At 52.6% G+C, this 69,362-nt stretch overlaps 2 protein-coding genes and 1 long non-coding RNA gene across 6 annotated transcripts; 2 read left to right on the plus strand and 1 right to left on the minus strand.

The window, feature by feature from the left end:
- Positions 1-3,472: 3,472 nt before the first annotated feature.
- Positions 3,473-20,983, plus strand: TBKBP1 (TBK1 binding protein 1). Of its 4 annotated transcripts, none has more exons than XM_070226213.1 (10): positions 3,473-3,598; positions 5,523-5,782; positions 6,170-6,292; positions 6,534-6,638; positions 7,622-7,802; positions 8,407-8,579; positions 8,750-8,811; positions 17,373-17,491; positions 17,726-18,447; positions 19,420-20,983. In XM_070226213.1, the coding sequence occupies exons 2-10, from the start codon at positions 5,558-5,560 to the stop codon at positions 19,546-19,548; spliced, it is 1,839 nt and encodes a 612-aa protein (XP_070082314.1). In that variant the 5' UTR covers positions 3,473-3,598; positions 5,523-5,557; the 3' UTR covers positions 19,549-20,983. The 4 variants fall into 4 exon arrangements, with proteins under 4 accessions (XP_070082314.1, XP_070082315.1, XP_023508424.2 ...); XM_070226214.1 differs by having other exon boundaries at positions 6,540-6,638; positions 8,404-8,579; XM_023652656.2 differs by having other exon boundaries at positions 3,564-3,598; positions 8,404-8,579.
- Positions 20,984-21,161: 178 nt separating this feature from the next.
- On the minus strand, positions 21,162-30,174 carry LOC111775653 (uncharacterized). Its single transcript, XR_002811484.2, has 3 exons — positions 30,087-30,174; positions 26,751-26,819; positions 21,162-24,849 (listed from the first exon to the last, which is right to left on the minus strand). It is a non-coding gene; the product is annotated as an uncharacterized lncRNA (long non-coding RNA).
- Positions 30,175-41,362: 11,188 nt separating this feature from the next.
- Positions 41,363-53,327, plus strand: TBX21 (T-box transcription factor 21). Its single transcript, XM_023652657.2, has 6 exons — positions 41,363-42,076; positions 49,477-49,631; positions 50,621-50,742; positions 51,365-51,523; positions 51,652-51,713; positions 51,955-53,327. The coding sequence occupies exons 1-6, from the start codon at positions 41,586-41,588 to the stop codon at positions 52,571-52,573; spliced, it is 1,608 nt and encodes a 535-aa protein (XP_023508425.1). The 5' UTR covers positions 41,363-41,585; the 3' UTR covers positions 52,574-53,327.
- The last annotated feature ends 16,035 nt before the right edge of the window (positions 53,328-69,362 follow it).

A 69,362-nucleotide genomic window follows, 5' to 3' on the forward strand; every position in this document is an offset into this window, starting at 1 on the left:
TGAGTATGACCTTGGGCAGATTCTTCAGCTTTTCTGATCCTCAGCTTCCTCATCTGTAAAATAGGGATCCCAACGAAAGACAACGCATATAAAGTTCTTGCCACAGGGCCCCGCGCGTGCATTAATTAAATTAATTGATCAACAACTATTATTGAGTATGTGCCAGACACGGGCACTGGGGCTACAGCAATGAATGGAGCAAATAAAATCTCCTTCCTGTGGAGTTCACGTTCTAATGAATAATACATAGGAAGTATTAAAAAATTCAATATGATAACTTCTAAAAAATTCTCTTTGGGAGATAGCAGAAATGAACATGGTTGTGGAGAATAGGAAGCACAAATAGTTATTTAAAAAACAAAAATTCCCACCCAAACCTTGCTAATTTGATTAGAGGATGTGCATTTATTACCTCCACAGGAATTTGCGGACTTGGTGAAGCGATGAGTCTGCCCACCACTGCCCAAACCTCCGATTCCATGGACGACCAGCAGCTGCAGTTGGCGTCCCAGGATGGCTCCAGACTGAACCCTAATTTTCTAAGGTCCAGAACTGGAGGGCTAAGGTGGCACCGGATCCTACATTGTCACATGTGTTGAATTAGTTTTCCTGCCCACCTGGTTCTAGTTGAGTCATTTGGGTTCTATTTTGATTGAGTCTCTTTACCGGCTGCTAACGCCACCTCCTTCTACTCTCTTCAGGCAAGAATGGGACAGGAAAGACAAAGTCCTTCTCCAGAACAAGGGTCCCGGGAGTGGGAGACAGCCGCTCCCCGATGGTTTCCAAGGAGGAAACATGCAGGGTGACGGGGCCCTACTTTGTGCTGCCTCTCCTAACAGGAACTACTGGAGGCGGGTCCTCTCCTACTAAACACCATTTAGAAATGTCTTACAGCTCCTGCCTGACCAGCTGTGTACCACGTTCCGTCCTCTCCTTCTCCCACCTGAGCTCCTACCTCACTTCCCCTTCCCCATGCCCCTGGTTGTTACCTTTTTTTTTTTCGTCTCCACCATGATGCGCCCTGATAATATCATGGGTTCTTAGAAGGAATTCAGACCAACCTCCGGCTTTCTCAGATGAGGAAACAGGCCTAGAGAGGTGAAATTAGTTACTTCACCTCTGTAGTAACTAATCTACAGTCACACTGCTTAATTCATTGATTCATTCGACCAAGAACACTCCTTACCTTTAAGATTTAGCTTAAACGTCATCTCATCAGAGAGACCTTCCCTGACTAATTTATCTAAGGCAGATTCCCCCTGACCCATTCTTCTCTATTGCTGCCCCTTGTGTACTTTTACCCTTTATCACAATTTTTAATTGTTTCATTTATTAATCTTTTGTTTTGGTCTGACTCCTCTGCTAGAATATAAGCTCCATGAGGGGTAGAGAGACACGTCTGTCCTGCAGAGACATGCTTCTCACTGTATTCTCAGCAGCCAGCACATCACAGGTGTTCAAGAAACCTTTGGTGAATAAAGGCACAGTAAGCAGGCACCATCAGGGCACCTGGGGATATGATGACAGTTGGGATCCAGTCCCTCTTGCTCTCAGAACTGTCTGTCCTGTATGAGCAACAGAACCAGGAAGAAAGGGAATGCGATGAGATCAGGTCCAGATTGGGGGGGTGGTATTTTAGGGGCACCTAAGCCAGGTCTAATCTCTATTGGGCTTTTGTCACCAACTGCAGAGAACCCAGGAGGAACCACTGGGCTGTGCTCCGCCTGGTGACTCAGGGCTGTACCCTGAACAGCCCAGCAGCAGTGGGGGCTGCCACCTCATCCGGCAGAGTGTGCACTCAGGCAGTACCTGGGCCCACTGCCCTTTCCAGTGAGGGAGGGTTTGCTAGTCAGTTTCACAGGTCCAGCTCACTGAGAAACAATCTGACGCCCTCTAGCCTAGCATCCAATCTTTGGCCTATTCTTCTGCTTCAGAAGAGAACTTGTGCAGTAGTAAGGAAAGTGACATCTCCCCAGCCCTCAGGATTACCTCAGAAGGGTAACAGATGGCCCTTCATATCCAGAGGGCGGGTGGGTTGTCCCACAGGGCTCAGAGAAAGGTAGTGCCTCAGAGAGCAAGGAGCTGACCTGCCCTCCTGCTCTGGGCTAGAAAAGGAACCCAGCAGCAGAAGGAGGAAGGAAGCTAGTGAGAATTTCTTTGAAGAGAAAAAGTCCACGGCCCCTGCTGGCTCTCCTGGGAGGAGCAGCTCACCACTCTGTCCAATCTTCTCCCTACAGTGGGGCAAGATGGCAGCTGCTGCTGCTTCTCAAAGCTCACAGCAAGCAAGAAACCTCTTCTTTCCTCCTCCCCTCCTTCCAGATTCATCCCACCTCCCCCTAGAGAGGTAGATTTAGGTTCCCAGCAGCCTGGACCCTCCCTCTAAATGGGGAGATTCACAGCTAAATGCTAAGCTTACCAAAAGCCCCATCCTCAGCCTATTCCCTGATTCTAGGGGCAGCTGGTCAGCAGTTAGCTAGAGTCCTCCAGAGTTCCCCCATCACTCCCTCCAGTAGTCAGGCTAACCATCCCTCTACCCACGTGTTTTAATCCATCAGGGAATAATCAAAATGGCTTATAAACACCTCCTGAAGATTCACAGCACCTTTAGTTCTGAACCCCATTTTTCCTCCATGGTTGATGGGGTCAGGAATTATCTTCAACTTTATTTAGAGAGGTTAAGTAACTTGCCCAAGGTCACAGAGTGGGAAAGTGGCAAAAAAAAATTGTCTGTCTTGCCCAGGGGTTTGGCAGGTGCTCAAATAATCTTTGTGGAAAGGGTGGAATTCGTTGATTCTTCACGTCGCTGGCCTGTGAGTGCTTCTGTGTGTTGAGGGAGGGGATTGCGTGTGTGTGGCGAGGGTAGCTGTCCCCTTTCCTAAATGAACCTTTGACCTCCTTAGTTCACTCTCACTTCCGAAGAAGTGACAGATTTAACTCTAATCTCTCCGACTGGACCCTGCGGTTAGTGTATTTATTATCAGAGCAATGCCCCTCCTCCAAGAGCAATGAAGAGTAGGTCTAATATTTTTCTTCTCAAAAGAGCAAAGACCAAAAAAAAAAAAATCCAAATAAATAACCTTACTTTCCCCCAAATATACAGCCCCAAAGCAAAACCCCAAGCACCGCCTGAGCCCCGCAGCGTCCGCAGACGCCCCCGACACCCAGCGCACCACGCCACGCCACACTGCGCTGGGGAGGCGGCGGGGAGGGGGCGCGGGCGGCGGGCCGCGCGGCGGGGAGCCGGGGGGCGCCGGGCGCGCCGCCATGCAGGGCCGCACCGCGGGGGCCGGCCGCCCCTCGCCACGTGGTGGTGGTGGCAGCGGGGTCCGGGGCGCCTTCCCAGCTGGAGAAACCCGGAGCAGCCGGGGAGGAGGAGGAGGAGGAGGAGGAGGAGGCGGCGGCGGCGGAGGAGGAGCGGGGCGGGAGGGAGGGAGGAAGGGGGGCTGGGGGGAGGGGTGGGGGGTGGGGAGAGACCCGGCGGCGGCGACAGGGCGAGAGCAGAGCGCGGTGCCAGGGGGGTGGGGGCACCGGTGCCCGTCTGGGGAGGGAGCAGGCGGAGGGGGTAAGCTGCGATCACAAGCAGGAACCGGCAGCAGCCGTGAGTCCCCGGCGGGGCTGGGCGGGGGGAGGGAGCGGCCCCGGGCCGGCACCCGGGGGTCGCGGGTGGGCGGGAGGGGGCGGGAGGTCGGCCAGCAGTTGGCCCAGCGTGGCGGGGAGGGGAAGGGTCCGGCGCCGGGCGCCCGCAGTGCCCGCGTCGCCCGCGCGCCGCCGCCGCTCAGGCCGCACCGCCTCGGGAGCCCCTTCCCCGGCCGGGGACGGCGGCCGCAGGGCCCGGGGCTCGGCCGGAGGCGGGGAGGGGGCTGCGCGCTCTTGGCCCCCGAGAGGGGAGGGGCGACAATTTCTGTCCGCCGAGCTAAAGGGGTTTAAAGGGCGGCTCTTAAAGGGGCCGCAGAAGGGGCCCGGGGCCGAGGAGGCACCCCCTCCCCATCCGCCTTCCACGGCGCTCACCCGGGCCGAGGGGAGAATGCCGAGGACGGAAACATTTGGCGGGGCGGCCCAGGGCACGGAGCCCCCGCTAGTGGGGTTGGGCCCGAAGTGGCGGGCAGGGGGTCTGGTCTGGGGGGTGTGGTGAGCGCTGGCGGGCGGAGTTGGGGGGAGGGCATGGGCCTGGGGAGGAAAGGGTTAAAGGTGGGGCCGGCCCTACACACCCGGGCACACACTCCTTACTCGGCCCCGGCCCCCGTTTCCCTGGCACTTAGTGGGGGACGGTGTTAGGGCCTCGGCCTGAGCCCTCGCCACCCCAGGCGCCCGCTGCCTGGCCGTGAGCAGACCCCAGGTCTCAGCTCACACCTCAGGAGCCCCCTCTCTTACGCGCACACGTTCCGGCAAGCGCGCACACACCTCGGACATTCCCATAGTGCCTCACGTGACACACGGCCCCGAACGTGCCCACCCTTCACACACGCTCACGCACACACGCGCACACAAACACACACACACACACACACACACACACACACACACACACACACGGCCTCCCGGCCACTTCCCAACTCCATCCCCGACCCCCACGCAGCCCCGCCAAGGCACTCATTGACTGTGACACACCTACACTCATTCACAGACACACACACTCTCCCCCACACATGCCAGCCACAGACACACATTCATAAACAGGGCCAGCAGAAGTACACGCGCACCCCCTTGCCTACTCCTTCGGGAGCCCTGAGTCATTCCTGCCCCCTTGCAGGGCTCCCCATTTCCCAGGGTGCAGGCCCAGGGTCCGGCTCCTGAATTCTTCCGAGGCCCTCTCTCAGAGCCCCCTTGCCGTCTGTGTTGCCTCCCAGAGGTCCCTTCCCCTCGGTGTTCCCTCTGACACTCAGGCCAGGACTTCCTGTGGGTCGCGGGTCAGGGTGAGGAGGGCCTGGAGGGTTGCCACAGCCCCGGTGTGGGGGAGGCACTTCCTTTTCCTGAACTCTGGGATCCTGCAGGAGGAAGCTGGGAAGTTGGGTGGGGGCCCAGCAGAGGACATGCTAACAGTAGGGGACTGACCCTCCCGGAAGCACTGGGCCTTCCTTAGGGAGGGGCCAGGGGTGCCAGAGGCCTGGGATGAGGAGCTTGGTGGAGAGGTATTTGGGGAAGTGAGGCCTGGGGTGGAGAAGGGGCTGAGGAGTGAGTCAAGGCAGGCCCCGTCCAGCCAGCCAGCGCTGGGAAGGCAGGACCAGCAGCCCTCTCCTGTCCACAGGTCTCCCTGGGTTCCGGAAGGATCCCTTCCTCACTGCTGGCCTGACTTATTTGTCCCTACTGGTCGTCACGCCTCCCCTCAAGTCTTCCCCTGGTCCCAGCCCTTCCTGCAAAGATAGCAGAGAAGAGAAGATGGGCCTTAGTTGTCTGGGAGGGGCTGTGGGAGACGGGGCAGGACCAGGCTACATCTCAACTGGCCACAGGGCTCCTCAGGCCAGGACGAGGGGAATGGGACGAGCTCCAGGCTGCTCTCTCCACTATTACTCCTGCTCTCCCAGGAGGCCCAGGGGGGGCCGCAGCCCGGGCCCTTGCCATGGAGTCCATGTTTGAGGATGACATCAGCATCCTGACCCAGGAGGCCCTGGGGCCCAGTGAGGTGTGGCTGGATGCCCCTGGAGACCCCTCCCTGGGGGGGGACATGTGCTCCGCCTCCCACTTTGCCCTCATCACAGCCTACGGAGACATCAAGGAGCGGCTGGGGGGCCTGGAGAGGGAGAATGCCACACTCCGACGGCGCCTCAAAGTCTACGAGATCAAGGTCAGAACCTGGAGATGAGGGGTCTGGCTGTGTGTGTGGGGGGGTGCTGGGCGGCAGGAACTGGGGATTCAGCAGAGATTCCGGGGATCCAAAGGTGGGGTCAGGGTGCACACTCTTGAGAGCTCGAGTGATGCGGCTGCTCTGGATGGGAACTCTGGAGAGTCCAGTGCCAATCAGGAAGGGATCAGGAGGGATCTCTTGGATCTAAAAAAGATCTGGTTGGTGGAGATGCCTACAGGCCGGTGGGAACTGGGATGTACAGATCCCACTGGAGTGGGGAGGAAGAGGCGAGGACTCTGAGGCAGGATGTGGGGTGGGGGCCCAGTGGGTGGAAGCCTGGGCAGGGAGCCGGGCACTAGCTCTCCTGAGGGCCTGCCTCTCCCGCAGTACCCACTGATCAGTGACTTTGGAGAGGAGCATGGCTTCTCTCTGTATGAAATCAAGGATGGCTCCCTGCTGGAGGTGGAGAAGGTCAGCCTGCAGCAACAGCTCAACCAGTTCCAGCATGAGGTGAGTCTCTCGCAGGCCTCCCAGACCATGTGAGCTCCCTGAGCTCCTTGCTCTTGTCAATTTCTGATACCCCCCCCCAGCCTCTGGCCTTCCTTGGTCAGAGATGGCCGTGGTCTTCCTTAGAACTGGCTGCAGCTCCTCCCGCCCCTCCACTGGGTGCTGGGAGTCGGGGTGGGAGGCGCAGGGAGCTGCTCAGCCCCCAAGTCAAGGATGGGCCTGACTTGATCTGGGCCCCGTCCAGTTGCAGAAGAATAAGGAGCAGGAAGAACAGCTCGGGGAGATGATCCAGGCTTATGAGAAACTCTGCGTGGAGAAGAACGACCTGGAGACGGAGCTAGGGGAGATGGTGAGGCCCAGAGAGTTGGGGTGCTTGGGGGTGTGACCCTGGTTGTATGATTGTGTGCAACCCCATGTGTGTGCTTGTGGGGTGTCCCCTTCTGTGTTTGTTTGTGTCTGTGAGTGCCCATTTAGTCTTGTGAATGGGGCTCTGTGTACATCCTGGCCATGCAGTGACAGGAGGTGACTATGTGAGTGACCCCATTCTGTATATTTGAGTCTTATGCTGGGTCACCCCTATGCTTTAGCGCTGTGCCCGGAAGGCTGTAGGTGAGGGCAGAGGTGACCAGAAGCGTCTGTGGGAATGCGGTGGGTCTTGGCATGTGTGTGATTCTGAGTCAGAGTAAGACCACGCATGTGAGCAGGTGGGCAGGTGTCAGAATCAGGAGACGGGGTCTCTGTCCACTCCTGGCTGTGACCTAGGTCAGGGCGCTTAGCCCCCATCCTTCCTCTGAGAAGCGGGGCAAATAACAACCTCGCAGAACTATTGTGGGGTGTTCGTGTAAAAATGCATTGCCTTAATCATCATAAACTCTTATGTGCCACTTACTGTGTGCCAGGCACCATTCTTATCTTTCTAGATACATTTACTCATTTTAATCGTCATAACAAACCTGAGAGGTAGGTGTGGTTATCCCCATGTTGTAGATGAGGTAGATGAAGCCCAGAGTGGTTAGGTCACATATGCAAATAGAAGTTCTTATGCTTCTGAGGGGGTGGCAGTGTCTGGACAGGGTTCTTATAAGGATCCCTGTGTGTTAGTGACAGGAAGAGGCATTAACTCTACCTTGCAAGGGGCAGTGGCCAGAAACATCTGCATTGCAGTTGCTGGGAGAGGAGACCTCGCACTCATGGCCACTTGGAAAGTGGAGCTGGGACATGTGCTCAGTTTGGGGGGTGATGGCTACCCAGACATGGGGAAGTCCTGGGCTTGGGGGCTCACAGGAGCACCCTGGCCCTGTGCACACCCTCACCCTCTGTCTCCTCCCGCAGCGGGCCCTGGTGGAGACCCACCTGCGGCAGATCTGTGGTTTGGAACAGCAGCTGCGGCAGCAGCAAAGCCTCCGGGATGCAGCCTTCCCCAGCCTGAGCCCCCCGCCGGCCCCTGCCCCACCCTGTGCTGATCTGGACCTGCACTACTTGGCCCTGAGAGGGGGACCTGGCTTGAGTCACGGTGAGATCTCAGCGGGCCCTGATTTTCCTACCCCAAAGTCCCCCAGCCAACCCCCCATTTCAACACCATTGGACATCTCCAGCTTCTTGGATTGATAGTCGACATCCCATTATAATGTCTTAAATTTCTCCTATAATCGCCCCTTTTCTTCTTACCAACTAGTCCCTCACCCCATCCACTGTTACCCCAGTTTCTCTCGCTGACCTCCCCGTCTTAACTCCCTCATTCTCTGGCTCCCTCATGCAATTCCTGTATAGGCCAGCAGAGGGTGCCCCCAGCCAGAGTCCCCGGCCTGTCTTAGATTGTGATTAGGAGCTGCCTCTGAGGATGCTCAGACACTTGTGTCTGGCCAGGGAAGCCCTTCAAGAGGCCTCCTTATTTTTTCCCTAGCCTCCAGGGAGATTAGAAAAAGCAGCTCAGCCCATCCTTCGCCACTGCCCTTGGTAGAGGTATCTCTTAACCCGAGCTATCTGTCCTCTGGCTGTCTCTCTTGGATCCCTCATGCTGCACTTCTCACCCATTTCCCTCTGTGCTGCTCTGGCTGTCGGTGGAGGGTGCCCAGCGGCTGGACCCAGCTTGACGTTGTCCTGTCCCCTGCTAGCAGGCTGGCCAGGCCCCACACCGAGCGTGAGTGAGCTGGAGCGGCGGCGGCTAGAAGAGGCTCTGGAGGCTGCCCAGGGAGAGGCCCGGGGGGCTCAGCTCCGGGAGGAGCAGCTGCAGGCCGAGTGCGAGCGGCTCCAGGGGGAGCTGAAGCAGTTGCAGGAGACCCGGGCCCAGGTAGGCAGCAGCGTCGGCAACCCCGGGCCCCTGCTCTGGCGCCTCCAGAGCCCTGTAGAGATCCAGGGGCTGCTGGGAGCAACCTTTAGAATTCAGGACTTTCTTACTGAGTACACACATGGAGCAGGGGAGTCCTGGCAAGGGTCTGACCTCCCAATCTTCCCCCTTAGGATCTGGCCTCCACCCAGTCGGAGCGGGACATGGCATGGGTGAAGAGAGTTGGAGATGACCAGTGAGTCACATCTACAGTCCTCCCCCTCTTAACCTCCACACCCCAGGGGGGCATTTCCCAGACCGCCCCTTTGGTTCCCTTCTCCCCGGCTGCGTTGTCGGGGACCTCTCTTCCAAGCCATCAGGGCTGTGGGTTTGCATTGCTTGTGTGGCCCTGCATCCTTCACAGGAAGGAGGTGAGGTTCTGGGTGTGCTCAGGTTCTGGGACGTTCCTTTTGCTTTTCTCTGGCACCCATGTCCTCTCGCGATGTCAGGGGTTGAGAGAGACTTCCTCAGAGGCTTGGCTGCTGTGTTCTGTGTCCCCTGGTGAGTTTCTGGGCCTCTCTGGGGCCCCGTTTTTGGTCCCAGTAACAAGGCCCAGCCAGTTGGGGTGACCTTCTCCTCTCCGGCCAGGAGGGAGGAGATGGTCTTTCGGGATTTGTGGTGCCTCATCTCCTGTCTCAGGAGGCAGAAAGCTGGGGCTTAGGAGAGGAGGGTTTTCCTTGAGTTCTTACAGCAGCGAGTGGGAATTAGAATGTGCTCTGCTGGGGTGTCCCTGGGGAGTCCTGCCAGGAAAGAGGGGCAGCAGGAAGTAGGGAGGAAGCTATGTCAGTGGGGACCCTGAGCTGGGGGCCCCTGGGCAGCATGGGGAGCGAGGGAGAGTCAGCCTGATGCCTCTCACATCCGCACCCGAACTCATCCTCTCCCACTTTCTGAGAAATAGAGCACAAACCGCCTTCCGCCTAAGCCTTCTCCCCAAGATGAGATGGGTGGCACAGACTCGGGGGAGACCGAGGTCCAGAGAGGGGCAGGAAGTAACCCTCTGTCACACAGCATACCCAGCTCAGGACCCCAGGGGTCCTCCTCCCAGCAGGCTTCCTCCTCACCTTCCTCCCAGCTTCTGGCCAGTTTGGGATACCCCTCGCCTCCCTCTGCACCCTGGGGTGAGGGCCTGGGTGGAGCTGTGATAACTGGGGGGGTGAGAACCCAGTTTGTGAGACTTGTGGGTGGGACCCCTCACTAGGCTGCTGGGGGGTGGTGGAGGCCTCTGTGGAAAGGGTCCACCCTAGGTTGTAGCTGGGGCTCAGAGCCCATCATAGCCCATGTGCCCAGATCCAGAACACACATACATGCACACGCATGTTCTAGAATCCTAGCTTGCCTCAAAAGTCACACTGTAGGGCCCTTTTTGGGTCAGAGTCCCATCCTCTCAGAAGATCAGCAGTGAAGGCTCCCCCAGTTGGCTGAATCCAGAGAGAGGATATTTTTGGCAGGGCTGGAGTTGGAACAGCCAGGCTTTGAATCCCAGGGACCCTTCCAGGGATGCTGAGCTTTATTGACTTCACCTCTCGGGGCCCAGATTTCCCTCACAGGCTCAGAGGCAGTCATTGCCGAGAGATGTGAGCAGAAGGTGATGAGGGTGGGGGAGCCGGGGAAGGGGCGGTAGATCCCACAGGCCAAGGCTGGATGTGAGTGAGTGAGAGAACGCTCCTAGAAGGTACTTCTGGAGGTCCTACCATCCATGCCTCTATCTGGCCAGAAGAGCTTTTCCCTTCCCACCCCAAGGGATCTCTTCACCGAGTCCCTTTGGCCAGAGGGAGCTGGGCTCTGCTCAAGGCTGTCCTGAGCTGGTCTTACCAAAGATGACCTCCCGGCTCTTCCCCTCTGTCCCTGTGGTTCGGGGCCTCCGGAACCAGCCTGCCCAGCCTCACACTTCCTTTCAGGCCAAGCATCTCTGGACAGCCCCAGCTTGGCAAGAGTTTGTTCTCAGAGGAAGTCCTCACTCCCCCGGTAGTTTTATTTTCTTATAAACTCAGCTCCTTTTGGTAATAGGCTGCTTCCCGAGGCTCCCTCCCCTGTCCTCCCACCTGAGGAGGCCTCAGTTACCTGCTCTCAGCACTTTCCCCACCAGCCCCTCCTCTTCCTTCTACTTCAGCCTGACCCTCCAGGCTAGTGGGAATGTTACATGTGGGCTTTCCCAGGAGAGGAATGCAGGGGCTGGATTATCCAGGTGGGGGTGTGAAAGCAGAAGAGGGGCCCACAGAAATTCCTGAGTCCAGCCTGCTTCTATGTGGGAGTCTTGTGTCTCCCCGAAAGGTGCTCACCCTTCTCGGTTGGACACCTCCAGGGCAGCCAGGTTTACTGTGGGAGTCCTGGCTGTTAAAATACCCTCCCTTAGGGGCTGGCCCGGTGGCACAGAGGTTAAGTGTGCACGTTCTGGTTTGGCGGCCTGGGGTTTGCCAGTTTGGATCCCGAGTGTGGACATGGCACTGCTTGGCAAGCCATGCTGTGGTAGGCGTCCCACATATAAAGTGGAGGAAGATGGGCACGGATGTTAGCTCAGGGCCAGCCTTCCTCAGCAAAAAGAGGAGGATTGGCGGCAGATGTTAGCTCAAGGCTAATCTTCCTCAAAAAAAACAAAAACAAAAAACCCCTCCCTTAGACTGCTCCTGCCTCTCTCTGTTAATTCCCCTCCAGGGGTGCTACCGTGCTGAGGGGGCAACCCCAGACCCTCCCATCCAAGCCCCTGGCCCATAAACTCTGGTTATCAATATTCCTCTGAAAATGGGTGCCCGGACTAGACCAGACTGCCCCCTCCAGGTCTGACCTCTGGGCAAGATTTCCCTGCTGTTTGGTCAGACCAGAACCTGGTGGCCGGTGCCCAGGGGGACAAACTGCCCCAGAGGAAGAGCCACTGGGGTCACTCAGGGGCCAAAGGCAATGATGAGGGATGAGGTGGCAGTGGAGACCACCCTGCTCCTGAGGGTGCACAGGGAGGTAAGGACCCCAGGAGGGTCCCGGCCAAGGTGAGAGGTGCAGAACCCCCAGCCCCCTCCCCTCTGGGCCCAGCCCAGAGTCACAGCTCTTGAGTGTGGCCCTTCTAAGGGTGTGGCCAGTGCTGAGGGTGGAGGGGAAATTGTGGAGGGGGCCTCCCTGAGGGGGCTGAGGGCTCTGAGTGGGTGGGGGCTCAGTAAGAGGAATGAAGGCTCAGAGGGGAGGGGGCCCATCCATGATGTGAGCCCCCTGTAAGATGATGGGGGCTCAGTGCGAGTGATGAGGGGGAAGACTATAGGCCTTTCTTTTTCCCCAACGTGGGGGGCTCAGTGTTGCAGCTTGGGCCCTTTTCCGCCCACCCCCAACCCCCTCTCTCCGCCCACAAGCCTCTGCGTGGGCTGCGGTTAGTGGTGGGGGAGAAGTGTGAACTTGAGAGAGAGGATGGAAACTCTGCACAGAGGTCAAGGGCAGTGTGGGGTGGGTCAGGACGGAAGTCGGAGACCCCCATGTACCCTGAGCTTAGCCTCCTGCCCCAGAACCAGCGGGCCCAGGGCCTCCCCCTTCACGCTTCTCACCCTCCCTACTTCCTTTCTTTCAAATCTCCTTCAGCCCGGGCACCAGCTCACAGGAATTAACCCCTCAGCACTTGCAGCCTGGGGGCTCCCTGAGGGTGGGGAGCGGCCCTAAAGTTGGGGCCCACCACTCCCCCCTGATTGTGGTTTGAGGGACCAGGGGGCTTTGAACCGGCTGTGACCCTCTCCCTGCCAGGAAGGCAGAGAGCAGCTCGCACCGCGTCCTCTCCCTAGATGGGAAACTCCACATCCTCCCCTCGTTCTTAAACCAGAGTCATCGAGCTGTGTCTCCAAAAAGGGATCCAGGCTGGTTTCCCCCTTTCTCCACCTGTCTCCTAGGGACTCCCCTATTTCCTCATCCAGACACTACGCGAGGCGATTTACCTCCAAAATCTCATTTCTCACAAAAAACCCTGGTGAAGGTACTGTCCCCTTTTACAGCTGAGCAAACTGAGGTACGAAGAACTTAAGTAATCAGAGAAGTTCAGTGCAGATACCAAGCAGGTCCCCAGCAAGCGCCTCTGTGGGATTTCTCTGGGGCAGGTCCTTCTTCACGTAGGAGGCCCTTATATGAGGGGCCGCCAGATGATTTGCTGATCAAACCTGATCCCTTTTGAAAGTGAAAGGGGGCACTATTAATACTTATGCTGGGGCAACTAGCGTGAACGGGGACAGTCCTGGGCAGCTTGGGATGTGTGGCCTCCTCCTAAACGGGGACTCTGGTTCCCAGCCCCACTGGGAGCTGCTCAGTTCGGCTGCAGCTGGGGAGCCGCCTAGACACAGTGAACATCTGGCTGTGCTGGAAGCATGGCAGGGGCTGCCATGAAGAGCCGGGCTCTGTGGACCGCAAGTCATAGCTGGTCGAGGAGAGTGAAGGGGCTCAAGGCGCCTGAAAGGAAGTGGTGGAGCACTGGGTTGTTGCAAAGCGACTTCCTCCTCTCCCCGGCCCGCAACCTCAAGTCCGCTCCACGGCCCGGTGCCTGAGGTCCCCTCCCAGAGGGTCGGGCGGGTCGGGTGGGAAGACTGATGCTGGGTGTGCCTGTGGGTGGTGGAAAGTTTGGTCCCTAAATTCCCCCACAGGGGTGAGGTGGCTGGGGGCAGCTGGGGGCAGTGATGGGCAAGGATGGAAGGGCTGGGAATGCTGGATGTCTGTTTGCCTCCTGATTCTCAGTCTAGCCTGATTCTGACCACGGGACCAGCTCTGATCCTGATGCCAGTCCTAACTCTAATACTGATCCCATCCCTGACTCTAACCCTATCCCTCATCCTGACCCTACCTCTGCCCACAATCCTGATAGGAAATGAGCTATCAACCCCAGCCCTGATCTGACCCTGACCCAGCCTTAATCCTGACCTCAAGCCCATCCCTAGTTCTAATCCCATGACCCAACACTGGCCTGAATTCCCACCCGGCTGCATCCTCACTGGGGCTCCAGTGCAGCACGGGGCACCCAGTGCACTTCCCTGGCGAAGGCACTGACCTGGGAAGCCCATGTGTCTCCCAGCTGGTTTGGAACAGAAAGAGGCCTTTTACACAGGAGGATGCTTATGTCTCTAACCTTTGTCATCTCGGTTGCTCTATCAATAACAGTGAAAATTATTGTTTCCAGATGCATTTCCGAGATCCCTGAATTACCGGTGGAAAGAATGAATGAAAGAATAAGTCAGTGAAGGGTGGAAAGATTTGCAGCAGAGGGAGCCCTCCTTCCTGCCAGCTCTGCCATTGCACTCAGCAGGCTGAGGTGCCAAGAGCATGTTTGAATCCCCACACCGTGCCACCACTGCTCTGTGACCTTGAGCCAGCCTCTCAATAGCTCTGATCTTCAAGTTCTACATGTGTCTAGCACCTTCTTCTCCCCTCCCAGGGCAGAGATGGTGACGCTCAGGGCTCCCAGGCCACTTCCGAGGTCCCCAGCCTCTTCCTTCTCACCGTCTTTCCCTTCTGCTGCCTTCCATCTCTCCTTTGCCCCCTTTCCTGATCCTTTTGGGACGCAGTATATAGCTGAGTGGTCAGTAGCCTGGACTTTGGAGCCAGGAGGCCAGAGCTCCCATTCCAGCAACTCCACTACCCCTAGCCTTTATGACTTTGATCCAGTGACTTAACCTCTCTAAGCCTCAGTTTTCTCATCTGTGACATGGAGATAATTACAGTGGCAACACTGAAGGGTTGTTGTGAAGATTAAGTAAAGTTCTTAGCACAATCAGTGGGCTGTGATAAGGGCTCAGACAGCTTATCTGTGATTCTTTTGTCCCTGGGTCCCTCCCAGGTTTGGAGAGACTCAGACAAAACTCTCCCCAATAACTTAAGCAATAAATAAGCCCTCAAAGGCAGCCACCTGCTGCTGTGCCCCTGACCTATCCTTCCCAAACAGTCGCGATGGTGGAAAATAGCACTCAGGTGTGGGCCAGAGGGCCAGGAAATGGAATGTGTATTCAGGTGCACGTGTGCGACTCTTGGTTGTGTTGTGAAGTTGAGATTTTTTCCACTGAATTGGCATTGTTTTCTAACGTGAGTCATTCAGGTCCTTAGTGTAGTTAGCAGCCCAGCCCTGTGCATCTAGAGGTGGGAAGAGACACCCGATGAAGGGGGAGGTCCCAGAGGGCCTTGGGACATCAGGAGGTCAGGTCCCATCACTTGCTTGGGGCTTAGAGGTCTTTGTAACAGCTGCCTGGAGCTCCAGGAGGCCAGTGCCCACCTGGCGCCCGCTCCCAGCCAGAGCTGGGAGACGGGCTGGGCGGTCTGGGCTATGGCGCTGCTTCTTTTCATTGTCTGCTGCCTTGTCTGTTTTGCTGTGAAGAGGGTGCTAGGAGCTGGGCAGTGGAAACTGGGGTAGCTCCTGACAAGGAGAGGAAGGCAAGCAAGGGAGAGATAGGGGCCTGGGAACTGAGTGTGGCAGGTGAGATCTCCAAGGCGGCGTGTGAAAGCGACGACCTGTATCTGTCACCTGAGATACAGCAGTGAAGGCAGATGGGGAGAGAAACTGTGGCTGCTTGGTCAGAGGGGGACACAATGCCCTGCCCAGAGCCCCCTCCTGCCCCCACCACTGAGGGGTTAGCATGATCCTCTGGAAGCTCCCAGTCTGATGGGGGAGCCACAGCTCCTGCCCTCAGATTGCCCTCATTCTGAAGAGGGGAGCTTTCCACTGAGGAGTCCTCAATTTAATGTGGGCACACAGACTGGACCTCTCAGTCTGAGTGGGGAGATGCCATTTCTTCCCACAGATCCATGAGATGAGGTGGGGGAACACAGGACACTTAGCAAACATAAGGGCTGAGATATGAGGGGATCGAGGGCCAAGGGCCTCAGCAGGGGTTCCCAAAAGAACTCCTTCCTCTCTGCTTGGGCCGTCCCTCTCCACCCTCAGATGGGGAGTGAGCACTCTCCCTTCCTAAGAAGAGGGCTCGTCCCCTAGAATCTCAGCCTGTTGCCATAATTTGGCTTTGGCCCAAATGGGTTAAAAATAGTTTTGTTATAGGAGGGTCCACTGTCTCCCCCACGCCCAGCTCTGCCCCAGGAGTAGTAAGAGGCAGCCAGTGAGCGGAGAGCGAGGGAGCTCAGTCATCATCTAGCCTCTGCACCTCGGCTTTTCCTGCCCTCTGAAGCCCTAACCTCACGACTTCCCCTCCTCTCCTCCGGGGTCACACACACACACACATACACACGCTCACTCTCACACCGGTTCTTCACACTCATCATACTGACCTCCCTTAACTCCCTCCCATCCACATACATCCCATCTCACATGTCCATTACCATGGGATGGGGACAGGCCCTCAGGGTCTGGAGAACTACCCCCCACCCACCTCTCACTCTTGCCCAGGGCCCTACAGCTGCTGGGGCAAGAGGGCTTCCCCTGTGAGGAGCTCCATCTGGAGTGGCTGAGCCTCTGCCTTCCACTTCTCTCCAGCTCCAACTTCCCCAAACTTCCAGAGTCCCTTCTGGACTTGCTGATGGGGGGCGGGGGTGGGGGGACCCGAGGAAACCAAAACCCCTGCCTCTCAGGCTCTGTCCAAGCCCAGAGCAGGGATGAAGACAGTGACCTAAGGCCACAGCAGAGCCTCACGTGAAGGTAGGCAGGGCTCCTGGAGGTGTGCAGGCCAGGATGGAAGAGAGGGGAGAGGCAATGCTGAGTGATAACCTTTGGTGGTTCTGGGTTAAAGTGACCCAAAGAGAAAGGAAGTGGGTGAAATCTTTGCTAAGCTGAGTCTGTTCCAGCTTCGTGAGGGTGGGTACCCAGGAGGCCTGAGCAGGAAGTGGGAGGAAGAAAGGGAAGAAGAAAGAAAAATGGATGGAGAGGCGCAATTCATTATTCACTTGCCGAACATCTACTGGGTACCAGGCCCTGGACAAGGTGCTGGGAAAATGATACAATGATATAATCCCCAACTTCAGGGAACTCCTAGTGAAGTTCCAGAACAAGGCAACCTTTGATACGTGCTTACTGCGAGGGGTGCCCGTCGGAGGTGGGTGGTGCACAGAGATCTCACTGTTGAGGGCTCCCTGGAGATCCTGGGAGGTGCAAGGCTGAAAGGAGCTCAGAAGCAGCTTTGAGCCGGAAGCGAGAGCAGCGGCCCCAGAGCTGGGTGGACTTGTGTTCGGGTTTTACCAGCTGGCACCTCAGGAAGCCATGTCTCCACTTAGTGAATGGGGCTCTTCATAGACTGTGCGACGGTGGTCCCTAGTCTTTCAGAGGTGAGGACTTTTCTGGACCCCTGCTCCCAACACACGGATTGCGCTTACACTTTTAGTACAAGTTCTTTGAGAGAACTCACAGTGACAAAAGCTACCAGAAATTCAGTGCAGCTGTTTGATGAATCCGTGTTTGCCCACCACAGCTTGTGCACAGATTAGAAAAACACACATACGTATGCGATGTGTTCAGGCCACAGACACGGCTCGGCGAACACATGCATTCAGGGACCCCTTGGACTCACTGAGCTCCCTATCCCCAGCCCATAGCCTATCCCGCTGCCCTAGCCCCAGGTAAGGTTCACTGGGAGGAGAGGGAGGCTCCCTGGAAGAGGTGGTCTTTGATGTGGACCTTAAAGCCCAAAAGAATTTCTCCAGTTGGGGTAGGAGGGCCCTGGAGGGAAGGGAGGGCCAGATGCTGGGTTCTTCCTCCACAGCTGTGGCAGTAAACCCACTTCCCTCCTCTTCCCCACTCCTTGCCCTCTGACCTCAGGGTCAGGGCAGGCTGGGGTCAAGCCTTGACCCGGGGGCTGGGATGTCCTTCAGGGTGAATTTGGCGCTGGCTTACACAGAGCTGACAGAGGAGCTGGGCCGGCTTCGGGAGTTGAGTTCGCTGCAGGGGAGGATCCTGAGGACACTGCTGCAGGAGCAGGCCCGGAGCGGCGGTGAGCCGGGTCAGGGGAGGCCCGAGCGGATCGGAGGGAGGGGCAGCTATGGCCACCATCCTGCGTCCTGGGCCACCCTCCACTTCCCTTCCTGGTGCCTGGTCCCTTTTAACTCGCGTTGGGAGTAGAGCGGGGGTGGGGGTGGGGGTGGGGGGGCACGGGTCCCCGGCAAGCCCCTGGCTCCCCAGTTCTGACGTCTTGTCTCCTCCCCACCCCGTCCTGCTTCTCCTCCAGGCCAGAGGCACTCGCCGCTGTCGCAGCGCCATTCCCCGGCCCCCCAGTGCCCCTCACCATCGCCGCCTGCCCGAGCGGCGCCCCCGTGCCCTCCGTGCCAGTCCCCCGCCCCCCAGCGCCGCTCCCCCGGGCCCCCGTGCCCCTCGCCCCAGCAGCGCCGCTCGCCGGCCTCGCCCTCCTGCCCGTCGCCCGTCCCGCAGCGCCGCTCGCCGGTGCCGCCGCCGTGCCAGACCCCCAGCCCGCAGCGCCGCTCCCCAGGGCCCCCCGCCTGCCCGGCCCCGCAGCCCCGGCCGCCGCCGCCCCCGCCGCCGGGCGAGAGGACGCTGGCCGAGCGCGCCTACGCCAAGCCGCCCAGCCACCACGTGAAGGCCGGTTTCCAGGGCCGGCGCAGCTACTCCGAGATGGCCGAGGGCGCGGGCTACGCGGGCGCCTCCCCGCCCTGGCTGCAGGCCGAGGCCGCCACGCTGCCCAAGCCGCGGGCCTACGGCGGCGAGCTCTACGGCCCGGGCAGGCCCCTCAGCCCGCGGCGCGCCTTCGAGGGCATCCGGCTGCGCTTCGAGAAGCAGCCGTCGGAGGAGGAGGAGTGGGCCGTGCCCGCCAGCCCGCCCAGCCCCGAGGCGGGCACCATCCGCTGCGCCTCCTTCTGCGCGGGCTTCCCGGTCCCGGAGTCGCCCGCCGCCTACGCCCACGCCGAGCACGCGCAGTCCTGGCCGTCCATCAACGTGAGTGGCGCCCCGCCCCGCTCCACACCCGGCCCCGGGGCTCCGGTCCTGTGGCCAGCCCTGCCTCCCTGGGGCGGGCGTTGGGCCTTCTCCCCGCTCTCCCGAGGCCTTTTGGCGTGACCTGGGGCCTGCACCATTGAACCTTGTTTAGTGTCGTCTTTAGGGGCGTGGTCTTCAGAGGGAGTCCTGGCTTTGATTCCGGACTCCACCGCTTAGTAGCTATGGGACCTCGAGCAAGTTACTTATCTTCTCTGATCCTCAGTTTTTTCATCTGCAAAATGAGGACCATGATTGGATTTATTTTCGTTAGAAGGCTCTTACCAGGGAGGCAGTGAGCCCAAAGCCCTGCATGGCGCCTGGCTTGGTAGTGAGCATCTGCTGTACTGGTGATGCAGGCCATGCTGCCCGCGGTCTCCTCAGCACAGGGATAGGCCGGTTCATGTAGTTCCTGCCCTCAGGTCTCACAGCCCCTACTCTTTTCTGTCCTTCCCAGAAGACACCTTATCTCAAGGCTCTATCATTTCACTGAAATAATGAGTTTCCTGAATGTCAGAGCCAACCCTTGCCACCTAGAAGGACCAAAATATACTCAAACCAGACAGAAAAGTATTTCGGGGATGTACATTGTTTGAGGCTATCCATTGCTTTGAGTTATCTGGGAGCCGTGTCTTAGTCACTGTTGGGACATGTCTGGGTCTTGGCTCGTTACTGCAGATGCCCAGGCAGGCTGAGCATACACACCTCCTCATACACACCTCTTGGGGACCTTATGCCCTGGGTTGGGGGAGTGGACGCTGAGCTGGTGGAAGGTGGGCCGGGAGGGGGGAGGAAGTGGGTAGTGCTGGAGAAAGGGTGCCCAGACTCCTGCATGCTGCAGCCCTTCCTGCCCTGGGTCCCAGGATAGGACAGGCTGGGATGTGGGGACCGTGGGTGGGATTGGGGACCAAAAGTGACTTCCCCCTCTCTCCACAGCTTCTGATGGAGACAGTGGGCTCTGACATCCGCAGCTGCCCCCTCTGCCAGCTGGGTTTCCCTGTCGGGTACCCAGATGATGCCCTCATCAAACACATTGACTCCCACCTGGAGAACAGCAAGATCTAGGGTGCCTCCCCCACCCACTGGCTGTTTCTCTGCCCTCTCCCATCATCCCCACTCACTCACTCACTTTGAATGCTGCATGAATCTCGTGGGGGGCCCCAGCTCCTTACGACCCCCAGATACCTCCACTAGCTACTGAGTCAATGTGCGTGCCGTCTTCCCTGGTCCAGGCACCACTCAGCCCTGGCTCTTCCCAGGAGGTCAGCCAAGGCGGCTCCCCAGCTCCCTGAGTTCTGCTGGGAGGTGGGGATCTGGGCTGGGATGGGGAGGGGCATACCCCACCCCAGCCTCTTCCTCTGCCTTTTGGTTCTCAGACAGGGTTGGATCCAAGAAAGTGTGTAGTGATTGGGCCTGGGGGAGGGGGAGGGTATCAGAGGACTCCAGGAGCTGCCCCAGCCCCGCCCCCGATGTCCGTCTTATTCAAGCTGTGCTCTGTCTGGAGAACACTTCCCTGTGGGGTCCCAGGGCCTGCCCTGCACACTGATGCCGGTTCCTCTGTCCTGTGGCCAGCTCGTGGCTTGTGGTGTGGGCTTCCACTGGGGAAGGAGGCGTCTTGTTTCTTGCCATTCCCTGCAGGCCAGCCCTGTTCTCCCCTTCTGCCCACCCTAGGGAGTAGGGAGGGTGGGAGAGGAGAGGAGGATCCTGGAGGACTGGGAAGATCCAGCCTAATGAGGCTGCCCTGAGGGCCGGGGGGGCCTGCACCATGACCCTCAGGCCAGGGGACTGTCTGTGCCAGCCTCCCAGGCCCATGCCCTCCCCCTGGAGCCTCGGTACCGAGGCACACATTGTTAAGGCAGATGCTCCCCTCCACCCTTACTCCCCTTGGGTCCCTGACACTGCAGGGGCCCTGGAGCCTGGGTGTGACTCAGCCTCTGTTAGCTGGGTGGGTGTCATCAGCCCTGCCTCCTAGGCCAGAACCTGAGGATGGGCCCAGGGTGCTGTGGAGATCAACTTCAAAAGAGCTAACCCCCTTCCCACGCCCCCGCGACCCACATTCCCTCTGTGCAATCTACCTCAGAGTCGTTCCCTCAGAAGGACGGGTAAGCAGGAGGCCAGGGGGTCCCCAGGGCTGAGTTGGGGAGCTTCCTACGGCAAGAGCCTGCACCCCACGATGACTCCAACCCCCTCCACTGTGAGCTTCTCCTGGGTCTCAGTCCTGGGTGGGTGGCAGTGGACGCTATTGTCAGTGCATGTACCATTCTGATCCAACTCTTCCAGGCCCCGCACCTCCTCACACCTCTCCCCTCCTCCTCTACGCAGGGGAGTGAAGGGGTGTGTCAGGCGGGGAAGGGGCCAAGGACTCCAGAGACACATGGCATTGTACCTTGTGTGTTCCCCCTGGGAGGGGAAATGGGGAAGGGGGACTGGAGAGGGGAGGTGAGGGCCCCTGAGCTCTCTGAAAAAGTTGAAAGTCCAAATAAAACTTACCTGTTCCATATGTGTTCTGTCTCTGTCCTCTGTGCCTGGGTGGGGAGAGAACCTTTGGTAGCGGGGGAGTCTTGGAAACTCCAGGAACCACAACTATGGGAGGGTGGGAACTGGACACATAGGAGATACATGGGGCGCCCACCTTCCAAGGAGGTTCTGGAGACTCGGATGTGCAAGTGACCACAGATGACTTGTGACATGGAGTTTATTTAGAACAGATATGGAGCAGTAGAGGGTGTCTTCAGGACAAAGCAGCCACCCCAGCCCTGACCAGGTGTCAAGGTTTCTTGCATTCTCTCTCCCAGCAGGTCTGGCAGGTAGAGGTTCTGTTGCCCTGGGGGTTCCTTTATCAGTAGCAGCTATTTCTTCATCAAATGAGTTCTGCATACCAGGAATTGGGCTGGGTGTCACAGAGGAAGAACATCCATGGTCCATGTCCTCATGGGTCTGAGAGCAGGGGAGGAGCTGGGCTCCAGGCACAACGGCTGCCTCTAAGTCCCATATCCTGAGAGGTCAGAGCCAGGTCATGAACCCATGACTTCTGCCCCAGCCAGGGATGTGCCCTCCTGTCTGCAGAAAGGGGCTGAGCTACTTATTCGTCAACTCTGGGTGCCTTTCATTCCCGTGTGACCCTCTCAGGTCAAGGGTTCACTTAGAAACAAAAGGCGAGGGCAATTGCTCATTGAAGGCCTGGGGTTCAGCTCCAGACCCAAGGCAAACACCCTTCCGCATTTAGTGCCAAGGTCCAGCCCCCCGGAGAGAGACTTCCCAGCCTCCTCTGCTCCTCTGTTGGAGCTAACAACTACAGCTGGCCTCTAAAAGTTCATCCAACCTTGATTCCATCTGCAGCCATATCCTGAGTGCCAAGAAAGATGAGAGAGCCATTCCTGTGGGACATGACTTCACAAGTCATGGGAAAGAAGGTTCTGGAACCTCTGGCACATGGATGTTCAGGGCCCCCTGGTGCTCTCTCACCTCAGTCAACTCCCATGGAGGAAGGCAGCACCCAAATTTCTTGGTCGGGGTCCTGTTTGGATCTCTGATAGCATTTGCTGGAAGGGCTTAAGTGAATTAGGGGTGGAACAGGGACACAGGCAGAGAAGAATCCTAGCCATGGAGTAAAAAGGCAAAGGATGAACTGGGAGTGAGCTAGAGGCAGGGGCATGACCCAGGTAACCACTTCTGGTCCTTGGGCCTGTCTGAAAGTGGGAGGGAACCCCAGTATCCCACAGCCTGGGCCTTCCCCTATCGCTGGGGTGAGGGGAAACTGGGGACATAGGGAGGCGAGTCTGGCAGTTTGTCTCCTTGACTTCTGGGGACCTGGGAAAGGGCTCAGGTGCAGAGTGGAAAGTTGCTGGGGGCTGAGAGGAAAGGCAGGGAAGGGAGAAAAAACTAGAGTGCCTCCAGCCTAGGTCCCCCAGAGCCACAGCCTTTCATGTAATGCCTCCCCCAAAGGAGAGGACATGAGGAGTGAGGGGGCTGGGGAGGGGCTGGCGAGCCTTGTCAACACTTGTCGTTCCCCTCCTAAGCAGCACTGGGATCAGATATAAGGACCCTGCCTGCTCACTACTCTGTAGGAGTCCTGTCGGGGGCACTAGGGGCCAAGAGAGTGTAGGGTCAGAGGGGTCTTGATCTCTAGGCTCCTGGGAAAGTGAGGAGGGTGAGACGACTCTCACAGGAGCCAAGTGGAGGGAAGACCCCCACTGAGGCTGGAGAAAACACTTTTATCACTGCAGACCCAGAGCCAGATGTGGCAGGGGATGGGGGCACTTCATGGACGAGACCAAGTCGTCCATGGCTTCATCTCCAAGTACCCAATGAAAGGCCAACACCCAGCAATCTCTCCAGCTTCGGCTCTTCGGCTCTCAGTCTCTCCAGCCACCAGCCGCCCCTCGGGCCTCCCAGCTTCATCTCTGGGGACCCTGCAGCCCTGCCCTCTCCCAGCCAGGATTTCCTCAGCCAGAGCTACCAGGCCTTGGAGACCCCTGCCCATCTCCTGGGTCCCGGTGCAGGCTGTGTCAGGCTATCAGCTAAGGAGAGCAACAGCTCCTTTCAGAAGCTGCTGGAGTGTGTGTGCGTGTGTGTGTGCGTGTGTGTGTGTGTCGGGGAGAAGCTGATCGCTAACAAAAAGGAGGGATGTGTTGGTGAGTCAGCCGTGTTAATGAGAAACACCTCACCCCGCTGATTAGGACTAATGAAGAAGAACAGAGCGGGTGGGGGTTCACTCAGTCACATCTTTATAGGGTAGGGGGAAGCAGAACAGCTCCCCCAGTCCCATTCCTCCCTCAGCAAGGACAAGAGCAGAACAACTTTGGCTACCACAGGAAGAATTGAGGTCAGATGCAAGGATGAAACATCAAGGGCAAGGGGGTCCTAACTGGGAAGGGGTGGGACCAGGTGTCCAGGGGCAGAGGCCAGACAGTGTGGGGAAAACGTGTGTGATTCTCTTGCACCCTGTGCCATCCTTGCCCCTCCCCTAATTTCTCTATGTTGACTCCAGAGAAATTCTTGGCACTGATGTCTGTGCCCCAGGCTGCCCAAGTGCCTTTTGAGAGCTAACGCCGTCTGCAGAGGCCGTGAGGGTACTGTTGAGATGGCTCCAGTCTGCGCTGCCTCCCATGGGCAGCCTGCAAGAGAAGGCTCTGGTTTGGGGCATTGACTGTGCAGATGTTAATGACCCAGGGAGGCCTGACAGGACGAGGGCAGGAGGGGGCTGGGGTCGGGGAGGACCTGGGCCTCAGCTGGAGCCCTCTCAGTGAGTCCCCTGTCCTTGTGGCAGAGGGAGAAGCCCCCGAGAACCAGCAGCTTCACCCACCCTCCATGCCAACTCAGCCCAGGGCCAGAGCACCCTGCGCACCTCGCAGATGTTCCAGTCGGCTGTGTGAGTGTGGGCATGGGGGAGGGAGGGGAGGGCTGGGAGGGGGACAGGATGGGTGTCGGCCAGCACCTCCAACACCTCCTAATTTGCATTACCACTGACACCCTTCTTGACCAAAAAATGGAGCCAGAAATAACAAGGGGGAGAGGTGGTTCCCTGGGGGGGCCTTTTAGGCTCTTTCCTTGCCTCCAGCACTCCTGCAGCTGGGGGCGGGAGGTCAGGCCTTTCCAGTCCAACAGCTGGCCCCTGGGCGGGGTGGGGCGGGAAATTCACCCACTGGTGCTCCTCCGTCTTCCAACTGGGCAGATTCCCCATCCCAGCCTCGCACTTCTCTCGGCCCCAACACCCAGCCCTGCCCCTGTCCTTCTTTGGGGCCTACTTCACCCACCCTTCCCTCCTCTGGGAGCCTTCTCCCCGGGGCCCCTCCCAGCTGTGGTGACCCCAGCTTTGCCCAACTAGGGAGTTGTTTTCTTCAGTCTGTGTCCTGCTACCCCATCAGATTGGGCATTTCCCAGGACATGGCCCAAACTTCCCCTGCCAGCCTGGGAGCCACTCACAGGAACATTCTGCATGAGGAATAGTCCAAACAATAGCAAGGGAGCTTCTGAGTAGATTCCAGAAGTGGCATGAAGAGGATCAGGGTCTAGTGTGAAACCCTGGCCCTAGGCCCATGGGGTGGGATGGAGAGGGGACTCCCAGCTCTGTTAGAGGTCTCCGCTCCACCTTTACCTGCAGGTTGTTCCCGAGGGTCAGACCAATCCCTTGTGAGATCCTCGGAGAAAGAAATATGTGCTATTTGACATATTTCTCCCCTGTCCCAGTGTCTACCACGCAGACCCCCACAAACACTTTTGGTGCTTGATCTTTGTGCATTGAATTTACTTCTGTCCCAAAGAAGGTAAGGAATGATGCGGCAGCCCCAGCTTGGAGGTGGGAGATGGCGAACGTGATGGGCCGAGGAGAGGGAGGCTTCCTCTCTGCCAGAGGTGTCCTGGGACCTGGAAGAGTGAGGTGGAGAGGGTGAAGGCAGAGCAGAAGGGCCTGGCAGGGAAACCAGGTCGCGAGAGACAGTGAGAGAGCTGTGAACACACTGTGGGAAGGAGTGAACGATGAGCTGAGTTCTCCCCCTCCAGAGATGCTATTTTGGAGGGAGAGAATATATGCGGTGCAGGGCGCAGGGTCGGGGGAGTATGCCACCTTCCACAGGGGTCAGCTGGACCACCTGCTGCCTTCACTCTCCTGGCCAGCCATCTCACTGGCCCTGGGCCCACTCCCAGCACTTCTCTCCCCATTGGGAAAATCTTCCTGCTCTCTTGAGCGCAAGAGGAGAAAGAAGGAGCTAGGAGATTTGCAGGTGGCCTCTTGGCACCTGCTTGAGAGTCCCCTGGGGCCACAGTCCTAGGGAGACACTTCTATTTCCATTACTTCCTTGGAATGAAGATGTGGGGGCTACTGTGGGGCATGAGGTGCAGCAGGCATAGAGTACAACTCAGCAGGCTCCAGCACTTCTTGTCCCCAACTCCATACTTAGGCACTCTCCATGCATCCCCCTTTAGCATCAAACTTAGGGAGAAAATTTGGTATTAAAAGAGAAAATTTGGTGTTAAAAGAGGCCAGGCAGAAGGTGCTTCCAGGGCCAGCTGGGTTTGCCCACAAGAAATCCGACCTCTCCTGGTGGGAGAGCCAATCTTGCCTCTTTGGGTCAAGGAGGCTGGACAGAGGTCGATGTCAAGTACAGCCCCTGCTTGGCATGAAGGGAAATTCCTGTGCCCCAGCTCAACCCCTCTGGGGGGCCCTGACTCATTTTGGGATGAAAGCTCCAATGCCCTGTGGGTTTCTGTGGTGGCTGGGGGCAGCGGCTGACGAGGCGTGTAGATCGAGCACTGGGGATGAGCGAAGACTTTTGTTTTCGCTTTTGGAGCTTGGCTCTCTTTCTGCCTGAGGGTCCAGCTTCACCTGAAGGAGCAAGGTTGACTGAGATGGAAAGAAGGCCAGGCTTCTAGCCAGTGAGGTGCTGGGCAGGGCCACAGTAGAAGCAACATTAGGTTAGACTTTAGGAAGAACTTCCAGTGAAGACACTGGGGCGCATTTGTGAGATGAACCGAGGCATCCGTTTTCCACAGTAGATCCCTCCCTCTAAGGCTGCGGAGTTCGGGCTGGCATGGGGCAGTGCAGGCCAGAGGTAGAGAGATGAGCACTGCGACCCACTGCAGGTGACAGGGGCCTGAAGTCTCCAGGGAGGAGGGATGAGGGTGGGTTCAGTATCAGAAGGCATATGTCCCCAAGCCAGACCGTGGGTCAGGGATTAGAGTTAGAAGACCCCTGGTGAGAAAGCCTGTCTCTCGTCAGGTCCCTCTCCCTCACCGTCCTATCTTCATGCTTATCTTCTTCTGGTCTCACAGACCAGGGAGGGGATGAGAGGAGAGGAAACAGCTATGGTCAAGGGGAGACTGGCTCCTTTCCCCTGTGCCTGGAGAGAGAGAGGCCTGCAGGGGGAAATGGGGATAGTGGAGCCAAATTCCATAGGGTGGAGGAGCTAGAGGGGGTCAGCAGAGGGCCAGGGGTCTACAGGGAGCCCGTGTCATTCCTGCCAGAGCCCCCTGCTCCAGAGGGATGCCCAGCCCAGGCTTTCGGCCCACAGGTGAGTAGGTGGATGAGGCTGATTGAACAATCGTGTCCCTCCCCCTTCCTAGGGCTCTTGGTCTTGTGGGTGCTGCAGGAGCTAAACTCTCCCGCCCCCCCAGACGGTAACAGCGAACTGTGGATGAGAGGTGAGGGGAGGATCAGGCGATGGTGTCGAGGAGATAGTTCACCCCGAAGCATGGTGAGGGGCAGGCCAGAGGACAGTGCCCCCTGGTGCTGGCCTTTCTGGAGTGCCCAGCACACACAGCGAACTTACCTGAGGGATCAGAGAGCCCCTTGCTTGCCTCGGCATCCTATTCCCTCCCAGACTGGCAGGTGGTTAAGCCTGAGGACAGAGGAGGGATTGAGCAGGACTTGGCACAGGAGCCCTTAGCCACCCACCCCCCGAGTCCTCGGAGCTCAGAGATTTGTGTGTCTCCAGTCTCAGGCACTGCCCTAGTCCCCCACAGTGGGCACATGTGGGTCTCCCCCTCACTGTCCTCCAGACTCACCCTGTTACACTTAGCCCCACACTTAGATGTGTAAAGCACACAGATGGTCCCAGTGACTCACACACACACACCCTTCCTCACTTACCAGACTCCCACTGACACCCACCTGCAGACACACACTCCTCCCAAAACGCAATGCATACACACACACAGTCTCACACAACCAGGAATACAGTGCCACACGGGTATGTCCCAGGTGTCACAGGGTCATAGGCAAGGACTGCTGTGCATTCACACATGACTCCATGCAGACCCCAGGAATAGTGCACACCGACACATGCGTGAAGTCCCACATGCACACACAGGCATATGCTCCTGGCTTTGAGGCTGACCCCATTATCCAGTGGTGTGCTGGTAAATGTTTAACAACCAGCTCTCCAACTTGAGCTGCCACTCTGACAGCGCTGAACATTGGGAGGCAATGCACACAATTGTCCTTTGTAGAAATCACATGATGAATCTTTTTTTTTTAAAGATTGGCACCTGAGCTAACAACTGTGGCCAATCTTTTTTTTTTTTCTTCTTATTCTTCTCCCCAAAACCCCCCAGCACATAATTATATATTCTAGTTGTGAGTGCCTCTGGTTGTGCTATGGGGGACGCTGCCTCAGCATGGTCTGATGAGCGGTGCCAAGTCCACACCCAGGATCCAAACCAGCGAAACCCTGGGCTGCTGAAGTGGAGCGCACAAACTTAACCACTCGGCCACGGGGCCGGCCCCCACATGACAAATCTTAAGCACAAATGGGCAGCCCCTAGCAGGGCTGCACCTGGGAAGCAGTGACTCATTAGGGCAGCTTCTTTCCCCATGGGGGTGCCTCCCCTTCCCCACCTTCTCTCACCCCCTACTCCTGTCCAGACCCCACTTCCTGCCCTTCTCGCTTCTCCTCTTCCTTCCCTGTCACTCAGGGCTGCGAGCTATGTCTGGTACTCACTCATGTCTTTCTCACCCTTGCTCCCTCCTTTCTCTCCCTGCCATGGCCACAGCCACCGGGTGTGGGGAGTGACAGGCCCATAGCTAATTCAGGCAGGCTTCCCCGGAGGAAGAGGACAAGGAGATGCCCACGTTCCCTCTCTCTGCCTGGCTGCTGATGTTGTGTACCTGCCTCCTTGCACCTGGCCTGTCCCTGGTTACCTTATTCTTCTCCTAGTCATCAGGACAGAGTCTGGTCAGGAGGTGGAGTGAAAGTGTGAACAGGAGAGAATTTGCATCTGGTGGGGCAGTGAGGGGAGGTAAGGTTAGAGCCTGAGGCTCTCTCATCCTAACCATCTTCTGGGAACATGGCATCACTTCTCAGAGCTTCTGTTCCTCAGTGTGAAAAAAAAAATGAAGGGACTGACCTAGTGGTTTTAATTTCCTTCTCAGCTCTGACATTTTGGCATTCTATATTTCTGAGATTCTTCCAAAATCTACTCTGCGAGAAGTAGCCCCTATTGCTAATGCTGATCTTTTCCCAGCTCATGAGAGGGGTGAACAGATGTGGTTTGGGGATTGGGGGCCAGTAGGTGCCACAGCTAAAGGAGCTGGAGACCGGGCCTGGGTGCCTGTGGTTTTTGGTTTGGAGCCCGGCAGCCCATGTACATTTGGAGAACCTTCCAGCAGCCTCTGTTCTCTTTGCTGTGGCTCCTGAATTATTCCTGCCATATACATATATAGGAGGAAAAGGGGCGGGGCGGGACAGAGAAGAGGGAGGAAGGGAAGAAAGAAGGAAGGAAGGAGGGAGGGAAAGAAAGGAAAAGGAAAGGAAAGACAGAAAGAAAATGAACAGAAAAAAAGAAAAGGAAAGGGCTCAGCCTGGATCCAGGAAGCAGCCAGCCTAACCAGTGAACTTGCCAGGGGGACTGGAGGGGATGGGGAGAGGTGCCCCTAGTTGTTACAACCCTGCCACGTGAATCGGCCAGGTGGGGGCAGTTCCAGACCTTCCTGAGCTTGGGCTGAGTGGTGCCAGGGCAGAGGTGAGTGCCCCCACACTGCCCCGTCGGTGCCCCGCAGGGCTGGGGTCCTGGAGGCAGCCCACTCCTCTGCCCACGGCCTCCTGCCGCTGCTTTACTGCTCCTTCTGAAAACAACTGAAACCACAAAATTGGCTTGTGGTTGGGTTAATATCAGTCACTGCTATTCAGCTTGGCTTCCTAGGATGACTAAGGGGGTTGGAAGCCCCTCCTATTAGACCCCCAGATCTTCAGGAGTCGGAGGCACAGACGGAAACTGGTTTCTTTTGGAGGCTTTTGCTGGGGTGGGGGTTTCTGGATGGCAGGACTGCAGGCACTGCACTCTAACATGTCTGTGAGCCCAGGGGTCTGGGAGGTCACCCCGGTGGGGGTAACCTTATTCCTAGGTTGCCTCATCCAGCTTGAAGTAGGGAGGAGCTGAGGTTGAGGACACTTGGGTCCCCCAAAGAGTCTCCTTTCAATCTGCCTCTTCCAGCTCCACTTCTCCAGTGAGCCAAGCTGCTGCTGAGGGTGGGCTCATGGGCAGGGCCTGGGTAGCAGCCTGACAGCCCAGCTGGTGCTTGGGCCTCGTACCAGAGTCCTTAGTTGGAATTCCCCCACCTCCCTCCCAGATGGCTGTCCCCTCCCCTCTCCGGACCTGGAGTCCCCTCCCCTCTCGGGGCCAAGTTCCACTGGTGGTCCTTCAGGCAGGAGTGGTGTAGATGGCAGAAGGCAGGCTGTAAATATGGATGCTCAGGCCCCAGACCCTGGTAAATGACATCTAGAGTTTGACAGTTCTGGAGTTTGACAGGGCCTACCTCTCCATCCTTCCCAGAGTCAGGAAGACAGAACTCAGGTGATCCTGAGTTCGGGGTGGAGGTGGGGCAGGTGAGAGAGAGGCTTTCTTCTTTCCTTCTGGATATTAAAACACTCTTGGCCCCTTTTCCTACCTCCTCCTTCCTGTGCATCAGTGGTAGCAAGCGCCAAGGGGGGAGGTCCCATCCCCTCATCTCAATGTTATGTAAAGTGGGGTAAGAGCATCCTTTAGAAAGTTTTGCTATTTTTATTGATCTGTAACATCTCAAAGGAAGAAGTACGCTTGCCATGCAAATACACATCAAGACGAATCTCCCGTCCCCTTCCCCCATGTCACCTCCCAACCCCACTCACAGAGAATGCTGGGACTGCCCCGCTGTGCCTCAACATCCCAGCAGCCTGGTCCTCCCGTTCCCTCGGGGCTTAGGAAATGAGCCCAGACTGGGAGACAGGAGGGTGGGTCCTACCCTAGGTTGGTTTTCCCTTTTGGTGACTGTCACTAAGCCTCCTTTGTGAGAGTGGGATTATTTCAGCGCTGACCTTTGTGCATCTGTGATGCTAGTGATGAAAGGGAAAAGATGACCATTCCTGTGACCCCTTCTGCCCGCACCCCCATTACCGCGGTTCTCCCTGCTTCCCGTGCCCTGCCCCGCCCCCGGTTCTGCCCGCTGCTCTCTTTCTGACTGTCCATTGTCTCAGTTTCTCTCTCTCCTGCTTTCATTCTCCGTCTCTCCATCTCTCTTTCTGTTTCAGCTCCCTCCTTCTCCCCAGCCCGCCCCCAGGCTGGGGTGGGCACACGTGAGGTTTTCAGATTGCTGACTCAGGCCCTTCTAACCACCCCTTCCCCAAGATTCAATTTCCCCAAGGGGCAAGACCCTCCCCAAACTCGCTAGTCCTCATCCAGGGTCTGGGAGTGGCGTTCTGATGACTGGGGTTCATGTCTCTCTGAGCCTTTGAGCAGGCAGGAAGGTCGGGGGTCTGTACGACTTATCTGTGACCTGCCCCCACCAGCTGAGGGCTGGGGGTCCCCTGGTGGGAAGAAGACGAGTCAGCTTTTTGAGATGGGAAGTGTCCACCTCTTCACTGATTCCTGAATTCCCCAATCTTTGGGGGGGGGGGGGGCTTCTTCTCACTTAAGGAGGGGAAAGAATCTGTTTCATGCCCCAGGTTGCAAGGTGGGGAGGTGGGTACTGACCAGAATCGTGATTCTGGGAGGGAGGGAGAGTTTATGTGAACAGGAACATATGAAGAACATACGTGTGGAAAAAAATTCATGTCACTCATAAGCACACCAGAGGCACAGCACCTCGCCTCCTCCATCCCACCTCCACTTTTGGGGGCTAGGGGGACTCACCCCCAGTACCAATCACACACATGTGTTAAGCACACACACGCACACACCACGCTCGCACTCTCGCTCACACATCCGATGAACTAGAAGAACAGGACTGGGGAGCTGGGCTGAAAGGGGGGAGGGGGGACAGGAAGGCAGGGTAGCCCCTCCCCCACCCCCTGCCCGGTGCCCACCCTCCGCCTCCCCTCCCGGTAGCTGGTGAGGTCTCTGCCCCCTTGACTTTTCCCAGCTTCGAGGAAATACCTCCCTTTAGGGGAAAGCGAGATCGTGAGGGGAAGCAGGGGAAGCACTGACTCCGGCAGCAGCGTGAGCCTCATTTTCCAGTCTGGGGCGGGGCGGAGGGAGATGGCACTGGGGACGCCCGGGCGATGGGGCCTGACTCAGAGCCAGAACCACAGAGCTCGTCCGCTGTATTGTCATCGGGGAACAAGAAGCCACCAGGTTTATAAGAAACTGCGATTCATCTCTGCCCCCTTCCACCCCTCTGCAAGGAATCAAGGTTAGACTCGAGGAAGAAATTACAGCCCAAGCAAGGAAGGGACTCTGCCTCAGATGATCTCTTTGGAAGTCTTCCTGGGTTCCTTAAAGAAAGATGGCAGGTTCAGGGGCTTTAGATCTTGAGGCAAGTATGGGGCCAGAGGATGGCTCTATTTCCCCCCTCCTCACTCCCAGCACAGAATGGGAACTGTTAAGCTCCCCCATGGTACCCCCAGAGCTATTGCCGCAGCCGGGGCAAACAGGGGTCCCCAGAACCATAGGCAGTCAGGTTGGCACGGAGAGGGGCGGAGAAGCTGGAAGCTCCAGCTGGCTCTGCTGCCCCTCACTTGGCTACTGGCTCACAGGTGCCAAGGTGAGAAGCAAGAGGGCGGGCGAGGGCAGAGCTGAAGGTGTAATGAACCTCCGAGTGGGCAGGGAGAGGGAGGCAGCATTGCTTGGCAGGGAGCATGCCCAGTGACGTCCCTCCCCCATTTCTAAGAGCTATCCAGGCCCCCTCCCCACTCACATGGAAACACCTACCAGCTTGGATGTGAGGCGGTGGGCCTGGTTGCCAGGGGCAGGGAGTTCAGAGAACTGAGGAATGTCCCTACCCCCTACCCCTGCTCCTGGAAGCTGGGACTCCCGGGCTCTTCCCGTCTGGACCCGGTTTCCTCCACTGCCAGCATGCCCGGCCCAGCCGGCCGTGTCTGTGCCTCTGAGCCAGTCCCTCCCATTTCAGTTCCTCAGTCCTGCTTCCCACCCCTCCTGCCCCATAGGTTGGGATGGTATTTGCTGAGTAATGGAGTTTAATTTTGCAGAACAGGACACCAGGAGTGACTTCCCAGAGTACAGGGGAAAGCTCACTGGGTGATCTGGGGAGGCATTAGGGTCTTGCCTTTCTCTGGAGGAAGGGGAAGGACTCTAAGGTGGAATTGGGTTGAGAGGGACACCTTATGAGGAGAGAGGGATAGCAGGTAAAAATAACTGAGAGCCTGGGGAAACTGAGTCACCCCTCTGAGCATCAGTTTGCTCATCTGTAAAATGAGAAGAACAACAGTATCCTCTTTGGGGTCATGGGAAGGCATGGTGCCAGCATAAGGGCCCAGCATTGGGGCATCAGCTGCGTGACCTTGACAAGGTACTTAACTTCTCTCTGCCTTGTCTGTAAAGTGGGGAACATGATCCCTGCCCAGGTGACCTCACAGCATTGTGCAGTCTAACGAAATCAAGGGTGTGAATTGCCTGGGGGTGTTCTCTGGTCTCTTCCTCCGTGCCCCCAGCAGCAGCAGGGCGAATGGGAGAATCAGGAAGAACTCGGGTTTTTCCAGTTTCCAAACTCACTGGGAGTCAAGGCATGAGACCAAGTACAAGCTGGACTTGGCAATATGTCCAGGGTAGTGGGAGCCTGCGAACCCTGGTACACGGCCCATTCCTGGGGCCCTGAGCCTTGGGTGGTGACCCCAGGTCAGTGTGTGTGTGTGTGTGAAATGCAAAGGCCATGGCCCAGTATCTTGATTCCCAGTTGCTGGTCCAGTTGCTGAGGACTTAACCTGACCAAAGCAGCCCTCCCCAACCCACAGAAACGTCAGGTTCTGGTGCCACTGATTGGAAAGAAATGGAGGCAGGCATGGGGAGGGAGCAGAGATGGGCGGCACACCAGCTTCATGCCCCCTGTGGCTAGAGGTCCAGGGGCTGTCTCAGGGTCCTGCACAGAGTGCCAGCCGCCCATGGCCCTGGTGGAAGGAGGTTAGCAGGACGCCTTGTGACACTTCTTGGGTAACTGAGGGGGGTGGGCAGCAGACAACAGGCTCCCGGGGAAATCTCAGACTTGTGTGTCAGAGTGGATCTGTGTCTGGGGTGGTAAGTGGGGTTAAACTCAAGGTCAGATTTAGCCAATCCATTTCTGCGCCAACATGGCCTTGGGTGCCCTCCATCGCAGTGGCTGAGACCCAGGTGTCCACTCAGCTGGAGATGACACTGCTAATGCCTGGTCTGTCCCTCTGCTCCGGCCGCTGGTTGGCTGCCTGATTTCTGCCTGTGCCTGGGGTTTGAGAGGAACGGAGCATGGCGTGTAGGTCCCGGGCCTCTCTTCCACTCCAAGCTGTAGGTGCTGATCTCTCCATGGGTTTCAGGGATCTCAGAAAAGGAAATTGGATTAAGCTGCAGTATGAGGGGCTGTGGGAAGGCAACTGAAAGGACTTCCCACCATTACGTAGGTAAGGTGGGAGGTGGCTCTAAACTGCTTAAATAAAGGGAATACCACCAGGTGTCTCAGGGTTCTGTACAATCCAGACACAGTCACTTAGCCTCCATCTACTAAGTGCTTGGAGATCATCAACCTGCCTCAGGCTCCTGGGTCTCCTACCTCACACCTCCTTGTTCTCTGCCTTTTGCCTTTTCCAGGCCTCTATTATGTTTCATGGCAGGAGTTGAGAAGGAGGAAAAGGAGGGAAGGAGGGAAAAGGGATCTCTGAGAACAAGCTGGAGGGCCAAGGCAGACCCCAAGCAGGATGCAGAGTTGGCAAGATTTCAAAGACAGTGCAGTGGTAGGTGAATTTGTTCAGATGGGCAAGAAATGTAGAATAAGTCAGCCAGCTGCCTTTGCAGCCGGAGGACCTCAGGCTAGAAGGTAAGAAGGGTTTTCAGTGGGGGCAACAGTCTCAGTGTTCCTGGGGTAGAATCTGTATATATTGTGGGTGGGGTAGGGGTGGGCAGAGGACGAGCTGCATCTTCCTGCCTTTGAGGAGGAAGATGGTACAGGAAGGCCAGAAGGTGGACCGCAGGTAGAATTCCAAAGTGTCCCCATGAGACAGGCTGAGGGAGACAGAGGGCCAGCTGCTGGGCCCACAGCTTTCTTGTCCCCACTGCTAGCTCACCCGCCCCCTGCAAACCCTCCTCAGCTCCCCCACCCCATTGTGGCCCGAAGCCCTGGGGAAGCTTCATGGCGTTCTCACCACGGACCCAGTGCCGGCTGCAGCTTCTTCCCTCTGACCTATTTTTTAATCATCTGATGGGATTTTCACCCCCCCCCCCCCAAACCAAAGCCCTGGCCCCCTGGGCCCGTCAGCTCCACCGCGTGTCAAAACTGCCCCTGTCACTTTGCGTTCGTTTCTCAGTCCAGCCGGCCCCTCCCCCAGGGCCTGAGAGCAATGGCTAATTACCCAGCTGCTGAGCCCCCACCCCCACCCTGCCCCTCCACCCCCAGCCCCAAGAGAGGGGCCTCGAGGACCGCTGGGAGGAGAATCTGGGGCCTCTTCACCCTCCTGCTGTGTGGCAGGAAGTCCTTCCTGCTATCTAACTTCCATCTTCCCTCTGTTCTGACCCTGGCTGCATTGACACAGAGGATCTTGGTACTGGGAAGGGACTTTGGGATACCCCCTCAAGGGACAAAGGGGCCACCAGTCTCCTGCCCTGGGTTTAGGGAGGTCTTCTGCCCGCCTGGCTCTCTCACAGAATTCTAGAGGATGTTCTCTGCTGACTGTCCCATTTTACAGAGCAGATGACTGAGGCACAGAGACGGAAAGCACCCAGCCCCAGGTCCGCAGGGGTTAGTGGTGGGGCCAGGATCAGAACCCACTGCTGCCCGTCTGTCTTTCCATTCGCTTCTGGGCCCTCCCCATTTGACATCTGTTTCAGTTTCTGTGCCACTCTGCTCCCACCACTGACCAGGCGTGTTGCCTGCCGTGTCACTCCCTCCCTCACCCACTGGCTTGGCGGTGCTGCCTCCTGGTCTTCCAGGGCTGTCCACCGGCCTCAGGCACCATTTAGGAACGGGAGTTTGTCCCTAGATCTCTTTGCCCCACTACTGCCTGTGTCCCCTTTCTCCCTCCTCCCTTCATCCATCTATCCTTGGTCCAGCCCATAAGTCTGCCCCATCTCGTCCCCACCGCACAAAGTTAACCGAATGGACAAGCCAAAGGGTCCCAGGTCAGAGACAGACAGGCCTGGAGCAGACTCACAGATGGAGGCCCAGTCCCAGACAGACATGCAGCAGGCACACTGAGACCTAGATAGCTCAAGACGCAGAGCGAGAGAGACATGGAGATACGGAGACTTAAGCAGACTCAGAGCCCCAGAGACAGCAGACAGACACAGAGAGGGAGGTGCAGACCCTCCACTCCGGACAAGCACACAGAGGTTTTACAGATCGCAGAGAGAGGGGTGGATGTACAGAAGACACATCGTGATGCAGGCAGAAATACAGGGGCCCTGAGAGACACAGAATCAGACAAACAGCAGAGAAACACAGAGATTCAGAAACCCCGAGAGACTAATAGAGTCATGGGGCAAACAGAGATACATGTGGCTCACAGGAAACCAGAAGAGGACCTTGGAGAGAGTGGGGCCCTAGCCAAGGCTGTTTTGCTGTCCTGTGGCCAGAGGCCTTGGGGGTGCCTTACATGGGAGGCCTGTCCCGGCAAAGCCTTATTGTGCCAGGGAATTATGGAGTCTCCAAGAGCACAGGATGGGGAGCAGAGAGGAGCCTGGCTGTGAAGGGTTAATCTCTCAGCCTGTATCCCACTCAGCTCTTTTCCTTCCCTCCCCCCTCCCCCCACCCCAACTCCCTTTACCCAAACCCTGGGTATTCCCCCCGTGTTCCCCCCCCCCTCCACGTAACTGGACCCTGCTTCCTGCCTGAGATTAAGGGCCTGTCTGCTGAGATTCCCCAGGAAGGGGTGGGGATACAGCCTCTCCCCTGGGCCTCGCTGAGGTTCAGGCTTGCCCATGATAAACTGGCATGCCCCCATGGTTACAGAGTTGCCCAAGTACTCAATATCTTAACGTCCCTTCAGGAAGGTGCAGGAGCCCTCGCCTGGGAACGGTGAGGGTGGGGTGCTGCGTGGGTGTGGGTGTGTAGGGGGCTGTGGGTCTTGTGTGAAGAGCTGGGGCCTGCTGAAAGCGAGTAGAGCCTGAGAGAGGAGAGATGATCCGAGATAGGGTGCCCATGGAGGGAGAAGGACTGAACGCAGGAGGACCCAGGCATGCCTGGAGCCAAAGGGTAAGGGCTGCCCAGCCTTGAGGGCAGTGTGGGGCAGGGAAGGGTGAGCCAGCCTAGGGGTGAGAACCCGGAGCCCTTGACCTTGGGTTGAGCCCACACTGACCACCTGGTGCTGGGTGCTGGGCACTCGGAACTCCTGCAGCTGTCATGGGGGAGGGGGTCTACAGGTGCCTGTCACTCGCCTTCTGCCCTCCCTGGCTGTTAATCTGATGGTTCCGGCGCACTCTCTGAAGGCCTGGAAGTCTGGGCCCAGAGGGGGAGGGGTTCAGGGAGGTGGGGGTGAGCAGAGGCAGATGCCCAAGGAGCACAGGCAGGCTGAAGGTGGGATAAGAGAAGGGGGTGCGGTGCCGGGCTGGGATCACAGTCTCATGTGGCGCTGTGTGTGGTGAGTGTGCACACACGTGGGTGATGTCTGTGTACAGGCTGGTTTGTTGCAGGTCCACACCCTAGGGACAAGGGGGCCCCGTGGGGCTTGAGAACTCTGGCCCCAGGGTCACCTTGCTAGGAGCTCTTTTTGGGCAGGGGCTGAGCCTAATTTATCTCTGTGAGCCCAGAGTCCCCAAGGTCTGGCCCATCCCAGCCCTCAGTACTTGAGTCTCCAGTGAACCATATGTGTGGGTCTGGGTGGGGGTGGGGGGTTGGAGCCTGTCCTTTCTGAGATGTGGTCTTACAAACGGAGAAGTCAGAGAAGTTCTCTTTTGGCCCAAGGCCCTGAGTGGAGGGTGGAGGCTGGATTTGAAGGATCTTTTGTGGCAACCAATGGATGGCAGAGAGAGGGAAGGGAAGATGTAGGCAGCTGGAGGAGGGGAAAGAAGAGGCAGCCCATGCCTCTGCCCTGTTCCTGCCTGGGGGCAAAACCCCTCGGCTCTTACCTCACCCCTCACTTGAGACCCAATTCGTCCTGGTAGAAGGTCTATTACTCCATTTACTGACAAGGAAACCAGAGAGGTTAAGATATTTGAACGGGCCACACAGCTAGTGATGGTTGGAGCCACCCCATTTCCTTGTGCCCCAGCCTCCAGTACAGATGTGGAGACATCTGTGGACCTCCCTCTCACTGGACCATCTCCTCCCTTCTGCTTGCATCCCCGTCTTGCCTGACTTGAGACTTTCTCACTGAGTCACGTTCCGGGTTTCTCACTTTGTGGTCCCTGCCCGTCTCCATCTCTAGATCTCTCAGAAATGCAGCCAAGGCCTCTCATTGTGCTCTCTCTTTCCTTTCCTGCCTCATCCCCAACACACTGCCCACCTCTCTGTCGCTTATCTCCCCTCTTACAGCCTCTCAGGCTGTGCCCAGCAGGGTGGAGGGCAGAAATCCAGGGTGCTGGTGCCCCTGTGCTCCGGGTCTCTACCAGCAGCTGCCCCTCCCCAGCACTCTCACGTCCTTGCTGCTCAGCCCTCCTGCACCTGCAGTAGGAGCTCATTCAGGAGCCTTCCAGGTCCCTGGGGGAGCTCAGGACTCCACACATTTGAAGGAGAGGACCCAAGTGGCTGTTAGATTTGGGGTGAAGAATTGTCTGGTCTTGGAGCTTCGATAAGAAATCTCAGTGCCTATAGCAGCCATCCTCAGACAGTCAGCCTCCCTCCCTGCCCCGAGGAGAGCACAGCGGGCAAGGTCAGGGCACACGGACTTTCTTAGGATGGGCCATGGCTTGGAGGTAGAAGAGCAAAGTGGGAGGGGGCCCGAGAGAGGGATGCATGGACTCCCTGGGGTCCAGCATCACCTGGAGTCCTTCTTAAATGCACAGACTCTGGGGACCCACCACAGGCCTGGCAATCAGAGTCTCTGGAGGCAGGTCCCAGGAATCCACATTGTCGCAGCTTCCCAGCACAGTCTGCCACCCACAGGTGTGGCCGGTGCTGCGCGACATCAGGGAGCAAATCTCATTTTGAGTCTTGATGGGAAACAGCTTGAAAAGAAGCCTTGAATGCACACAGAAGGCAAAGAAAACCAGAGTCCAGGCTGAGGATTTAGGGGCAATTTTATTTTCCATTTTCCAAACTTTTTCCGATGTGATCATATGACTTTTCATTTATTATTGTTGTTCTCCCTCAAAATGTGGGAAGAGCACTGCATCAGGAGTCAAGAGACGGGGTTCCAGCCCTGGCTTTGCCACGAATGGGGTGTATGAGCTTGGTAAGTTGTTCATTCGCACATTTCCCACCCAGCCTGTCTCCTAACATCTGATGTTGTAAAGACCCTGACTCCCTCATCCTAGACACACACCCGGGTCTCTTTGCTCCCGCCCCGCCAGGGCCAGCTTTCTGGATGCTCAGTGGGTTGCTGGGATGAGAGAGGGGCTGGGAGGGGCAGTGACAGGGAAGTGAGGGGATCCCAGGGGGCCTCCTCTCCTGCTCCTCCTTTCCTACCTCTCCATCCCTGGGGCCTGGGAAGAGGATGAGGCGGCAACAGGAGGAGGAGGTGTCACTGCCAGGGTTCTTCTTCTCACCCAAGCTGGCAGAGGGGCGGGACTGGCAGTGGTGACAGCAGGGCCACTCAGCCCCCACTTTTCACAAGCACTTTCTTTTTTGGATGGAGGAAATTGGAGGGAGGGGGGTGAGGAGTCTGGGGTTGATAACCAGGCTATAAGACTCTCTAAGAGAGCCCATGAGGTTACAGAGAGACTGCCCCCAGCCACCCTCTTCCTCCAGCGACATGGCTCCAGGTCCACCAGATTCTGAGATTCATAACCCTTCCTGGCCCGGGAAGCTAGGTGGGAGCTCAGGTCACCATGTTCAGAGGCAGGGGGATGGAGCACCTGACCTGAGGGTTAGCATGGAAAAGAGGACGGGGAGAAAGAAGGAGGAACAAGACTCCATTTGGCCTTCTACAGCCAAGCACTTAGCAAAAACGTCCCCCCAAAGAGGTTTCAGCATTCAACAGTCTCATGTCTCCTGGGGAAATCAGTCATTCAGGGGGAGTCTTAATGAAATAACTCATGTTTCCCCAAAAGTAGCTAAGAGTTCCAAGGTCATCCTCTCTTTCAAGCAATGCTCCCTGCTTGGAACAACAGGCAGAAAGTTCCCCTTCCTTAAGGTGGGGGGGGAGGGGTGGTGGGTAAAGAGGTGGGGAGGCCAGTCCCGCTCCTGGGGCTGTCGTGGATCTGTTCTCCATCCTCAGGGGAGGCGTTGATTCTCTCTCCTCCCACCCTCCTTGGGTCATGCCCGCCTCCTGGGGTCTCCAGCTTCGCCTTCACCTGCCAGCCTGCCTCTCGGTTCAGCTCTAGTTGGGAGCAGAGGGTCCCCATGGGCCCCTAAGGGTGAAGCCCTGTTGGGCTGGGACAGAGATGTGGAGATGGGGCCAGCCCCCAGGGGAGAACTGAGGAGGGCTGGGTGCGGGGGCAGGAGAGGATAACCTTTAAGACAATGAAAATCTGACAGTCTTTTTCAAAACACTCTTAAAATGTAAATCTTTATCTGTATATTGACATGCAAAAAATTCCATGACATCTTGTCGAGTGAAAAAAAACACATTACAAAGCAGCACGTGTAATGTTTATATAAAATTGTGTATTTGTGTGTATGTGTGTGCCAAAGACTGACACAGAGGCGGTGTGCAGGGAGTGACGGACGTCTGGAACGGTGTCCACTGAAATGTTAACCCTGTTTGCCTTTGGGGGGTGGAATTTGGGGTGTTTCATACAGTCCTATTTTTACTTTTACTGCTTAAATTTTCTATATGAGTATGTTTTATCTTTATACACACAGGAATACTCTCAATGATGCTATTTTCAATTGGGGGGGAAAAAGGATTGTTTTCATCATAAAAGGAATATAACCTCATCAGTCTACAGAAAAGGAAAATAGAGAAAGAGAAGCTCCCGTGGTCCTATCAGCCGCCGCAGCCCTTCGGAACATGTGGTGGGTTTCCTTCCTGTTAGGCGCTCCGAATCTCTTCAAAGCAGCTTTTCAGTCCAGATATAATAATGGATGGGAGGGGGCTGCACAGGGACCCCCTCTCATGGAAAGCTCTCAGCTCCTCGCACACCAGGTTGTTTCCCCAGTCTGCAGACAGACTCTTGAGGCTGACTTTCAGGCAGGAGAAGTGACTTGCCCAGGTCACACATACCTGAGTGATAGGAGAGCCAGTCCCGAGACTCTGAGCCCCGGCTGCCCAGGGTACTTCAGTGCCCCCCGCTGCCATGCCCAGGTCCAGGAGCTTTTGTTGGTGGGCCCAGCCCAGAGCCCTGCAAATCGGTCGCTGCTGCGGTTGCAATCCGCTTCAAGGAACTCTTCCTGGGGCCCACTCGGTTCCAGGTCTGCCCTGGGGCTGGAGGAACAAATTGCATCAGACAGCCCACCTGGGCTTCTGGCCAGGCGAAAGAGCACGAACACCTCACGCAAAGCCAACTTAGCAGAGGGCCCGAGTACACAGTAGACATCAATGAATATCTGTTGAATGTTCATGGTCGAAGCAGCTCTGAGCCTGCGGGTGCTCTGAGAAGGCCCCAGTCCCATCGCGGCCATCACTGAAGGCTTCCTGTAGGAGGGGACCTTTGAGCTGAGCCTTCAAGGATGGGGTGGAATTTCCACGAGGGTCCAGAGGAGAGAAAAAGGCTGGCGCTTCAGGTAGAGTGGTTGACTCCCTCAGAAGCTAAGATCTTTAAGCGCGAACTACGAGGCACGCGGGGACTCGCTCGTCTCCACCACGGGGGCCCTCCAGTCCTTGCCGGCCGTGTGGTATTTGCCGAGTATTAGCCACGAGGGGGCAGGGTGAGGCGGGGCGGGGCCGAGGTGGCGGGGTTGGGGGGGGAGGGGGGACCCGGAGAGCTTCATAAAGCCACAGCAAAGGCGCCGCGATGCTAGTGACAGCGGCCCGCTGGAGAGGGAGCCCGGGAGCAGCCGCGCGCCCGCCAAACGCGGGCGCAGGACCCAGGCGTCCGACCCCGGGCTCCGCTGGGGCCCCCGCCCCCGGGCCCCCGCCCCACCTCCGCCCACCTCTGCCCACGCGACCCTCTCGGCCACCCCCGCGCGGAAAGGGGCCAGTCCCCGACGGCTACGGGAAGGTCCCAGCCCTCCCCGGATGGGCATCGTGGAGCCGGGCTGCGGAGACATGCTGACGGGCACCGAGCCGATGCCGGCGAGCGACGAGGGCCGGGCGCCTGGCGCCGACCCGCAGAACCGCTACTTCTACTCGGAGCCCTGCTCGCAGGACGCGGCCGACCGTCGCGGGGGCGCCGGCCTGGGGGCGCCCTACGCCGGGGGCGCCCTGGTGCCCGCCCCGCCGGGCCGCTTCCTCGGAGCCTACGCCTACCCGCCCCGGCCTCAGGCCGCCGTCTTCCCTGGCGCGGCCGAGCCCTTCCCGCCGACGGCGGGCGCCGAGGGCTACCAGCCGGGGGACGGCTACGCGGCCCCGGACCCGCGCCCCGGCCTCTACCCCGGGCCGCGCGAGGACTATGCGCTGCCCGCGGGGCTGGAGGTGTCCGGGAAGCTGAGAGTGGCGCTCAACAACCACCTGTTGTGGTCCAAGTTTAATCAGCACCAGACGGAGATGATCATCACCAAGCAGGGGCGGTGAGTGCGCGGCGCGCCGGGAGCGCGAGCGGCTCCGCCAGCAGGTGGGAGCCTCGGGCCGCGCCCGCCCGCCGGCGCCCGGAACAAGGACGTGTTTTTTCTCTTTCTCTCTGTCTAGACTTTGCTAGTGTCTCCGTGTCCCACACAGTTTGGGCTTCGGCTTTGGGCGGAGGGAGAGGGAGTTGTAGTGAAGACAGGAAGGTTCCGGGGGTTGTTTACTCCCAGGACTTGACACCAACAGGCAGAACTCCAAATGGGGGTGGATGAGAGTGGGCGCAATGAGAGTTGTCGTGGGTTAGGGGAGGGGTGCCTGTGGTTCACCCCGAATTGGTGTGTGCCCCTGCCCCTGCGCTCTGCCTCAGCGGGGGTCTCCGCGGGCAGAGGGGGAGTGTGGGCTGTGAGTCTGACAGGGCAGGATGGCTCTTAGCCCCTGTGTGTGTGGAAAGGGAAGGGAGGGCAGAATCTTGCAGGGTGGGGACGGACGGTACCCCAGCCCTCAGGGGCGGGGGCTGTGCCCACTTCTCCCCGGCCTGTGCTGCTGCTGTGCACAGGTCAGCTTTGGGGGTAGGGTAAGGCTGGGATTTGGTGACACCGAGAAGGAGTCGCCAAGTTTCCCTTCCGGTAGTACTTTGAGATCATATGCTTGGTGTGTGTTTGTGTGTGTGTGTTTGTGTGTGTGTGTGTGTGTGTGTGTGTGTGTGTGTTTGGGGGATGGTAAAGTGTGTCGGGGCACAGATCCCTTCCAGGCACAGGCCCCTGCCTGAGGGCACAGATGCTCATGGGCCTGAGCAGGTGGAGCTAACCCATAGGTCCCAGCTGGCAGCCGGTCCCACACTGTGCACTCTTTGAGCTCTGTCCCCTGAAAGGCTGCCCACACCCCTGTCCAGATATTCACCAGTCAGCCTGGGGGAAGTTGCGAGGGGGAGCCCCATGGCTCGGTGGATGAGGGTCCCCTGAGCCCGGTGCATGTAGAATAGAGTTTGGGGCTGAGGGTGCTGCTTCCGGAGAGAGCCTCCTTCATGGGGTAAGAAAGAGAAACTCTTGACTTGTGTGGTATTTGTTTAGTAAGCAACACTCTGAGTGGGCCCCGCCTGTGTCTGGTGTGTGAGAATGCGCGCCTCCCCTTCCCGCTGGGGGCCAGTATGGGCAGGTGACCAGGGAAGACCTCTGTGGAGGGGCTGTGTCATCAGTGGACTCAGGAAGTGTTGAAGTGTGGATTCCAAGCGTGGGGCTTGGGAGGGAGAGAGAGGCCATGCGGGGCCTGGGGGTTGCCGTTCACTCTGGGCATTGCTGGAAACTTCTTCCCTCTCAGTGGTTTCTGTGGGGTGGCCTGGGATTGAGGGGCCTGTCCACCAACTGCAGTCGCCTTCCAGTGGCTAAGCTGTTCCTCGTTCCCTGGGATGAACCCAGGAAAGTTGGCATTTTCTTTGATGGCACAGCCTTCACCTCCTAAGCCTTCTCATACGTCCTCTCTGTCCCCCCAGCCCTAGCCTCCTCTGGGTACACCCAGGCACAGCCCAGGCTTCTAGTCCCATCGTGTCTGAATTGGAGGGGACCCAGAAGATCCTGTCCAGTCCCCTCCCTGCACAGATAGGGAAACGAGCCCAGAGATGGTAAGAGACTCTTCTGATGCTACAGAGCGTACCTCTTGCCGGCAGAACTGGTGCCAGAACCCAAATGGTGTCTGCCTGGGTTTCTTTCTTGGCCCCCTCCTCAGCCAGGAGTTAAGACCGCCACCCGTACTGTCCGAAGGCCTTGATGCATTCAGCTGCTTTCACTTCCATTATTTCACTGTGCGCTAGGCATTTGTCCCCCCATTTTACAGCTGAGGGCATTGGGGTGCAGGGCTATCTCGCGACTTGTGCTCAGTCATACAACAGACCTGAACTCAGGCCTCCCCTCTGTCGTGTGGTCAGGAAGCCTTCTCATCCTGGGGCCTGGCCGGGGTCTCCCCACAGCCTGCTGCTGGGCCCTGTCGCTCCAGTCTCGAGGGATGGGGTGGATGGAACACCACCCAGAACTTCAGGGATCTGGTGGGCGCGGGGCTGGCTGCAGGTCTGCGCACAGGCTGTTTAGGGCTGTATCTCTGGGGCCTGCGTCTCTGAGTGTGGATCTCCACCTCTCCGCTCACTGCCTCCTTCTTTCCTTTATGTTCCTGCTGAACAATTCTCTCGATGAGTTGTGCTGTCTCCCTTTTAGATCCATGCATTTACTTTGTTTTATTATGAAAAATTCCAATATATACAGAAGTGAAGAGAGAGAGGTGACGGGCCTCCACGTCCCCATCACCCAGCTCAATGCTCACCCCATCTTGCTTCTTTATCCCCACTCACTTCCACCCCTCCGCTCTGCAGCTCTGTTAGTGATAAAGTGCCTAGTAAGTCCTAGACACTACAGCATTTCAGTCTGAAATATTTCTCTTGTGCACCTCTAAAGATGGCTTTTTAAAAATAAACATGTTAGCAAACCTGAAAAGAAATTCCCGAATATCATCAGATTTCCCTGATTGTTTCACAAGCGTGTGTGTTTTACAATCCTCACCCTTTCGATCCGTCATGAGGGGCTACTTCGGGCACCTTGGGGTCCCTGTTGGTAGGGGGCAGTGGCCCCTCACCATTTCCTTTGCTGCCTCCCCTTGGATCAGGCCTCAGGAGCCCCATGCTGGGGCAGAGAGGAGAGAGGACAAATCACCCCCAGTTTAGTCACACCGGCCCCAGATCACCCCCATATCTCAGCTTGGGCTCCAGTGATCTGGGAAGTTGGCGGCCATTTCCTCCTGTTACTGGCTTCTGAAAAGCAAGACTTGGGCTCAGAGAGCAGCTCCCTTTCTGTCCTCCTGCTCTGGCGGGCTGGCCTGTCCCTCCGGGGGTTCCAGTGACCTGCCAGTCACCACCACATCACCCACGGCCTTCTTCCTTTTTGAAAAATCCTTCCAGCCCAGGCGCACCCACAGCCACACAGCCTTTTGCCCTGGGCTGACTCACTCTCTCCCAGATCCTTCCTCTCCCACCCACCCTAGACTCCTCCCTTGGTATGGACAAGTGACACAGCCTGGCTGTCCCCCATGGGCAGGAATGGGATGGGGCACATGGGGGTGATTCCTGAGTCCAAAGACTGACCCAGGCAGTTCAGATGGGTCTGGGAGGGGAAATTGAGGACAAAATGACAGTGGGCCGACTAGAGACTTTCGATGTCCAAGTCTGTACGTTTGTGGAGACTTGGGGTGCCCGATAGTGCCCACCTGGACTTGTGCTGTGTTTCTGCGTGGCAGTGTACGTGTGCTATGAATGTGTTGGCGGGCGTACGAGAGTCGATGGTAGACATTCTCAGTAGAGGAAGAGAGAGCCGGTGTCTCTGTGAGTGTGGGTGTGTGGGTGTGCATTAATTGCTGGCAATCCCCACTTTTCTGAGTGTGATTAGTTGATTATTATAATTAAGATAACTTTGGGTAGCTCCGTTGTTAAGGAGCTCAGTTTGCATTTGTGTCTGTATGTGTGAAGTTAGGGGTTGATACAACCATTCAGTCCCACGCGATCCTCGATCCTCGATCACTGGCCTCACAGCCATTGTGGTTTTCCTTTCTCCGTGTTCTAACTCCGAGAACTTTTTAGACTTTTTAAAACATTTTTTTTTTAGCTTTTCTTAGGGCTGACCGGCTTCATTTCTCCTGCAGCAGGTGAAAACTGCTTTGCTTTCTGTTTGGCTGTTAGCTGGTGGCCGTCTGATATCTATTAAGTGGTCTGGGGCGGTGGGCAGAGGAGATCCTGGGATGCCCGAGCGCATTTTGCATTTTGATAGGTGCAAGGCGTTGCCAAATACCCTCCTAGAAACTGGGACCAATTTACACCCCCCCACTGATAGTGCCCGAGAGGACCCATTTTCCGGGAGGCTCATCAGCATTAGATATTATCAGTTTTTAAATATTTTGTCAACATGTCTGACAAAAACCGTTTCCTTTTATTTTTTTATTTTATTTTTATTTATTTATTTATTTTGAGGAAGATTAGCCCTGAGCTAACATCTGCTGCCAGTCCTCCTCTTTTTGCTGAGGAAGACTGGCCCTGAGCTAACATCCGTGCCCATCTTCCTCTACTTTATATGTGGGACGCCTACCACAGCATGGCGTGCCAAGCGGTGCCGTGTCTGCGCCTGGGATCCAAACCGGTGAACCTCCGGCAGCCGAAGCAGAACGTATGCACTTAACTGCTGTGCCACTGTGCTGGCCCCAAAAACCATCTCCTTTTAATTTGCACTTTTAATGACAGTGAATTGGAGCATGTCAGCGGTGTTCAGGATTGGGGAGGGATATATGACGACCCTGAGAATCATTTCAAGGTGGGTTGGTCCGTAGGGGCGGGAGAGCATTTTGGGGTTTGGGTCCTGTCTTCTGAGGGTAGAGCAGTAAGTGGTCTTTCTGGGGTCCCAGGCCCATCTGTACTCCCTGTCCCTTCCCAGCTAGGTGTCATGTAAATCAGGGGCTATTTTGGGATTCCAGCTGGTGGTGATTCTAGACTTTTAGGGTGAAATTGAGGCCTCCCTTCTCGTCTCTCTTTTCCCAACCTCTTCCTGTGTCTCCTCCATTTCCCTCTCCCGCGGTAAGCAGCAGGGTGGGGGGTGGGGACCATGGCATGCGCTCTGCCGTCAGGAGACCCCGGCTCCGCTCTCCCACCAAGCAGCCGTCACCAAACCTCTCCAAGCCTCATTTTCTTCAAGTATAAAATTGGAAGTAACATTTTTTATCTCAAAGGACTGTTTCAGTGAACTGACTGCTATATAAGTAGAGGCTCAATGAATATGTTTTCTTCTCTTCCTTGATTTGTCAAGTTTGGCTAGGAACCCGTTATGATATAGGTAACATGTGAGTGATCTGTCATAGAATGACACTGTCTATGACACTGTCATAGAATGAGTTGGTGGTAGAAATGGGTTGAAAACATTCCTCCACCCTCCATTGCTCAAGGCCTCATCCCTAACCTTTGATTTCTCGAGTTGACTGGCCTGCTGAGCCCCTGGGACCCAGGGCCTGGAACCAGAAGTGAGAACTCTTCTCTTTTGTGAGGAAGCTTGGCCCTGAGCTAACATCTGTGTCAATCTTCCTCTATTTTATGTGGGATGCTGCCACAGCATGGCTTGATAAGCGGTGCTAGGTCCTTGGCCAGGATCCAAACCTGCGAACCCCGGGCTGCTGAAGTAAAGTGTGCGCACTTAACCACTCCACCACAGGGCTGGCTCCCAGAAGTGTGAACTCTTACTTGGGATTCTTCAGCCAGGCCAGAGGGCTTTGACAGCTCTGGGCCTGGGAGAAGATGGGATGGGAGTGGGAAGGAGAGAGGGTATGCTGAGTTTCACATCTTTTGAACTTCTTAACAGCTCTCAGAGGAAAGATAGACAGGAGTTATTATCTTCATTTACTGGTGAAGAAACTGAGGTTTGGTTTGGGAATTAACTTATCCAAGGTCATAAGGCAAATAAGTCTCTTTTTCTCAGTCCAGGAGAGTCTGGGGGAAGACAGGAATGTGATAGTGCCCTCCTGGGACACCTTCCCAAGGTTATTAGGTGTGTTGCTCTGGGACCCTCTGGGGACCAGGATCCACCAAAAGGGTTGCTAGGCCCCAGGAAGTCTCCCATTCCCAGGTTTCCTGATAAATGGACCAGTGCCTTTCTTCCCATCCTGCCCTGCTTCTCGTAGGAGGAGGGGAGAAGTGTTTGGGAATGAAGAGTAATTCTGATAAGGGTTGACTCTGCCATCCTGAAAACTAAGCTCTTCCTGCTTGGGTTAGAAGAGAAAGACCAAGCCGTTGGAGCTGGTGATGGCACTGGTGCTGGTAGAGGTGATGATGGTGATGGGGGTGGTGATAGTTGTGGTGATGGTTGTAGTGATGGTGGAGGCAGTGGTTGTAGTGATGGTGGCGATGGTGGTAGTGATGGTTGTAGTGATGGTGGTGGTGGTGGTTGTAGTGATGACTGGTGATGGTGGTGGTGATGGTTGTAGTGATGTGGTGTTGATGGTGGAGGCAGTGGTTGTAGTGATGGTGGTGGTGATGGTTGTAGTGATGGTGGTGTTGATAGTGGAGGCAGTGGTTGTAGTGATGGTGGTGGTGATGGTGGAGGTGGTGGTTGTAGTGATGACTGGTGGTGGTTGTAGTGATGGTGGAGGCAGTGGTTGTAGTGATGGTGGCGATGGTGGTGGTGATGGTTGTAGTGATGGTGGCGATGGTAGTGGTGATGGTTGTAGTGATGGTAATGTTGATGGTGGAGGTGGTGGTTGTAGTGATGACTGGCGATGGTGGTGCTGATGGTTGTAGTGATGGTGGTGATGGTGGTGGTGATGGTTGTAGTGATGGTGACGATGGTGGTGGTGATGGTTGTAGTGATGGTGACGATGGTGGTGGTGATGGTTGTAGTGATGGGGGTGGCGATGGTGGAGGCGGTGGTTGTAGTGATGGTGGTGATGGTTGTGATATGGGAGTACTTCTTTCTCTGAATCTATTACTCTGGCACAATAAGGCAGCACCCCAACCTCAACTTCCTCTGCTTTTCTTGGGAAGCAGGACTTTGTGCATGAGGACTGTGCTCAAGAGAGTCCTCTTTCAGGTGGATGGGAAGCTCCACCTGGGACTTTAGCTTCTTCTCTGAAGGCCCAGGCCTGGGGCAGGCCATACTACAGACATCAGGCCCAGGAGGATGGGTCAGGGAGAGCCTGAATGGAGGCCGTGGGACTAGGAGTGTGTTAGCACCGTAAGAGCCATGGTGGAGAGGATGGATGGTGGACTCAGGCCAGACCAGGACTCAGGGGACTGAGGCAGGACCTATTAGGAACTGCCTGTAGGGGGCTGGCTTGTGGCTTTGCTCCTCCGTAGGAAGCACACTTCCTTCCTTAGGTTAGAGACAGTGATGTGCAGCTGATGTCCAGCAATTGACTCTCTGAAAGAAAAACATTTAAAAAAGCCCTGATTCATAATGTTTGCTAATTTCTGTGGTGTAAATACTCCTACAATGGCTGATTTCAAGTTCCCTACATGGTGGCACTGAATGGGTTGGGAAGAGACATGCAGTAGCTCACATTATCTAGTATTTCCACCATACAGGTACAATAGCAAGAAGTAACCTCAAGAGCAGAGATAATAGTAAAATGTAGTAAAAGAATTGGGAAGTGATGACTTTTAAGTATTTACTCCCTTGGTTTATAATATAATGTGTTTAATTGTGAGTTTAGATAATTTTATCTTTAATTATGTCTGTGTTTAATGACTGGTTGGCAAACCTCCTGAACATTTTCAGTTGTCTCTTGTGTGTGTGGAAGCTGGCTCCAGCACACCACTGATGGCTTTTGCACAAGGGGTGGCTGTCCATGGGGCTGGGGGCTGATGAATGTTGGGGGGTCTCTGTGTCCTCCCCAGGCGAATGTTCCCATTCCTGTCATTTACTGTGGCTGGGCTGGAGCCCACCAGCCATTACCGGATGTTTGTGGACATGGTCTTGGTGGACCAGCACCACTGGCGATATCAGAGCGGCAAGTGGGTGCAGTGCGGAAAGGCCGAGGGCAACATGCCAGGTATGCGCCCCCTTGGGAGCGGTAGGCACTCTTTTTCTCCAAAGCTGGGCGCCCCCTGGTGGATCCAGGAGGAACCCCCAAGTCCCTGCCCCACCCCAGGATTTAATTCCCCATCTCATCTCTCTCATTCCATCTCACCCCATCCAATCCCATCCCACCCCACCCCATCCCACCCTATCCCCTCCATCCCATCGCACCCCACCCCATCCCATCTCTCCACCCCATCTCACCCCATCCCCTCCATCCCATCCCATCCCCCCACCCCATATCATCCCACCCCACCCCATTCCTTCCATCCCATCCCACCCCATTCCCCCATCCCATCTGACCCCATCCCACCCCATCCCCTCCATCCCATCCCATCCCACCCCATTCCCTCCACCCCATCCCACCTCCCCACCCTCCCATTCCATCCCACCCATCCCACCCCATCCCACACCATCCCCTCCATCCCATTGCACCCCACCCCATCTCCCCACCCCATCCCACCCCATCCCACACCATCCCCTCCATCCCATTGCACCCCACCCCATTCCCCCACCCCATCCCATCCCATCCCACCCCATCCCACCTCATTCCCTCCATCGCATCCCACCCCATCCCACCCCATTCCCTCCATCCCATCCCCCCATTCCATCCCACCCATCCCACCCCATCCCACACCATCCCACACCATCCCCTCCATCCCCTCCATCCCATCCCATCCCACCCCACCCCATCCCATTTCCCCACCCCATCCCACCCCATTCCCTCCATGCCATCCCACGCCATCCATCCACTTCTGGCTTCTGTTCTGTTTGTCATCTCTTTTCTACTTTGCACTAGCATGTCTTCTGCTTAGTCCTCTGTCCACACCTCCCCTTGCCCTGTCCTGTCTGGTCCTCTCCCTGCATCCTTTTTGACATCTCCATCAGAACAGGCAAAGAAGCCCCACATCATCAGGGGTCTGGTCCCAGGGGCTGTGTACCAAAGAGGTTAACTCTCCACAGGAAACCACCAGTACGTGCACCCAGATTCGCCCAACACTGGAGCCCACTGGATGCGCCAGGAAGTTTCATTCGGGAAACTAAAACTCACAAACAACAAGGGGGCCTCCAACAATGTGACCCAGGTGGGACTCCTCCCCACAGGCTAGCTCTGCCCCCCCTCCCCAGCGCCAAGGCCATGAGGGGTCCCGAGGGCTGATTCTATTCTGTAAGAGTTGTTTTCCTTCCTCTCTGACTCTGGTTCTTTTCTACCTACCTTGTGGGGAGGATGAGGTGGGAGGAATCTGAATCTCAGGGACAGACAGGGGGCCACATTCAGGCCAACCTGGGCTAAGCCAGCCTTGGAGTTTCTTCACTGAATCCCAAGCTGCCATCGCTTGTGTACCATGCTAGGCGTCAAGTTGGTACCAGCGGTCCCAAGGAATGGTTGCAGAGTTTCTCTAAGTTGAGGAATCCTATTACAAGTATCCTTATCCCTGAAAAGCCGTTTGTGCTAATACCTTGGTCACAATGGACATCTGGGGGTAGGAAACGGAGCAAGAAGACAGAATTGGTGCCGTGAAGAGGCTGGGGACAGGAGTTTGAAGGCCTGGGAGCAGTTACCTGGCAGGTGGCAGGGCAGGGGAATGGACCTGATGACTTCAGGGTCCTTTCTAGCCTGGCCAGAGGGCCAGCCTTTGGTGGGGGTGGGGGATCCTTCGGCTTCCCTCCTCCCCACCCCCATAACCGTCTTGCTCTCTCTCTCAGATGATCGTGCTCCAGTCCCTCCATAAGTACCAGCCCCGGCTGCACATTGTGGAGATAAATGATGGAGAGCCAGAGCCGGCCTGCATTACCTCCAAAACGCATGTCTTTACTTTCCAAGAAACCCAGTTTATTGCTGTGACTGCCTACCAGAATGCCGAGGTGAGGGCTGCCCGGTCCCATGTGGGCCTGAGACTGGGGTCGGGGTGTGTGGCCCCCAGTCTCCCTTGGGAGCGATTTTGGAAGTTCCCTAGGCCAGACTCAGGTGACTCTGTTTCCCCTCTCTCTAGATTACTCAGCTGAAAATTGATAATAACCCTTTCGCCAAAGGATTCCGGGAGAACTTTGAGTCGTAAGTGCCACTGGGTTCAACTCACCTTTGCAGAGGCCTCTTCTTGGTCTCTCCTGAGACTGGGACTCTAGACGTGTGCTCAGCACATTCCCTCTTTGCCCCTGAGGATGGGAGAGGGTGGGGTGTGTGCTGGAGGGCAGGCCAGGGAAGTTGAGTCCGGGGAGGGATATGCAACGGGTAGGCTCATAGGTGACAGGTTCTGCTCATCACCCCTGTGTTCTTGCCTCCTATTCTTTTTTAGCATGTATGCATCTGTTGACACCAGCGTCCCCTCCCCGCCTGGATCCAACTGTCAATTGCTTGGGGGAGACCACTACTCTCCTCTCCTACCCAACCAGTATCCTGTTCCCAGCCGTTTCTACTCCGACCTTCCTGGCCAGACCAAGGATGTGGTTCCCCAGCCTTACTGGTTGGGGGCTCCCCGGGACCACAGCTATGAGGCCGAGTTTCGAGCAGTCAGCATGAAACCTGCATTCCTGCCCTCTGCCCCCGGGCCCACCATGTCCTACTACCGAGGCCAAGAAGTCCTGGCACCTGGAGCTGGCTGGCCTGTGGCCCCCCAGTACCCTCCCAAGATGGGCCCAGCCAGCTGGTTTCACCCCATGCGGACTCTACCCATGGAACATGGTCCTGGCGCTTCAGAGGGGCGGGGGCCAGAGGACCAGGGCCTCCCCTTGTTGTGGACTGAGATCACCTCCATCCGGCCAGAGTCCAGTGACTCAGGGCTGGGCGAAGGAGACTCTAAGAGGAGGCGTGTGTCCCCCTATCCTTCCAGTGGCGACAGCTCCTCCCCTGCTGGGGCCCCTTCTCCTTTTGATAAGGAAACTGAAGGCCAGTTTTATAACTATTTTCCCAATTGAGCAGATGATGTGAAAAGGACAGAAACGTTGTTATTAGGTTGCAGGACACCAACTAACTCGGCAACAGACTCAGGACCGAGCGGCCCCCGCATCCTCTGTCTCTTCTCCTTTCATAGTTGGTTGAGGAAGAGGGGGGCCAAGAAGGATTCTGGGGTTCACTTGCTGCTTCCTGGCCCACAAGGAAAGCTGAGAGGTGTGTCCCTCTCTTTCCTTCGCCCTGACTACAGTCATTTACCTGGTGCTGCTTCTGGCTGTGGGTTCCCAGCTGGAGAACAGAGAACAGAGAACAGAGGACAGGAGGTCTTGGACACGTACCAGCTTCCTCTCTTCTGGGGCGGTTGAGGGGCGGGGGTCAGGGGGCAAAGGCCTAGAACTGGAAACTCTCTTCCTTTATAGAGTAACTTTGAGCATTTTTGTTTGTGTCTGTGTTAATCCCTGATCTGAAAATAAAGATACATGGATTTTCTATCAGCCAGCCAGCCAGGGTCAGGCAGAGGACTCCAGGGACTTTGGGCAGCTGGCCTGGGCCCCACCCGCTCAGAGACAGTGGGGTCCTGAGGAAGGGGCTGGGAAGGGGGGATGGTGCCCATCTTGAGAAGCAAAGTTTTGGGGGGGGGTTGTGTGTGTGCGCACACTCTTTTCTGATTCTTTTTTCTTTTTTTGGAATGGGGGAGGCTATTTATTGTATGGAGAGTGGTGTCTGGATATATTTCTTTTGTCTTCATCACTTTCTGAAAATAAACATGAAACTGTTGAGCGTGTCCTGCTTCAGTGCCCGGGTGAGGGACATGGGTGGGGACTCCACTGGGAAATGCGAGTGCGCTGAAGCTGTCCTGCTGGCTCGTGAACAGAACCTGCGACACCTGGAAACCTGAAGCGGCTTCACTTGGGATGAACTGAGTTACAGCAAGGCCACGAGTCATGCCTTAGTGCTCCTGTTGATGGGTGATGCCAGCTCTTCAGACTCCTGGGATAGAGAACCATCCCTGGGCCTGTGTGTGCCCCCTGACCTGTGGAGGGGGTGAGAGGGCAAAGCCAGAGGGCGGGGCTGGGGGGGCTCTCGGGGGAAGGATGGCGCTCGATATCTCCCTGCATTTCTAGCAGCTTTGGCTCTCCATCTTTGTCTTAGGGTTGTTCAAGGATTACAGGAGTAAGTATAAATTGGACCCCATGAAAGTGCTGTTTCTGTAGGTTAAGAGCAGCCAAATATTGGCAATTTTATATGATTCAACCCAATATGTGTAGAGGGTTGAGAACAGTGTCTGATAAACAGTGAGCGCTCAGTGTGTAAACTGTTGTCATTATCATGCTCCAGCTCTGCTTCTCTCTGTACACACCTGAACTGTGTGTGATACGTCCTTCTTTTAAAGAATTTAAGCAATGCAGAAAAGTGTAGAAACAGCAATAAATTATCCCAGATCTTACCACCCACCAATAATTATCATTAACATTAGGTGGGTTAGATAGATAGACAAGAATACTTTCATAAAATTGGAGTCATACTGAAAATGCTTTTTCTTAGTGAAAACTATTGAATTTTACTTAACAGAATTTAATAATACGGAAAAAAAACCCATCAAACAAACCATCAAAACTCCCAAAACTCTCAAGTGAATAAAGGGAATTGCTGAACTCAAGATACGTTTTTCTTCATGATAAGAAACCTTTCATGAAAGAGCACCCTCAGGTTACGAAGGGAGCTGGTGGGAAAGACGAAGGGGTCGGACGACTGTGTGAGCCTCGGCCCGGCCCAGGGCACACCCCGTTCTAATGGGGGTGCCGCACTGTGGGCTTCGGCGTATTCTCCCAGTTCTGTCTGAAGCCTGGAAAACTTCACTTTGTTACACAGCTCACATCCCTCCTTTACTGGCCGCTGCCCAGAGGTCATCTTCATCACTGTCTAGTCAGAAGAAGGAAAAGATGGGGACAGATTTGGTTCCATCCTCTCTGGATTTGGAAGCTCATAGTTTTGTAAATGACTTTAGGAATTCTGCCGTGTTGCCCTTGGAGAGTTGGATTGTTTCTCCCCCTGCCCACCCTTTGGCTGTCACTCTCTGAAGGTAATGGTATAAGTGGGGCCTGTTTCCTTTCTTGGGGAACTGCTGTGGGCAATTATAATCCTCTTCTCCCCCACCATTTTTAAATGGTTTTGGTTCACTTCACTAGATATGAAGTGAAGGGTGTTGTGATCAAGCCATACTCCACCGTTTTTCCCAGAAGTGTGGCTGCGTGTGTTTTGATGCCATGTCATAAATGTTCATTACTATTATTTCTTCACTATTAAATGTACCTTTTACTGAATATGTATATGTATAACAAAATAACATTTATTTTACTGAATATATATGAATATATTTTATTCATATATATATGAATATATTTTTATATATATATATGTATGCAGTTTTTAGTTAATGTAATGCATTTTACCTTAAATATTATATGGCCTGGCATTAATGTTCTAACTTGTGCTTTGTTTTTATTTGAATTCATCTGATAAATTTTCTCATTTTTAGTGGATAATGTCTTAGTTTCATTTTTGTTGTAGTTACGTGTTCGTCAAGCAGCAAACTAATGGATTTAAAAACACATCTTAGGATTCTTTACCTAAAATATTTTCTATTTATTTACAAATGTAATGATCACTCATTAACCCACCACACAACTCAAGAATGAAAGCACTAGTGATATCATAGCTAGCTACATGTTACCCCATCCCATATCCTGCCTTTCCTCACAGATAACTAGTATCCTGAATTTTGTGTTTGTCCTTTTCTTGTTTTTTTAAAATTGTTAGCACTTTATATATCTACTTATTATCTTATTCAGTTTTAGTCATTTTGAACTTTATAAAAAGTATATGTGTGCATGTGTGTATATATACGTATATATAGTGCATATGTATATCTTTATACTGTCTTTCTCTGCATGAACATGGACTATTTCTTCATGTATTTGGGTCATCCTTAAGGTCCTTCAGTAAAGTTTTACAGTTTATAGGTATATGTCTTGTACATTTTTTATGAGATTTATTCTTAGGTACCAAGTTTTTTTCTTCTATAAAATATGTTTCCTAATTGTTTGTTACTGGTATACAGAATTACAATCGATGTTTGTATGCTGATCATAAGATCTGGCCACCTTCCTAACTCTTTCATTACTTTTTAGTGGTTTGCTATAAGTTTATTATTTTCTCTATGGCTAATCAGATTATTTCAAATAATGACATTTTTATTTCCTCCTTTGTAATCTTAGCGCTTATAATTTCTTCTTCTTACCTTATTGCAGCAGCCCGAACTTCAAGTGCTAATTTCTTGCGTTTTGGGCACGATGTCCCATGTCTTTATTCCACTTTGTCTCTTATGCTGGTTTGCCATCTCTGTCATTTATGTCTGTTATTTTAGTAGTTACTCTATGAATTGTAATATGCATATTTAACCTAACAAAATCTTCGTGTTGGATGGTATTTCGTCCACTCTTCTGGTCAATAAAACAATTTTAATCACCTTAGCTCTGATCTTTCCTCCTCTGATTTACTATTGTTTTCTCTCTCAATTTACTGACGTTGAACATTTCGGTTCTTTTTTAATGCCCAAGATTAGAAGCCTGTATTACTTTATTGAGACAGTACTTATTTGGGCTTACCTTTATGTTACCATTCTTTTGTCCACTTTTCCCTTTTTTATTACACTTTTTCTGGGATCATTTTCCTACTTTGTAGACTAAATCCTTTATAAGTTCTTTTAGAGAAGATCTCTTTGTAAATTCCACGTGTGCTTGTTTCTGAGAAAGGTTATTATTTTCCCCCTCATTATTGAGCAGTAGTTTTGCTGGGTAAACAGTTTTAAGCAGGTAGTAATTTCTTCTTATTTTGTAGAAGTTATTCCACTGTCTTCTGGCTTCTGTTGTTAAGAAATCTGCTGCTCTCATTATCACTCATTTGTAGGCCATCTGTCCTTTTCTTTCTGCTTTCCAGATCTTCTATTTATAGTTGATGTCCAACAGATTCGTTATGATGTGACAAGTATGCATTTATTTTTCTGGATCGTATTTGGGATATGTTGTACTTCCTAGATTGGTATATTCATGGTTTTCATCAATTCTGAAATTGATGAAAGAGTCATTATCTCTTCAAATATTAATTCTTTACACTCTCTCCAACTCCACCCTTTGGGACTCCAGTCAGATGGATGTCAGACATTCCTGTTCTATCCTTATTCGTGTCTTGCAACTCTCTATTATATTTTGTTCTCCTAGTCTCTCTTTGCTGCATTCTAGATAAATTCCTGGGATATATCTTTGAGTTTAATCCTACCTTCAATAGTATCTAATATGCTGATTTTTTTTTTTACAGCTTACAAAGTACTTGTCATAAGTATTTTATATATGTGCATTAAGTTTTTTTCAGTGTTATGCTTTGCATTTCTATAAGTTCCATTTTTTCCAATTTGTGCAGTCCTGATGATTTCCGGTTATACATTTTCTCACATAATTTAATTCTTTCTTTTTGTGCACATTCTACACACAGCCATTCTGAGTTTCATATTTGACATTTCCAACATCCGCTGTCTTTGTGGAGAGTGGTGGTAGGGGCGTTGTCTAAAGATGTTGTTTCTTCTGCTCCTCACTCTTAGTGGGTTTGCCTTCTTGTGTGCTTGGTGGTCTTTGTTCATAAGTCATGTTTGACTTTTAACCCATGGGAGTCCCGTAAGACTAACTTGGGGAAAATTTCTTTCACAGATGTTACCTGCAGTCAACAGATATGGAATGCCAAGTTGTGGCTGGGATTTTCTCTCCAGCAATATAGTCAAGTTCTTGGCTCAGGGATCCAAAAGAGTGAGACAGAAGCTTCCAGGACTCTAAGGGCTGGGCCTGGATCTGGGACAGCATCACTCCCACTGCATTCTGTTGGTCAAGGCCAGACCGTATACAAGGGGAGGGGAAGTAATTTCCCCTCTGGATGGAGAAATGGCATGTGCTGCCTAGCCATTGTCCTGGGATGTTTACTTCATCATCAGCCTGGAGATTTCCTTCATGTCTTTCTTGTGTTGGATCTCCTGTTTCCTGGATCAAATGTCTTTTTCTTTCTTTGTTCATAATCTTGTTTTTCTGAGAGATTTTTTTTTTCTGAAGGAGTTTCTGGTGCATATGAGGTGAAACTTCTGAATTTGTTTTTTTAAAGATTGGCACCTGAGCTAGCATCTGTTGCCAATCTTCTCCTCTCTCTCTTTTTCTTCTTCTCCCCAAAGCCCCCCAGCTATATATTCTAGTTGTAGGTCCTTCTGGCCCTGCTATGTAGGATATTGCTTCAGCATGGCTTGATGAGCAGTACCATGTCCATGTCCAGCATCCAAACCCGTGAAACCCTGGGCCACCCAACTGGAGCATGCAAATCCAGTGACACAGCTGCAGGGCCAGTCCCCTGAATTTTTAACATGTCTGCAAATGTCTTTGTTTCACTTGCACAGCTGAGTGATAGGTTGACTGGGTATAAAAGCCTCAGTTGGAAATAATTTTCTCTTGGAAATTTCAAGGCGTTCTTCCATTTTCTTTTACTTTTCAGTATTGCTCTTATGAAGTCTGATGCCATTTTGATTCATGATCCTTTGTGTTAGGTTTTTAGATGCTCTCTTTGTCCCAAGTGTTTTGAACATTCTAGATTATATACTTTCACCTGAAGCCTCCCTCCCCACCCCATTTATTATTCTAGGGTGCTCATTGAGCCCTATCAATTCAGAGACTCTGTTCTTTATTCTTAGAAAGTTTCCCTTTTCTCTATTTTTTCCCAACTCCTTTTAATCATATGATAGATATCCTTGGGTGATCTCTAATTTTATTTCCTAACATTAATTCTTTTTCTTTCTCTTATGATTTTTCAGAGAGTCTAGTCTTTATCTTCTGATTCTGCTACTGACTTTTAAATTTCTCCTATCTTGTTTTTAATTCCAAGAACTCTCTCTTGTTCTCCAGATGTTTCTATAGCACCCTCTGCTTGTTTTATAGATATCTTCTCACATCTCTAAATATGTTAGTTGGAAGGGGGAGTTTTTCTTTTGCTTCTTGCCATATCTCTCTTCTTTTTAAACTTCCTTTCTCTGCTTATTTCAGACTCTCTCTTTCATATTGGAGGCTTGGCTCAAATATTTGGTGATTTTTTTTTTCTGCTTTATCTCCCCAAATCCCCCCTGGTACATAGTTGTATATCCTAGTTGCAGGTCCTTCTAGTTGTGGCATTATTTGGTGACTCTTGACTGTTCACATTTAAGAAGAAAGCACCATAAAAATAAAAATAATTTAAAAAGAGCAAGACACTGATGGTTTACATGAAAGCTCTTGTGTGTATATGAGGAGGGATTAATCAACTGGTGGGCTTCACCTTAGGGCGATATGATAGCATGATCCCATGGGGGGACTGGCAATGATGTGCTGGAAATGGCTTGCACCAGCTTGCAAAGGCTGAAAGTGCGTATATTTCTCAACTCTGCATTCAGCAACATCATGCTCATAGCTTGAAATTGTCTGTGGGAATATTTACACCATGGAAATCAGCAAATGCTATAAGTGAGGGCACACTTCCTCTCAGATTGCTGGTTGTTAAATATTTACTGCCATACTCCTGGGTTTATTAGGCTGGGACCCTTACAATGAAACCTAAGAGGAGCATATAGAGGTCTTTTCTCCTAAGATATTATTCAGTTCTCCTAAGGAGACTTCCGAATTTCTCCCTGACTGACAGCATTCTAGGAGTGGGATATGAGAAGAGAAATCGGGGGTCCAACTTTTTCTTTTACAAACTTTTATTTAAACTTTCTGCTTTCAGCTTTGCCTCATCCCTCCTGGCCACTGTCTTTGCTATCCCCAAGTCCCATGTCTGTTCTCATTTTCTTCAGAGAATAACACTCTGTCCTTTTAGCTGGTGGTGCTAATGGGATGGTTGCTTGGTTACTCAGCGTGGGAAGCAATCATGAGTATCTTGATACCCGTGATTTCAGACTTTTAGCCAATCTACCAATTTTCAGCACCGTGCCTCAACTCTGCCTCTCACTGTGCCTAATACTCCCAAGTCCTGAGCCTCTTAAGGGTTATTTGGTGGTAAATCAGTTCACTTATTGTTAATCCTGTTTGTAGGCATTTCATAGTGTAGCTGCATTTTAGGTTGTTGTACCATCTCGCTTAATCAGATACTACTCCTCCATCTGCTTTCTATATTCCAAAAATTTGTTGACATGTGTTGTCTGCTTCCTTTGTCTCTGCTATTCTGTTTGCTTCTGTGGTTCCATATGTTAAGAAAATTCTTATATTATCATTTCAGTAACCAATATACAAATTTTAAAATGAATACTCTTCATCGATTTTGAATGGAAGCTTGTAAATCTTTCCAACTTCACAAATTGTCTCCCCCCCCCCCCATTATAGGAAAGTTTTAATTTTGTCTCTGATTACCTCTCATTTAGTTAGTACTTAGTTTTCAGGGGCATGTGTAATTTTTTGACTTGATCTCTACTCTCTGTTTTTCTTCCTATTACAGTCGTGTGTCGCTTAGCAATCCGAATACGTTCTGAGAAATGTGTCGTTAGGCGATTTCATCATTGTGCAAACATCATAGAGTGTACTCACACAAACCTAGGTGGTATAGCCCACTGCATACCTAGGCTATATCATACTAATTTTATGGGGCCACAGTCACATATGCAGTCTGTCACTGATCTGAACGTCATTATGTGGTACATAACTGTATTTTATTTTCACCTTTTAAAACTTATATTCTGTACTCTGGGAGAGATTTCCAAATTTATCTTAGTAATGGAATATTAACTTGGGGATGACTGAAGACTGATTTCTAAGGAGACAGTGATCAGAAGGTTAAATACCTGTACGAGAATTTATAAGATGCCTTTGTGAGTGTCTATGGTTATAGCTATGTCTTAATATGTTGTTTTGTAAGAGTTGATAATCACAAGAGTTATAAATAGCTGGGTTTAAATGTAACTGTTGGAATCAAGACGTGAAAGTATATTAAACACTAATTTAATCTTTTCTTGGACTCAGCAAAACTGAGCCTGTTTGAGTCACTTCTACCTGGATTACCAATGGTTCCTCCCAATAGGGAAAGGGACACAGGAATTGCCTCGGGAAATAGCTGAGGAAACACAGCTGCCTATGCTCAAAGCCTTGTATGACAAGCGTCCTTGTGTGATAAAAGAGACACTGTGGCACAGATGTGTGGCTGAATCACGTCCAAACACACCAAATCAGAATAGTCTTTGTCTACACTGATTTGGTTTTCCCTCAGTTCAGTTGTGGTCTTTAGATTCTTCATCAGGAGTTTGATTTCTACCATTGGATTTTAGTTTCTTTTCCAGTTTTGTCTTATCTCACCTATGTCCCATTCATCTCGGCCTATTATCTTTGTATCTCAGTTCTTTCCTAAGAGATTTCTTTTATTTCATCGAGGATGCTGAATACTTCCATGGGATTTTCTTTTGGATCTTGAAATGGCAAGATAATCGAATGAGACAACCTGTTATGTGGGATTATTAGCTAGAAATCAGCTAAATGAGTAGTTGAACTATAGCACTTTTTGGGCAGAATAATAGATATTTTGTCTTTGGACTATATTCCTCGTTTATGAAGACTCAGACCACACCGTCTCCTTTCCAGACGTAAGCCCCTGAAGGTCAAGTTTATATGATGTGGCCCTGCCCCCACCCCTATATCCCATCATAGCTGATTGGAGGAGGTTGACACATGAAGGAATTGGGGTTGAGAGTCACTGGTTAATTTCGGGTATTGCTTGCGTTCGGGTTGTGTAAGCTGTGGTTCAGCAAGGCAGCCAAGTATATGAAAATGCAGAGAATGCAGTTTGTGGAGACAGCCGCAGAAGAAGATGTGCAAAAAGATACAGTAATAAGATATCAGAGAGGGAGTGAGTGATAACAAGAGCAACAGTGAGAGTGAGAATGAACTTCCTGGTTCCAGTTCCTCTTGAGGTCCTACTGAACTTCCTCTCTTTGTCCTCTGAGCCACACCCATGTGCTAACAACAATTTCCCTTTAGTTTGGAGGGAGAGCCTGGGACGATGAAGAGAACCCTGATTAAGACATCCCTTCCAGTCATAATAAGCAAATAACATCAGTGTAAGAGGATGAAGAAGATGCTGCACATTCTGTGCCTATAATGGGATGACGTGTATCCAGCTCATCCCAAAGTAATATCAGACTGTTGCGAAACAAAGTGAAAAGGTGTAGGAGTGGGTTAGGGTGGGGAGACAGAGACCACATCCTCATTTTACCCTTGTGGAAGTTATTTTCTGATTTATCAAAAGGTTGACCCTGCCATTCCTAGGTTTTGCTGGAGTGTTATGGTGCAGGTTCCATAGAAGTATCAAAAACTTGAAAAGCTTAGGCTATGGCCATTTCCTGATCATGGAGTTAAAGGTGAGAAAGAGCAAACAAAGCTCCTGGGTAGGTGATGAGAACCACAACCATAGTCTGAAGGGGAGGGTCATATCCAGGGCCTGCCTGTGTCTCATGTTCAGTACCAGCCAGAGAAACCTAGGGCTGTAGTCAGTGAAAACATGGTAAGCATCCATTTGGATGGATGCTGTGACTTTGGAGGAAGAGTGAGTTGCCTTCTAAAAAGAGAGAAGCCTGAGTGAGAGTCACCTAGATGGGAATCAAACCTGTGGAGCTGGTAGCAGGTTGTCAGGGGCAGAGGGCACACTCCAAGGTGGCCCCTCAGCATCACCCAGGGCTTTCTTGGATGCTGGACTCATTGACAACTTTATTCTTCTCAAACTTTATATTATGAAAATTTTCAGACATACGAAAAGTACCCCAAACTTGACAAGTCTTAACATTTTGCCATATTGCTTCATCTATTTTTTTCAGACATATTTTAAAGTAAATTATGAACACCATGAGATTTCACCTCCAAATATTTCAGTCTGCATTTCTCAGAAATAAAGACAGTTTCTTACATAACCGTGATGCCATTATCACACCTAACAAAATCCACAGTAATTTCTAATATGGTCCTTATTCACATTCGCTTGTTCCCATTCACACCTAACTGCCCTTCAAATATCTTTCACAATTGACTTGTTTGCACAGCTCCCAAAGTCCACACCTTACACTTACACTCCCCTTAAACGTCTTTTAATGTACAGTCCCCTGCCTTTTCTTTCATGCTATTCACTTTCTAGGGAGCCAGATCAGCTGTTCCGTAGAGGAGTATCCCACTTTCTGGATCTGACCAATTGCTTTTTCATGGTATCATTTGACTTGTTTTTCCATCCCCTTCATTTTCTACAAATTCTAGAATCACATTCTGGAGTGCACGGTCACATTGTTTTACATTAGAATGCACGTTGGAACGCACACCCTGTCTGGTTGTCCAGCTAGAACTCGTTGACCAACATTATAGTGAAAGGAATTGTAAATGAAATTCAGGCCGGTACTAGTGTCATATCTTCAAAGATTGGAACACCTGAACAATACATAGCCTCTACTTGTGCCCACACGTGGGCCACCCACTCACTCTGAATCTAGAGGTCTCCAAGAAAAAGAAATGCATTTCTTTCCTTGAGCTACTGTACTCTGAGGTCTTTTTGTTACAGCAGCTTAACTGATCCTAATCAATACACCCACTTCCCCACTAGCTCATCAAGGGAAATAAGCACATAAGAGATACTGAATAGGGGCCGACCCAGTGGTGTAGTGGTTGAGTTCATGTACTCTGCTTCAGCAGCCTGGGGTTCACAGGTTCAGATCCTGGGCATGGACCTACACACCACTCATCAAGCCATGTTGTGGCAGTGTCCCACATACAAAAATGGGGAAAGATTGTCACCAATGTTAGCCCAGGGACAATCTTCCTCAAGCAAAAAGAGGAAGATTGGCATCAGATATTGGCTCAGGGCCAATCTTCATCATCAAAACAGACAAGAAAAACCCCACCAAAAACAAACAAACAGAAAACAACAACAAGAAGAAGAGATAATGAATAGTCATCATCATAACACCGTTTTTTGACTAGTCCATTAGTTTCCCACTTATTTGCAATGCCATCATTATCATATGTCAAATTCCAAGATATATATGGCCATCTTTCTAGATATTTTCTGCCTTTTATTCATCTATTTGTTTATTACTATGCCAATAATACATGTTTTAAATGAAACATTTTACTTTGAGATAATTGTAGATTCACATGCAGTTCTAAGAAATAATACAGAGAGATTCCACGTACCCTCTACTCACTTCTCCCACTGGTAACACTTGCAAAACTATAATACAATATCATGACTTGGATATCGACATTGATACAATCAAGAGACAGAATATTTTCATCACCACAGGATCCTTCATGATGCCTTTTTATAGCCACACTCACTTCCTTCCAGACCCCACCCCTTCCTTAACCCTAAGGGGTTACCCACTAACTTGTTCTCTGTGAATTTTTGCTTCATGTATTTTGGAGGCTCTGTCATTAGATGTGTATATGTTTATAATTGTCACTGAAACTTTTGTCAATATATAATGCCCTTCTTTGTCTCTTGCAACCTTTGTAAAAAATTTAAGGTCTACTTTGTCTGACAATAATATAGCCACCCAGCTCTCTTTTGGTTAATATTTGAATGAAATATCTTTTCCATCCTTTCACCTCAACCTCTTCCTGTCCTTATACCTAAAATGAGTCTCTTGTAGACAACATACAGGTGGATCATATTTTTTTACTCCCTCTACCAATCTCTGTCTTTTAATTGGTGTATTTAAATCATTTCCTGTTTTCTATAAATTTCTCTCTAAGCACTGCTTCATCCATAAACTTTGATATGTTATCTTTTCGTTTTCATTTAGGTCAATGTATTTTTAAAATTTTCTTTGAGACTTCCTCTTTGATGCAAGGATTATTTAAATATGTGTTGTTTAGTTTCCACGTGTTTGGAGATTTTCCTGTTATCTTTCTATTATTGATTTCTAGTTTGATTCCACTGTGATCAGAGAACACATTCTGTACGATTTCAATTCTTTTAAAATTGTTGAGTTTGTTTTATGACTCAGGATGTGGTCTATCTTGGTATATGTTTTGTGGGCACTTGAAAAGAATGTATATTCTGCTGTTGTCAAGTGGAGTGTTCTATAAATGTCAATTCTATCCTGTTGGTTGATTGTATTGTTAAATTCTTCTGTATACTTGCTGATTTTCTGTCTAGTCATTCTATCAATTGTTGAGAGAGGGATGTTGAAGTCTCCAATATAACTTTGGATTTGTCTATATCTTCTTTCAGTGATATCAGTTTCTGATTTGCATATTTTGTATTCTGTTCTTTGGTGCATACACATTCAGAATTGTTATGTTTTCTTGGTAGATTGACCCTTTCATTATCTCTGTTTCTGGTAATTTTTTTGCTTTGAAGTCTACTTTATATGATATGAACATAGCCACCCCAGCTTTCTTTGGATGTTTGCATGATATATCTTTTTCTATCCTTTCACCTTCAATCTGCCTATAGCGTTATATTTGAAGTGTGTTTCTTGTAGATAGCATATAGTTGGGTCATATTTTTTCATCCTCTCTGCCAATCTCTGTCTTTTAATTGGTGTATTTATACCATTTACATTTAATGTAATTACTGATATGTTATGAATTAAGTCTACCATTTTATTTTTTGTTTTAGAATTATTCTGTTTCTCATTTCTCTGCTTTCTTTTTCCCACCTTCTTGTAGATTACTTAGACATATTTTAGAATTCCATTTTGATTTTGAATTAGAATTCCATTTTGATAGTGTTTTTGAGTATATCTTTGTATAGTTTATTTAGTAGTTGCTCTAGTTATTACATTATATATTACGTATATCTTATCACAGTCTACTAGTGTTGTCATTTTGCCAGTTAGAATGAAATATAGAAAACTTACCTCCCTTTATTTCCCTTTACCCTCCCCATTTTTAGTATAGTCTTAAGTATTTTCTCTATGTACATTTAGAACCACATCAGATAGTGTTACAATTTTTGCTTCCACTATCAAATGTAATTTAGAAAACTCAAGAGGAGAGGGAAAGCTTATCGAACTTACTCATGTTTTGTTTATCATGCTCTTCTTTCCTTCCTGATGTTCTTCTTTTTGTAGTTTTCTTTCTGTTTAGAAAACTTCCTTTAGTCATCTTTTTCTTTTTTTGAGGAAGATTAGCCCTGAGCTAACTACTGCCAGTCCTCCTATTTTTGCTGAGGAAGACTGGCCCTGAGCTAACATCCATGCCCATCTTCCTCTACTTTATACATGGGACGCCTACCACAGCATGGCTTTTGCCAGCAGTGCCATGTCTGCACCCGGGATCCGAACCAGCAAACCCCAGGCCACCAAGAAGCAGACTGTGCAAACTTAACCACTGCGCCACTGGCCTGGCCCCTAGTCATCTTTTTAAGGGTAAGTCTGCTGGTAACAAAGTTTCTTAGTTTTTCTTCATCTGAAAACGTCTTGATGTCCCCCCTCATTCTTAAAGGATATTTTTGCTAAATTTGGGATTCTGGGATGACAGTTCTTTTCTTTCAGCACTTGGAAAATATGCCACTTCCTTCTGGCCTCCATGGCTCCTGATGAGAAATCCATGGTCATTTGAATGGTTTTTCCCCTATGGGAAAGATGTCATTTCCCTTTCACTGCTTTTAATGCTTTTTCTTTGTCTAGTTTTCAGAAGTTTGACTGTGATATGTCTTGGTGTGGATTTATTTGAGTTTTCCTATTTGTAGTTCACTTAGCTTCTTTTTTTTTTTTTTTTTTTTTTTGAAGATTGCCCTGAGCTAACATCTGTTGCCAATCTTCCTCTTTTTTTTCTCCCCAAAGCCCCGGTACATAGTTGTATATGATAGTTGTAAGTTATTCTAGTTCCTCTATGTGGGATGCCACCACAGCATGGTTTGACAAGTGGTGCACAGGTCCGTGCCCAGGATCTGAACCAGTGAACCCCAGGCTGTCAAAGTGAAGTGCACAAACCCAACCACTGGACCATGGGGCCAGCCCCTCACTTAGCTTCTTGAATCTATAGGTTTATGCCTTTTGCAAAACGTGGGACATTTTCAGCCATTATTTCTCTGAGTACTTTTTCAACTCTGTCCTCTTTCAGGACTCTGATGATGGGATCTTCTGTTATAGTCCTACAGGTCCCTGAGGCTCTGTTCATTTTTGTTTTCAGTCTATTTTCTCTCTGTTGTTGAGTTTGGTGGTTTCTATTTTTCTATCTTCCAGTTCACTGATTTTTTCCTCTATTCCTTCCATTTTGTTGTTGAATGCATCCATTGAGGGTTTTTTATTTCTATCATATTTTGGTTCTAAAATTTCCATTTGGTTCTTCTTTATGTCTTTTATTTCTTTGCTGAAACTTTCTATTTCTTTGATGAGACTTCCTATTTTTTCATCTGTTTTAAGCATGTTTGTTGAGGAATTCTTTTTTTTAAAGATTTTATTTTTTCCTTTTTCTCAACAAAGCCCCCTCCGGTACATAGTTGTGTATTTTTACTTGTGGGTCTTTCTAGTTGTGACATGTGGGATGCCACCTCAGCATGGCTTGATGAGTGGTGCCATGTCTGTGCCGAGGATTCGAACCGGTGAAACCCTGGGCCACTGAAGCGGAGCATGAGAACTTAACTACTCGGCCATAGGGCTGGCCCCTGTTGAAGCATTTTTATCATGCCTGCCTTAAGATCTTTGTCAGTGTTAACATACCAGTCACCTGTGTTGGCATCTATTGATTTTCTTTTTTCATTCAGTTTGAGAACTTCCTGGTTCTTGATAAGACCAGTGAATTTCTACTACATTTTGGGTTATTGTATTATGATATCCTGGATCTTATTTAAATCTTCTGTTTTAGCTGGCTTCCTCTTACACTGCTCAGGCAAAGAAAGGGTTGGCATCTCTCCTTAGTGTCAAGTCCAGGTTCTCCACATCATCTCCACTGACACTGTGGGGGTGATGGTGGGGACTACCATCCGTAGGGATGAAAGTCCTGATTCCTTATTCAGCCTTTCCTTGACATTACTCCAGTGGGTTGGGGGGAGGGAGGGTTAGTTCCCTCCCTGCATCCTGGCAAGGATGGATGTAGACTCCCCACTTTGTTTTAGCTGGCATGTATGGGGAGCAGACCACAGATTTTTTGGTACTGTTTGGCTGTAGTAAAGTGACGATTGTCCAAAAGTTTTCTGTATTGCTAAGATGCCTTTTCCTGATCTTTTAGCTAGAGAGAGCAGGCTTTCATAGGGTTTTTGTTTGTTTGTTTGTGTTTCCAGGTTGCTGGCTTCTCCAGCACCCAGTCTGGGATGTATGGGGCAAAAAGAAAACCCAGAGAACTCACCACTGTGTCATTTTTCTGGTCCCAAGGTCCTTATGCTGGCCCACCTTCTCCTCCCCACCTTTCAGAACCTTCTTGAGTTGTTTTATATATAAGATCCAAGGTTTCTAGTTGTACTTAGCAGGAGGAATGGAGAAAATTATGTCTACTCCATCTAGATCATCTGGAAACCATCTACTCCATCTGGAAACTGAACCATCCCCATAATATACTTTTAATTACTATAGTTTAATGTTTTGACATTTGGTAGCAGCCCTTTCCTTATTACTTAATTTATTTATTTTTTAATTATCTTGGTTATACTCTTGACTTTTCTTCCAGATTAGCTTTAGGCTCAGCACTTCAAATTCCCTTTTAAAAATCCCATTGGGCTTTTGATTGGGATTATATTCAATTTATAGATTAATTAGAGAGAGGTATCCACTCTATTAAAATATTGTCATTCTAAGACCAACATCTCTTTACTTTTTTATTCATACTGTGTTTTATGTTCTTCATTGAAGATTCATAGTTTTCTTGAACATTTCTTGTTGGATTTATTCTTACAGTTACAGATTTTTTAAAATTGTAAATGAGATATTATTAACTAGCACTTTCTAATTGGTAAGAGTCATTGGTTTCTATATATTTATCTTGTATCTGGCCATTGTACTCAATCTTTTCATCAAATTCTTTCAGTGGCTATTCTTTTTTTCTCAGGTAAGCATCCTCTTCCCTCACATTTCTTCTGGTAACAGTTATAAGAATGCACATACCATCCAGTACAAGTCAATCACAGCATCTCATGCTCCTCGATGAAAGGTGAGAACGAGACCCAAGACAAACCAATCAAGACCCTTCCTAGGATTTTTATGGCTGAGTTCACTGGGAAGAGGTTTCTTCTCTGGTCATGGAGTTGTCAGATGCAATCCTGGATGCCCTTTGTAGCCAATTTTCTCTAATTGCATAGAGAAAGCCATTCTAATTTGGAAGCTAATGAAGCTGAAACAGAGTATGAAACCACAACAGTTGAGAGAGAGAGAGAGAGTGGGCAGTGTTTGGTCCCTGTTTCCAATATACCCCTGCCTTTCCCATCCCACGAACCAATAAGGCCCCTCCTCTTTAAATTACTTCAAGTGAGATTGCTTTATTTGCAACTAAAAGAATCTTGACCATACAGAACTGGTACCAGAAGTGGGATGTTGTAAGCAACAGAATTTAAATGGTGGACCTGGCCAAGTGGTGTGGAAAGCGGTGAGAAACCATTCTTTGCAATTTGGGGAGATACTTTTCCTCATGGAAACGCATCAGCTGGTTTAACCACCTGCTGTTGTACTTTAGGGTTCAGACTACGTTCCAAATGGCATTGGAATTATTGGGGATTTGATAGAAAAATGTTAGATATCGGATGTGATATACTACTTGCAATCTTCAGTATGGTGCTACAAAATAACGAAAA

The sequence above is a fragment of the Equus caballus genome, chromosome 11 (assembly GCF_041296265.1).
Source record: "Equus caballus isolate H_3958 breed thoroughbred chromosome 11, TB-T2T, whole genome shotgun sequence".
NCBI classification, from domain to species: Eukaryota; Metazoa; Chordata; class Mammalia; order Perissodactyla; family Equidae; genus Equus; species Equus caballus.

What these genes read in the sequence shown, in the direction of transcription:
- TBX21 (XM_023652657.2), top strand. Translation starts at nt 41,586, where the DNA reads ATGGGCATCGTGGAGCCGGGCTGCGGAGACATGCTGACGGGCACCGAG. An exon ending in GGCCGAGGGCAACATGCCAG is followed by an intron (nt 49,632 to 50,620) that starts GTATGCGCCCCC and finishes AACTCTCCACAG; the next exon opens with GAAACCACCAGTACGTGCAC. An exon ending in CTGCCTACCAGAATGCCGAG is followed by an intron (nt 51,524 to 51,651) that starts GTGAGGGCTGCC and finishes CCCTCTCTCTAG; the next exon opens with ATTACTCAGCTGAAAATTGA.
- TBKBP1 (XM_023652656.2), top strand. Translation starts at nt 5,558, where the DNA reads ATGGAGTCCATGTTTGAGGATGACATCAGCATCCTGACCCAGGAGGCC. An exon ending in TCAACCAGTTCCAGCATGAG is followed by an intron (nt 6,293 to 6,533) that starts GTGAGTCTCTCG and finishes GGCCCCGTCCAG; the next exon opens with TTGCAGAAGAATAAGGAGCA. An exon ending in GGGACCTGGCTTGAGTCACG is followed by an intron (nt 7,803 to 8,403) that starts GTGAGATCTCAG and finishes GTCCCCTGCTAG; the next exon opens with CAGGCTGGCCAGGCCCCACA.